Source organism: Neophocaena asiaeorientalis, unplaced genomic scaffold, assembly GCF_003031525.2.
Source record: "Neophocaena asiaeorientalis asiaeorientalis breed wild unplaced genomic scaffold, Neophocaena_asiaeorientalis_V1.1 scaffold728, whole genome shotgun sequence".
NCBI classification, from domain to species: Eukaryota; Metazoa; Chordata; class Mammalia; order Artiodactyla; family Phocoenidae; genus Neophocaena; species Neophocaena asiaeorientalis.
In genome coordinates, this window is record NW_020174278.1 from 178,307 (window position 1) to 250,395 (window position 72,089).

The following is a 72,089-nucleotide window of genomic DNA, read 5'->3' on the forward strand; positions in this document are numbered from 1 at the left end:
ACACACACAAAAAGACTTCAAGGAAAATAAAACTTCAGAAGGGCCCTAAAGGCCCTAAATAAACCTGGTGAATAATTTCATTTTTAGTAACCTCACATTTCTCAATTCTCTCTCAGACCTAGCTGTCCTATGTTGCATGTAACATTAAAGCTTATTCTCTGATGTAATATACTCTTGTACTCTTAAGTTGATCAATTTCTGTCCCATAATTCCAAATCTTTCATTATTCATCAGTATCAACTACCTATTCAGGGAGGGAGGAAAGCACTAAATATTTTTACTAGTCATACCATGATGTGGGCATCTCTTTCATCCCTCAAAAGTCTAGCTCTTGAAAGAATGATTAAAAAGCAGAACCTCTTTGGGGTTTTGAAAATAATACAATAAAAATAAGATTTAGTCACGGCTCTGTGTTTTAAGCAGTCTGAGTATGTGAGCTTTGTTCAACTTTATCTTTTTTTAAAGTGAAAGAAAAAAAAAGCCAGGCATTCAGTTGAGACCCCAAACAGGCCAACCCTTGGGAATACAGTTACTATAAATCCACATTACTCTAAAACCAGTCCTCAACAGGATCACACGTATTTGCCAGTAAATTAACTGCCTGCCACCACAGAACCGGACACTCTCTAAAGGAAGACAGCAAAATCCAGATCCTTAGCAACATCACAGCATCCACAATATACAATATGCAATAAAACATTATTAGGTGTGAAGACAAGAAAGTGTGACATAACCGGAGAAAAAAGCCATCAAAATAGATCCAGAGGGCTTCCCTGGTAGTGCAGTGGTTGAGGGTCCGCCTGCCGATGCATGGGACGCAGGTTCGTGCCCCGGTCCGGGAGGATCCCACATGTCATGGAGTGGCTGGGCCCGTGAGCCATGGCCGCTGGGCCTGCGCGTCCGGAGCACCAGCGGGAGAGGCCGCAACAGTGAGAGGCCTGCGTACCGCAAAAAAAAAAAAAAAAAAAAAAAAAGATCCAGAGTTGACACAGATGTTACAAATAGCAGACAGCACTTTAAAAGCTACTATATGAACGTTTAAAATATTAAAGAAAAAGGTTTACATTGAGTGAATAGGTGGTGAGTTTCAGAACAACAAAAACAAAAACAGACAAACCCATATATTCTACAGCTGAAAAATACATTCTTAAATGAAAAATTCACTACATGGGCATAAAAATATACAAGACACTAGAAAAAAAGATCAATCAACTTGATAGGTTAATTGGAACTACTCAAACTAAAGCATAGCAAAACGATTTAAAAAAAGAAAAAAACCCTGACATATGAGATAAATAACAAATGGTCTAACCTGTATAGTTGGATCCAGGAGAGGAAGAGTGATGGGAGTAGAAAAATATATATGGAAAAATAAAGATTAAAAAATTTACAAATTTGATTTAAAAAATAAGAACTCACAGATCCAAGAAACTCAAGATGTAAACAGGATAAATAAAAGGAAACTGATCAATTGCTGAAAAAGATGAGAAATTTTAAAAAGCAGTCAGAGTTTGACACATAGCAGTGAACAATAAGAAGAATGAACAACTTACCAGAAAAATGTAATCAAGAAGACAGTGGAACAATGTCTTTAAGGTGCTGAAGTTTAAAAAAGGGTGTCAAACTAAAATTCTATATCCAGTGAAAATATCCTATAATGAAAACTGAAAAAATTTGATACCAGGAGATATGCACTACAAGAAATCTTAAAGGAGGTTCTTCACATTGAAGGTAGTGATATCTGGTGAAACATATATCTACATGAAGGAAAGAAATTCCAGAAATGAAAATTTTAAGTTATTTTTCTAATTCCTTAAATTATTTAAAATCGAATTGACTATTAAAATGAAAATGACAGTGTTTAACCAGAAGAAAATTTAAAGCAGAAGTTAAGAACTAAGGACATGTAGAAGTAAAATACGTGATAATTATAAGTAATGGGATGAATGGAAGTACAAATTTATAAGATGTATATATTACACTGGAAGTGGTATGTTATTTAAGGTAAACTGCAATAAATGTATTCCTTACAGCAACTAGAGAATTTTATAAGGTGTGGCTGTAAAGCCAATAGAGGCAGTAAAGTAGAATACCAAAAAATATTTTAAAATTTTTCCTAGGTGCACAACATAGTGATTGATATTTCTGTGTATTACAAAATGATAAGCACGATAAGTCTAGTTACCATCTGTCATCATACAAAGATATTACAATATTGATTATATTCCCAATGCTGTCCATTTCATCCCCATGACTCTATTTTGCAACTGGAAGTTTGTACTTCTTAATCTCCCTCACTTATTTCACTCATCCCCCAGCCCCCTGCACTGTAAGAATGACCTGTTTGTTCTCTGCATCTAGGAATCTGTTTTATAATGTATGTTCATTTGTTTTTTAGGTTCCACATATAAGTGAAACCATATGGTATTTTTCTTTCTCTCTCTGACTTATTTCATGTAGCAAAATACCCTCCAGGTCCATCCATGTTGTCACAAATGGCAAGATTTCATTCTTTTTTATGAATGAATTATATATATATGTACATACACACACACACACACACCATAGACACAGGTTGCTTCCATATCTTGGCTATTGTAAATAATGCTGCAAGGAACACAAGGGTGCATATATCTAACTGAATTAGTGTTCTTGTTGGAAAAATACCCAGACATAGAATTACTGGATTGTATGGTAGTTCTATTTTTAATTTTTTGAGGAAACTCCATGCTGTTTTCCATGGTGGTTGTACCAATTTATATTCCCACCAAGAGTGCAAGAGGGTTCCCTTCCTCCACATGCTCACCAACACTAGTTACTTGTCTTGATGACAGCCTTCTGACACAGATGTGAGGTGATATTGTGGTTTTGATTGCATTTCTCTGATGATTAGTGATGTTGAGCATCTTTCCATATGTCTGTTGGGCATCTGTATGTCTTTTTTGGAAAAATGTCTTTTTGAGGTCCTCTACCCCTATTTCAATTGGTTTGTTTTATTTGAAGTTGGGTTTTAAGAGTTCTTTGTATATTTTAGATATTAATCCTTTATCAGATATATCTTCTCCCAATTCAGTAGAACTTTTTCATTTTGTTTACAGTTTCCTTTGCTGTGCCAAAGCTTTTCAGTTTGACGTAGTTCCAATTGTTTGTTTACTTTTGTTTCTCTTGCCTGAGGATACATATCTCCACCAAAAGATACTGGAAAGACTAATGTTAAAGAGCATACTACGTGTGTTTTCTTCTGGGGTTTTTATGGTTTCAAGTGTTATTAAGTTTTGAATCCATTTTGAGTTGATTTTGGTATATGGTGGGAGAAAGTAGCCCAGTTTGATTCTTTTGCGTATAGCTGTCCAGTTTTCCCAACACCATTTATTGAAGAGGCTATCTTTTCCCCATTGTATATTCTTCCCTCCTTTGTTATAAATTAATTGACAATAGAAATATGAGCTCATTTCCGGGCTATTTTGTTCCAGTACCATAAAACTTTTCATCACTGTAGCTTCGTAGTATAGTTTGAAATCAGGGAGCATAAGACTTCCTCCAGCCTTGTTCTTTCTCAAGATTATTTTGGCTATGTGAGGTCTTTTGTGTTTCCATACAGAGTTTTAAATTATTGGTCTAATTCTGTGAAAAATGCCATTGGTATTTGATAGGGATTGCAATAAATCTGTAGATTGCTCTGGGTGGTATGGTTATTTTGACAATACTAACTTTTCCAATCTACGAGCATGGTATATAATTCCATTTGCTTGTATCATCTTCAATATCTTTCATCAGTAATTAATTAAAAAAGAAATCTATGCAACAGATTTCTATATATTAATTTTGTATCCTGAAATATTATTGAATTCATTTAGTAGTTCTAATAGGTTGTTTTTGGTGGCATGTTTAGGATTTTCTAAATATACTATCATGTATAAACCATGTATAAACATGGCAGGCCAAAACGGAATGTAATGATATAATCAAATTGCTAAGAGATAAACAAACAAAAAAACCCCCAAAAAACAAAACTTGCCAACCAAGAATACTCCACCTAGCAACGTTCTGAATTGTTCTGTCCTTCTGAATCAAAGGAGAGATTTTCCAGACAGCAATAGCTAAAGGAGTTCATCACCACTCAACTGGCCTTACAAGAAATGTTAAAGGGACTTCTTCAAGCTGAAAAGAAAGATGCTAATTAGTAACAGAAAAACATATGAAAATATAATCTCTGATAAATATAGTTAAATTTAGAATAATGTAATGGTGATGAGTAAATCACTTAAAAATCTAGTATAAAGGTTAAAAGACAAAAGTAGAAAAAAATAATTATAGCTACAATAATTTATTAATGGTTACATAAGGTAAAAAGATGTAAACTGTGACATCAAAAACATAAAACATGGGGGTGGGAAGAGTAAAACTGCACAGCTTATTATGCATTCAAAGTTGTTATCAGTTTAAAATAGACTGTTATAACTATAAGATGTTTTATGTAAGCCTCATGGAAACCACAAAGCAAAAACCTATAGTACATACACAAAAGATAAAGGAATCTAAACATACCACTGCAGAATATCATCAAATCACAAAGGAAGAGAACAGGGCTTCCCTAGTGGTGCAGTGGTTGAGAGTCCGCCTGCCGATGCAGGGGACACGGGTTCGTGCCCTGGTCCGGGAAGATCCCACATGCCGCAGAGCGGCTGGGCCCATGAGCCATGGCCGCTGAGCCTACGCGTCTGGAGCCTGTGCTCCACAACGGGAGAGGCCACAACAATGAGAGGCCCACATACCGCAAAAAAAACAAAAAACAAGAAACAAAAACAAAAAAACAAAGGAAGAGAACAAGATAAGAAGGAACAAATGAACTGGAAAACAATTTACAGAAATTAATTAGTCAGAAAACAACAAAATGGCAATAGTAAGTTCACACTATCAATAGCTACTTTAATGTAAATGGACTAAATTCTCCAATCAAAAGATGTAAAATGGCCGAATGGATAAACAAACAAACCAAATTATATGCTGCCCACAAGAGACTCACATTAGCTTTAAGGATACACACAGACTGAAAGTGAAGAGATGGAAAAAGATATTCCATGTAAATGAAAATGAAAAGAAAGCAGAAGTAGCTATGCTTTTGTCAGACAAAATAGACTTCTTTCCAGAGTATAATACAAGACAAAGAAGGTCATTATATAATATTAAGGGTCAATCCAACAAGAGGATATAGCAAACATAAATATTTATGCACCCAACATAGTAGCACCTAAATATGTAAGCAAATATTAACAGATCTGAAGAAAGAGACAGCAATACAATAACAGTAGGGGATTTCAATACCCTGCTGTGATAAACAATTACAATTACTACTAAGGAGATTGAATCAATAATCAAAAATCTCCCAACAAAGAAAAGTCGAGGACTAAATGTCTTAACTGGTGAATTCTACAAAACATTTAAGGAGTAGTTAATACCCATCCTTCTCAAGTGAGTCCAAAAATCTGAAGAGAAGGGAACACTTCCAACCTCATTTTATGAAGCCAGCATTAATTAAGCCAGCTCAGGGACTGAAATAGTTGATATTGTTAAAATATCCATCCTACACAAAGCAGTGTACAGATTCAGTGCAATCCTTATCAAAATTCCAGTGGCATTTTTCACAAAAATAGAATAATTGTAAAATTTGTATGGAACCACAAAAAACTTAAAAATTCAAAGGAGTCTTTAGAAAGAAGAGGAGCAAAGCTAGAGGCATAACACTTCCTGACTTCAAAGTATATTACAAAGCTATATCAATCAAAACAGTACATTATTGGCATAAAAATACACATAGATCAATCGAACATAACAGAGAGCCCAGATTTAAAGCCATGCATTTACAGTCAATTAATTTTTAACAAAGGATCCATGAATATAAAATGGGGAAAGGAGGGGCTTCCCTGGTGGCGCAGTGGTTTAGAGTCCACCTGCCAATGCAGGGGACACGGGTTCGTGCCCCAGTCCAGAAGGATCCCACATGCCGTGGAGCGGCTGGGCCCATGAGCCATGGCCACTGAGCCTGTGCGTCCGGAGCCTGTGCTCCACAACGGGAGAGGCCGCAACAGTGGGAGGCCTGCGTACCTCAAAAAAAAAAAAAAGAAAAAAAGAGGGGGAAAGGATAGTTTCTTTAATAAATGGTGCTAGGAAAACCGGACAGCCAAATGTAAAAAACTGAAACTGGACCATTATCTTACACCATATACAAAAATCAAGGCAAAATATATTAAAAACTGGACTGTAAGAACTGAAAGCATTAAATTCCTAGAAGAAACCACAGGAGGTAAACTTGACATAGGTCTTGGCAATGATTTGTTTTTTTTGGATTTGACAACAAAGGCAAAGCCAATAAAAGAAAAGTAAACAAGTGGGACTACATCAAACTAAAAAGCTTCTGCATGTCAAAGAAAACCAACAAAATGAAATGGCAACCTATGGAATGGGAGAAAATATATGCAATATATGGAAAACATATATCTGATACGGGATTAATATCTAAAATATATAAAGAACTCAATAGCAAAAATCAAACAATCCAATTAACAAACGGACAGAGAAACTGAATAGACATTTCTCCAATAACATACAGATAGCCAACAAGTACATGAAAAAGTGGTCAACATCACTAACCATCAGGGAAATCAAAAGTATCTCACAGCTATTAAAATGGCTGTCATCAAACACTTGTCATAACAAGTATTGGCTAGGATGTGGGGAAAAGGGAACACTTGTGCACTGTTGATGGGGATGTAAATTGGTGTAGCTACTACAGAAAACAGTATGAAAGTTCCTCAAAAAGTTTTAAAAAAATACATCATATGACCCAGCAATTCCACTTCTGGCTATATGTCTGAAGGAAAGAAAATCACTGTCTCAGAGAAATATATGCACCTCTGTTTCACTGAAGTATTATTTACAATAGCCAAGACATGGAAATAACTCAGGTGTCCATCAATGGACAAATAAAGAAAATGTGGTATATATACAAAATGGGATATTACCCAGCCATAAAAAAGAAGGAAATCCTGTTATCTGTTACAACATGGATGAATTTTGAGGCCATTATACTAAATGGCAGAGAAAGGCAAATACTGTATGACCTCACTCATGTGGAATCTAAAAAAACCCAACTTACAGAAACAGAGAACACATTGGTGGTTGCCTGAGGCAGGAGGGTAGGGAAAATGGATCAGGGTGGTCAAAATGTACAACAAACTTCCAGCTATAAGATAAACAGTTTCTGGGTATTGAATGCACAGCATCTTGACTACCTTTAACAATACTGTATTGTATATTTAAAAGTTGGTAACCTTTAAGATGTGATCTTAGAAGTTCTCATCACAAGAGAGAATAAAAATTTGTAACTATGTGAGGTGATTGAGGTTAACTAAACTTGTGGTAATCATTTCACAGTATGTACATATATCAAATCATTATGTTGTATACCTTAAACTAATTTATATCTCAATAAAACTTAAAGATATATGAAGTAAATATGGACAGAACTAAAGGGAGAAATAGACAAATCCACAACTACAGTTGGAGATTTTAATATGCATCTTGCAGTAACTGGTCAAAGAGAAAAAAATTAGTATATTAAAGATTTCAATAGTATTATTAACCACTGACCTAACTTTTATAGAACACCTGTACCCACAAACTGCATAATACACTTTAAGTGTACATAGAACACAAACAGACCAACCATATGCTGTGATAAAACAAGTTGCAAAAAATTTCAAAAGACTGAAATTCTTACTAAATACATCTCTCACCATAGTGCAATTAATTTAGAAAGCAGTAACAAAGAACTGGTAACTAACTAGCTATTATATCTCTGGATAGACAGAGGACTTTTATTTGGAAATATAATAGCTAATGCCCATGTCAATGAAGAAAGCACAAGGAGATTAAAACATATTTTGTATTGAATAATAACACAAATATCCAAAGTTGTCACATGCAGCTAATGCAGTGCACAGAGGGAAACATATAGTTTTAAATTCTAATATTAGAAAGAAGACAGGTTTAAAATCAATGATCTAAGTTTCCATCTACAGGGGCTAGAAAAATACGAGCAAAGTTAAACACAAAGTAAGTGGAAGGTAGGAAATAAAGAGTGAAAATCAATGAAACAGAAGACAAAAAATAGAGAAAATCAATGAAACTAAACATTCTTTAAAATTTTTAGAACAGAATTGATAAACCTCTAACTAGATTGATCAAGCAAAAAAAAAAAGAACACAAATCTCTGAAAAGAACAAGAGACATCACTATATATTATACAGACATTAAAAGCTTAATACAGGAATATTATGAACTCTACGCCAGTAAATCTGTTAAACTTGAGGGAGGAGAAAACTTTACCTAAGTCTCAATGTGCTTTGATCTCTTAGGAAGGAATATGGATCATGATCATTCAAATAAGCAAATATAGACTCCCACTAGTGTGCCCAACCACAAGGTTTCAGCTAACGAATTAGGAAGAAATATGTAAGGAAGATACTTCTGGGTAGAAAGAGCATTATATACCTAGAGAAAGGGAAGGGGGTATGCAACTTTAAAAGTGCTGCTGTAGATCCTTTTTGACCCACCTCCCAGAGAAATGGAAATAAAAACAAAAATAAACAAATGGGACCTAATGAAAGTTAAAAGCTTTTGCACAGCAAAGGAAACCATAAACAAGACCAAAAGACAACCCTCAGAATGGGAGAAAATATTTGCAACTGAAGCAACTGACAAAGGATTAATTTCCAAAATTTACAAGCAGCACATGCAGCTCAATAAGAAAAAAAGAAAACAAGCCAATCCAAAAATGGGCAGAAGATCTAAATAGACATTTCTCCAAAGAAGATATACAGTTTGTCAACAAACACATGAAAAGATACTCAACATCACTAATCATTTGAGAAATGCAAATCAAAACTACAATGAGGTATCACCTCACACCAGTCAGAATGGCCATCATCAAAAATCTATAAACAATAAATGCTGGAGAGGGTGTGGAGAAAGGGAACCCTCTTACACTGTTGGTGGGAACGTAAACTGGTACAGCGACTATGGAGAACAGTTAGGAGGCTCCTTAAAAAACTAAAAATAGAACTACCATATGACCCAGCAATCCCACTACTGGGCATATACCCTGAGAAAACCATAATTCAAAAAGTCATGTACCAGAATGTTCACTACAGCACTATTTACAATAGCCAGGATATGTTAGCAACCTAAGTGCCCATCGATAGATGAATGGATAAAGAAGATGTGGCACATATATACAATGGAATATTACTCAGCCATAAAAAGCAACGAAATTGACTTATTTGCAGTGAGGTGGATGGACCTAGAGTCTGTCATACAGAGTGAAGTCAGAGAAACAGAAAAATACCTTATGCTAAGACATATATATGGAATCCAAAAAAAAAAAAAAAATGTTCTCATGAACCTCGGGGCAGGACAGGAATAAAGACACAGACGTAGAGAATGGACTTAAGGACACAGGGAGGGGGAAGGGTAAGCTGGGACAAAGTAAGAGGGTAGCATTGACATATATACACTACCAAATGTAAAATAGCTAGCTAGTGGGAAGCAGCCGCCTAGCACAGGGAGATCAGCTTGGTGCTTTGTGACCACCTAGAGGGGTGGGATAAGGAGGGTGAAAGGGAGACACAAGAGGGAGGGGATATGGGGATATATGTATGCATATAGCTGGTTCACTTTGTTATACAGCAGAAACACAACACTGTAAAGCAATTATACTCCAATAAAGACGTTAAAAAAAAAAAAGTGCTGCTGGGCAATGGACAATTGTGAGCTTATGGTCAAAGGCTAGGCTACCTCTTCCCTGCCACCACCTAAAGGCCCAGGTCAAAAATGGGGGCAGAGTTCCCACTCATCTGACTAAGAAAGGGAGGTGGCAAGTTACACCTCCCCTCTTTCTCCTAAAACATGTAAAGGCTTACAAAAGAGTCCCCCAAAAATCCAAGGGAAAAGGTACACACCTTACCCAACCATGGGTGTGACTGAAGTTGTTCAGGGCAGAGCTAAGAGCTTTATAAAAACTGTGCAGCACTGAAGGATCTATGCAAAGCAATGGCAAACATCTTTCATCTATTTAACAATACTTTCTAAGCTAAACAGAACTTAAAGGGAATTTTAAAAACTCAGTTCTGGAGTGTTTGAGCTTTTAGACTACTCCTAGAAAGTTAGAGAGACCATTATTCATTTATCTTTGAATTCTTTCAATGTTGTGGAGGGTAATGTTTTATATAAAATACACATTTAATAATGTTTCCTAAACAAAGAATTTGAAGGGATAATAAAACGAAGAAACAAGAAAAAGCTAGGACATTTAAAAACTATGTCCTGAAAGGAAATAACATGTTCTGAAGGCTGGTCAAGGGTGCAAAGTATATTAGCCAGATACTTAAATATGGTGACTTCCCTTGACTGAATATGAAGGAACACTAAATCTTCCATGAAGGCTTAGCAACACTACAAACTAATTTATGATATAACTTTTCATACTAGGCTATCTCTCACAACCTAAAAAGGGGTGGCAGAGCCTACGTGAAACTAGGAAGTTTTCAGTCAGTATAAAAAGCATGTTCTACCTCCTAAGACAAAATGCGTCAGTCCTTAGAGCAGATAAAAAGACTTTACCCTAATTATAATGTACAGCCAAAGCTGTCTATATGACAAAATGTGGAAAAAGACATTCTTTTTTTCATACCATCTCCCTTTAAGGTAGAAAGAAGACGATCTTACCAATTCTACTTTATAGATACAAAAACTAGGATTCTAAAAGGCTCAAAACACCCAGCTCAGTAAGACCACCAAATAGGTCTTATCTCATTCTAGTGAGATCTATCCAGAAGCCTGATGAAGTCTTCCACTATCATTCCCAGTACTAGAATAATATGTGGGTGGCATCTTCAACACTGAAATCCATTTCACTTGGGTTACTTTAGCTCAGGGAAGACTATGGCATAATGGAAAAGAAAAAAATAATAAACAGAAAAAAATTATGTTTTGATATGACTATAACCTTCCAATCTAGTCACTGAAGAAGAATAAGGTACAGAACACTGTATATATTATGCTATCATTTTATAGGAAATTACTGAAAAATGATATGCAGAGAAATTTGAATAGACATTAAAAATCTCTGTAAAGACTCATAAGAAATGAGTGTCACGGATTTTTTCAGAGGAGGGGAAACGAATAGCTAGGACAGTGGTAGAAGGGAGACCTTTTAATCTTTTACCCTTTTTATACTTTTAGAATTTTGAACTGTGACCACAGTAACTATTCAATAAGTTAAAGTAACGTTTAAAAATGAAAAAAACATTATTATAAAAGATTAGATAACAAAGACTGAAAACAGAATAAACAATACTAATTGTCACACACAAAAGAAATGGAGTTTTGTTCACTTTATTTAACAAATTTAGGCCATAAACTTAAATCTTCTACACACTATATGCATGTATCCCAGAGGAAACTCGATGTAAATACTTGATAGGAAATGTTTTTTCCATGGCTTCTTCATAAAACCCTGTTATCTTCTCCTTTTTACATTAGGGTTGTATCTGCAAAGAAAGAAACAGTTAAATGATATCTAGATAAATGACAGCATTCCTTTCACTTTTCAAGTTAAAGGGCTTTCAAAACATAGACATACTTCTGCAAACAGAAATGAGAATGCTAATTTTATCCTTGGGATCAGATATTAAGCACTGACATTTTTACTGTCATTTATCCTTTTGATGCTGCTTTGATGAATATTTGGTAAAACATCATCAAAAAATCCTGTAAAAGCACTAAAATAATTAATGAAAACAACAGTTTAAAAATTAATACATGTTTTTATACTTCCTCCGGGATGACTGCAAACAGATCTCTCCACTCTCAAATTAAATTATATCATTTTCACCAAGAGCATAATGAACCTCAAATATAATTATGTTATAAAGTCTTCTGCTATAACAAACAACGTAGTTGGGCAACTATTCCCATCTGACTTGTACTTATGAAAAATCAGCACCATTTGTCAACATTTTCATCAATGATTCACACTGTCAATAATGAAATTAAAGAATCAAATTGGTTACAAAACAGACTCAAAAATACAGTATTTCTTGGGAAAATGTTATTCTCCCCTAGCCAGTATCTACCTACAATATTGTTTACAAATATTTGTGAGCTAATTATTATAATGTTTGTTGGGTCTGCAGGAATGCTGAAAATGTTAAATCAGAATTAAATTATAATCATCCATTATAACTCCTCTAACCCTCCCACAAAAACCTGCTTTGAAACTCTAATCCAGCTTCTTATTTTTATGTACGTGCCAAATAAAACTAACAAATGGTCTGGTATTTTACTTGTCTTATTTCAAAACCCCATTCATTCATAATTCTACTCAGAGCTGAAAATCTCACAAATTTATCAGCCAAATTCACCCAGCTCAGGACCCTTCTTTTGCCTAAATGCCCCAAATAAACTTTAAATATCTTGTGATACAGTATAAGTGAATTAAGCTCAAACCTAGAAGCTATATCCAGTAAACCTAATTAAGAGGTGCTCAAGTAGTAAAAAGAAATACCTATATTAAAAACAAGACAAAATATTCTTTCGGTGAAGGTACTGAAGTGTCTATTTCTAAGGATAGAAGAAACAAATATTTAAACTCTATCAATAGAACTGAATTTTTTTTTTTTTTTTTTTTTTTTTTTGCGGTACGCGGGCCTCTCACTGTTGTGGCCTCTCCCGTTGCGGGGCACAGGCTCCGGACGCGCAGGCTCAGCTGCCAGGGCTCACAGGCCCAGCCACTCCGCGGCATGTGGGATCTTCCCGGACCGGGGCACGAACCCGTGTCCCCGGCATCGGCAGGCGGACTCTCAACCACTGCGCCACCAGGGAAGCCCCGAGAACTGAATTTTATACACAAAGATTCAGGAGAAAGCTGAAATTAAACTTTACCTAAAGAGTTCATCGGCAAGAGATTCTTCTTTGGCATGTTGATTTTGCACCTGTCAAAATTAACATAGTTTCAGAAACTTGCTAAGTGATGAAAATATAGTTAATGAAATTGCCATGCTGGGTGATCACATCCCAGAGGTCACCAGGTCTGTAAGTTTTTGACTCTATGACTTCTTGCCCATTCAACAGGTCTGTTCCGTATTCACTTCATGCTAAGATTACTGCAAAAGTCCTCTAACTGAACAACTTTCTCCAGCCAATCTCCTCTCAAAGGCAACCAACACACACATTGCTAGCTTGTTGAGTTTTTAAACATTTTTTTCCAGGAGAACCCTTTTACTAAATGAAATTTCAGTGTTTTGAGATCATACCACTGATGGAGGGGCTGAGAGGGCAATATTTACCCCACCTTCAACCAGAGCAGCTCTGCAGGTAAAGTGGCTCTCTTCCTCACAGCCCCAAATCAGGACTCAGAAGTTGCTGCTGAATCACCTCACCCACAAAATAATTTAAAACACAAACTCACCAAACTCCTAAAGCACCTTTGACAGGACTGGAAATACCCTGTGCTGGGTGCATCTTCCTAAAGTCCAGTATGATGGACTTCAGTATGTATGATCCTATCATGTGCCATGATCCTATCATGTGCCATTCAAAACCCTTCAATGACTTCTCCCACCTACCAAAGAAAACACAAACTCTTGAGTCTGACTCTTAAATGGGAAAGGCTCTTCATAACCTGGCTCCATTCTACTTCCTCAATCACTTCTCACTCTCCTCTTCATGAACCCTGTATGCCAGTTAAACTGAATCACACAAAAAGACAAAACGAACAAAACAAACAAAAAACCAGGCTCACCTCTGAACAAATATACTGGGACCCTCTCTGCTTTTGTTCATGACAAAAAATGTGATACAGTATCACTCCTCTTTCCACATCTGACCATCTTTCAATGTGCATTCACTCAATAATCGTTTAGTGTCTACTATGCATCAAGGAACATGTTCTTCACCTCTTTAACAATGGCTTTCTAATCCTCTTCATTTAAAAGTAAGTCTGCTATGAAGAACTCCCACAGAACTTTACCTATGTGACTCCTAGATGTTCATCAATTTCTATCTTCTGTTATAATTATTTATATCACATCTCCACTAAAAAACTGTAAGTTCTCTGAATGCAGATACTGTTTGTTTACTGTAAGTAATTTACATTTGTGTATTTCCAGATACTATCTTAAAACTGTTTCTAAAAAGAACTCATTTAATCTTCATATAATCTCATTACTACTTTTATACTATTATTCCAATTGTAACCAATAAGGAAACAGAGACTTAGGTTAAGTACGTTGTAGAAAATCAAAAAATTGTCATATGGAAGAACTGGGATTGACCAGGTCTCCTTGAATAAAAGCACCAGCTATTAACCAGGCTGTTACACTGCTTCTGAGTCTTTGGAAAGGGCCTAGAAGAAGACTTGCAGGGATTCAAACTTATAGAATGATTTTCTATTCATACAGTGAAATGTCAAACTGAAATTACATCTTTTACATTTTCTAATAAGTATAGCAGAACACAAATGGGAAGGCACATGATTTTCATAAAGCAGTTGTCAAAAAAGCTGCTGGTATCATTCTCCTAAATATTCTTAGAGGCTTCCTAGTAAGGGATGTGAATTTTAACGTTCAAATAGTAAAGAAAAATCAGCTTTATCTTATATATCTTAGTAAGATCATTAAGTAAAAAAGTATTAAGAACCAGAAATCCTATTACCGGCATTTTTCAGTGGCTTGGGAGAACTACAAATCACAGTCTTTCAAAAGTCAAATCAGGTTGGGTAGAGGTCAAAGAGTTACTACGTTTAATGCACAGAATAAAAATATCCTATATTCAAAGAAAGTTTGGGAACTAAGTGATTATGAAAAGTAAGACTGGTCTGCAGCAAAAGAAGAAAAAGGAGGGCTAAAAAAGAACAAAGGCAGGGAATACAGAAGAGTAGCTACAGCAAGCCTAGGGAAACATCAAGACAGTAGCACATTTATACATAGAAGCTGCAGTCACGTAGAAGAACAAAGTCAACTCTATTATTTTAGAGAGCAAATCCTACCTAGAGCACCTAAAATTGTTCTAGCAAAAAAAGGAGAGATTTGGTAGAATAAATCTAGGACACAGCCTCTCTACTAATGCTAATGAAATAAATGAAAGATAGGAAAAAGTCAGCAGCTGCACCATCATTCTGTCAACTCCTCCCCATCCAAGAACAAATAAAACTCGACAGCTATAATTAATCAAGAAGCACATAACCCCACGCCACAGACTTCAAAAAGGTGGCTGGGCAAAGAACCAAAAGATTAATGCAACTGATTCCTAACCCTCCCCCAACTCATTAAAAAGTGCTACGGAACTGTCCAAACCTGAAAATTCTTACTAATAATACAAATTTGGGGAAAAGTAGCCTGAGCAGGAAAGAGAAAACAACTGCTGGTGGACTGCTGGGAGGGGACTAATGGCATGGAGAGGTAAGTGGGACTGACACTGACCAAAGGCATAGGCTCTAGGCATCCCTGACAAATTAGGCAAATAACCTAAAATGTAAGTTATTCTCTTCTGGGATAAGATATACTCCCTGGTACATGTTTAATTCCAGTTCCAAGAAAGAGCTGCACACAGCTTTACATTACCCTCGCCTTTCCTCAATTCAATGTTTTCAGGCAACAGAAACTAGATGGGACATGCAATGTGCCTTTGACTGAACATGCTGCCATACCAACAGTATGGAGGCATCAGGATAATTCTGTTTTTTATGAACAAGCTAAGATGGGTAGGAATGATTTCAACGACATTCAATTTTTGCCTCACAAACTGGTTTCAGAATGTAATCCCTGCAATAAGATGTCATATAATGTTTCACACAGCAAACAATATCTGGAAAGGGTATTTTACTTTAAATAGCTGCAAGATGAAAGAAAACAGGAAAGCCACTCCACATCCAGATGGAAAAAAAGAGAGAGAGACTGGAACTGGAATAGAACCTGCAAAAGACAGTTAAAGAACCTAGTCTGAAACAAATAATAACCCATAAATAAAAAATAAATAAAATTAATAAGAACATGAAAGCAATAAGAACAAGAAAGTTAAATATAGAAAAAACACAATGAAACGAAATGGGAATGAATGCTAAGTAAACAAACCGAGAACTCTAATAACACCATTTCAGAATTAAATAAATGAGAAATAGCTAACACTGTTTCCACTGTTATAAATGCTTTATTAAGTAGTATCGTATGTTATTCTCACAAAAAGCCTGTGAAATGGAGGTACTATTATTATTCCCATTCTGCAAAGGAGGAAACAGAAGGATAAAGAAGTAATTTCCTCAAGGTCACATAACATAGCTGGTGAGGAACAGAAGAGACACAACTGAAATATGAATTTCTGATATAGTGAAAGAGCTTAAGAAAACCACAATGAACGTAGAAGAAATGCATGTGAAGGGCAAAGGTGATTTAATAAAAGGAGAGTTATGTCTTAAATGTAGAGAACCCAGCAAATATAAAAATGTTTTAAAAGATGTAATAGAAAAGTTCCTTGAAATAAAAAAAGAACTGCACCTACAAATCAAAATAGCATACTTTACTCTGGGAAAAATGAAGCGAGAATGATCAACACTGAGATATATTCTGACTGTTACTGACTTTCAAGCCTAAGAACGAATACTGAAGGCATGCAAGTCACCTAAAAAGGGAGAAAAGGGGCACTGGCATGAGGTGCGGGAGGGGAAGCAGAGGAAGCACAAATAATTTCCTCACTCTTCACAGTAGGAGCCAACAAACAGTATCTAAAATCAAAATATGTAGTTTGAAACAAATACTGATTCTAACCTGATAGTGTTTTTCTTATTTAGGGATCTCAGGAAATATCTGGAAGGAAGAAACATTTATACGAATTCAGCAATGCTTTCAGTTTTACTTCCTTCTATCAATCTCTCTCCTTCCCTTCCTACATTATCCCTCCCTGCCTCCATTCCTCCTCAATAAACAGACGTCTGAAACATTATGTGTTTAATGTCTAAATGGGTACTTAGGATTTTCACTTCTTCATTCTTTTGTGTACTACCATAATTATTTGGAATGCACATTTATAAAATGGCAAAGCCAGTTATCCTTTCAAAAAAGAATGAAGTGAAGGATGGTACCTCCATTCTTCCATTTTCTGACATTAAAAATCCTGACAACCCTATTTTTGAGTGACCTAACAATTTTTTGATTAAAAAAAGCATGTTTAAGAACAAATTTCTGAATACTAAATTAACCCCATAATAAAGCAAAATATAAATCCTGAGATGTTACCAAGTACCAAAGCCAGCTTTTGCCCTGCCCTGGGGGGATCTACAAAGCAGGAAAAAACCCAGGCTCTCCTTTGATGTCTGTACAGGAAATGAGCGTTATTAAAGAAAATCCAAGATAAATAGAATAAAAGACTCCAGCACTAAAGGGCAAAAGAGGAACAAACTCTACAACACGAAAGGAGACAGCAAAGAAACTTGCCTATCTTGACCCTGACACAGGGTGAAAGAAAGAAATAAAAAATCTCACTATGTTTATAATGACAAGGTAGCCTTCACCCAAGCTTCTGGTCCAAATACATTAACTACCTGAATGATCCAAAAACATCACAAGCAGAGATTAAAGTAGTCTCATATTGGTAGAACAAGATTGGCAGACACAAACTTATCTTTTCTGGAGGAAATAAACCTCAGATTAGGAGTTAAGGAATTCCCATAGATCAAGTTCCAAGGAAAATGAGCAGTTCACATTCAAAGATCACAAAATACATACTTGGAAACAAGGCACCATAAGAGAGAACTAGATTAAACAGATCAACACTTTAGGTATTGGTATCATTGGGAAAAGAATACAAGAGAGGAACTTTAAAATGTCAGCAGGGAACAAGATTTAGAAATAAATGACAGATTTCCAGAAATGAAAAAATCCAATAGGTTGAATGAAAACTCAGTGGACGAATGAAATACCAACCAGACAGAGCTGAAGAGAGAAGTACTAAACTGGAAGACAATCTAAAGAAATTACCAAAGTACAATCCAAAGAAACAAAGCAGTGAAATATACAGAAAGGAGCTAAGATACATTGAGAAGAAAGTGGGATTTAACTTATGTCACATCAGAGTGCAAGAAAGAGATATTGTCCCTACCCCCTAATTACCAAACAGCCCTACTTCAAACAGCCCATTGAGATGACCAGTGGAGCCCACCTTTGGGTTTCAGTAGCACCGGATAATCACGCAATACAAAGACTAAGAAGAAGACTTTCTACCTTTGGATATGGACTCTGATTATCTCTCAATTCAATGGTCATGTGTTTCTGACTTCTTAACTTCCACGTGGTACTTCTATATTAAAAAGCTCCCAACTTTAATGAATTTTTATCCAATTCACCAGTTTAAAAAAAGGGGTTGAAGGAATTATGGATCACGTGGACAGTCTTGTTATATAACATACACTAGTACTCAAAACACCCAGGGAGAAAGTAAAAGAAGCATATTTTTGTATTCTTCCCTCTGAGTTCTCATTATAGTAGTTTATAAATATTTACTTGTAGCCAATAGCTGTAAAACAGTGAGTTTTTGGAAACCACATTCTAACATGGAGTGCTGTAAAGCAGTTCATATTTTCCCAAAAGAGCATTATAACTGAGGTTTGGTTTCCTGAGGCTTAGATGGCATAGGATAGGATATGATCAATAAATCTAGAAGTCCCTTAATGAAGTGTTATGGAAAGGTACAAATTAATCTTAATGCTCTGTAACTCACGAATTTTTCTGAAAGAATAACCTTAGGTCACTCATCTTAAGTTTGGTTTTAAGAAGAATTTGCTCTAAGGAAATCACAAGGGATCAAAATACAAATCAAACAAGTTACTGGGTCTTACTTCCTACTAACCTCCATTTCCTGCCTCAACCACTCCTCTAATTCTGTAGTCTTTCGGGTATGATGAGCTATTAGATCTGATCCTCCAATGATGTGTGGAAGTTTTCCTGCTCCAGGAAATTTGACCTGTTAAATAGTAAACCTTGATAAATGCACTAAAAAATTGACAATCTTTTTTTAAAAAAAGCTTAAAAAAACAAAGACTGTAAATCACATATAAGTACTAAAGATGTTTATATACTATAAATGAAAATGAATGTGAGAGGAAATAGAGCTGTTTCATTGATTTGAGTATATACAGAAAAAGTCAAACAAATTCTTTCACTAGAGGCAATCCAGTTAAGCTTCTTTTTATTGAGTATTATTGATTTTTGTTTGGTAACTTAATTTTAAAAATTAGTATGCCTTTTGAATTTTGATTTAACAATGAGATTTTGCAACACGATACTGAACATGAAGTAAGCATGCATTAATACAGACTGGATCAGAAATATTCTCTTAGAACAACAAATATCGTATATTAATGCATATATGTGGAACCTAGAAAAATGGTAGAGATGAACCAGTTTGCAGGGCAGAAATAGAGACACAGATGTAGAGAACAAACGTTATGGTCACCAACGGGGGAAAGTGGCAGGGGGTGGTGGTAGTGGTGGGATGAACTGGGAATTCTGATTGACATATATACACTAATATGTACAAAATGGATAACTAATAAGAACCTTCTGTATAAAAAATAAATAAAATTCAAAAAAAAGGGAAAAAAATTCTCTTAAATATCTTGTCAGTTCCTAAAGGAGGAGGAACTCAGATCTGATATTCAGTATACTTATTTATATTTTGTTTAATATACACATGTAATAATAAAATGCCTAGTTTTCATTATTGAATGTGCTCAGTTATTTTGAACAAATCTGTTATCATCACAAAGTCCTAAGTTAAAGAACCTCTTCAGGGAGTCACAGATCAATATTAGAAAATAGGAGGACCTGGGAATTCCCTGGCAGTTCAGTGGTTAGCACCCCACACGTTCACCACTGAGGACACAGGTCTGATTCCGGGTTGGGGAACTAAGATCCCGCAAGCCATGCTAAGCGGCCAAAAGACATTAAAAAAAAAAAAAGAACTAGGAGGACACTGTCAATACAGCCAAAAGCCTGCTGCTTAAGGTAGAAAAAACCAGGTAAACAGCATCCTTTAAAGAATTCAACCTTAATAAAATTTGTTTTATATATTCAAGTGTCAGTTTATGTCCTTAGTAGTTTTTAACTGTTTTAAGCAGAAGAAATAGCATCACTTTTCGACATAAACTGCTTTTATTACTAGTTAGCATATTTCTAAAAACATTTCAAACACTGGCCTCTTGTGATATTTTAGTTAAAGGAATACATACCTTTTTGAATTTCTTGAAATTCTTTAGTTCACCATAATCATTATTTACACTGGATGCATTTCTGGAAGTAGAGTTACGAACCACCAGTGACCTAAATTCAGTCAGTAACACCGTCTTTGGAAGCATCTCACCATCACCCTGAAGTTCATCATTGTTCTTAAATGGTGTTAAGATGGAGAGAAGAAATTAGAAGGAAAAGGAAAATTACTTGTCATTTAGGAGTTTACAGAAAAAAGTTCAAATACCCACAAAAACAGTAAAAAAAAAAAAAAAAAGGTTTATTTCTGCCACCTGCTTTGTACTTGAAATCAAATCATATCTATTTCAAAACCAGAAAATTACTCACTCTACAACTTTAGAAACATTTATAACACATTATCTATGAGAGAAGGCTAAAAAACCATAGTGTTTGAAATTTAGTAGCATATTCTAATAAAAATCATCTCAATAAACAATTTATCTTCTTGTATACATTTTCTTGGCAAGAAATAGTCTGCTTCTTTTCATTAAAACCATACACCACGATTATTATACAATCCATCCTAGAAGTTCTCTATACTATGTTTAAGGTTTCTTGGATTTTCAGTAATTTATATTTTTTATTATTTTGGACACCTCAAAAAAAGTCAATCATTAATTCTGGGCACACTACCTCATTAACTGAAAGCCACTTTTTTATTCCAGATTAATAATTATTAAATCAGCCTGAAGATTCCTTCCTGTTGCTGGAAGAGATTCTTTATGTCACTTACTATTAACTAACTAGTTAGTTACATATCCACATTCTTACAACTGCTCAAGGCTATCTTAGTTTTTAAAACTGCTTTACTATATATCCATTTGGAAGCTGCTAACAGGACTAAGATAAAAACAGTCAGGGAGAGAAGAAAAACGGGAAAAGTCAAAAGAAAAGGTTCATGTGACAGTGACAGAACATAATCAGGAACTCAAAATAACAATGGCCTAATACCTTTGTATTTTGTTTTAGAGTTTACAAATATTTCATTACTCTTTTGGATATAAACAACAATCCTGTTGTAAAAGTGTTAACCTGATTTTATAAACAAAAGACTTGAGGTTCATAAATGTGAAACTGATGTTTTCAAGGTCACTATCTATGGAGTAGAGGGCAGGGAATTACACTCAGGCTTTGTCCATACTCTTTTTGCTATACCATGGTTATAATACGATCTATCCATTTCCAGAGGAGGCATAATTATGAAATAGATCAAAATTATAGAAAGAGAATCAATTAATCCTAAGAATATACAGACTGACAGAAATTGATGCAATGATGGTCCATACAAGTCAAATCTTTATAAAAATAAAATACAAATCCCTCACAGATAGTTCTTTAGTTGACCAGAGTGATTCTTGAGCTCACACTTCTTCGCAATTTCATTTTCTTGCTAAAGAAATAAAAAATATTGCTCATAAGAGTTATAAGATGGTACCTTTCTGAAAACCTCAGAGATACTCATGCTCTTGACCCAGTTATTTCACTTTCAAGCATCTTTCCTAGAGAAACTATGACGTGAGAATAGAAATATACATATAAAAAGACTGTCGTGTAAGAGTAAAGAACAAGAAGCAATTTAAGTTCATACAAGTTATACACCTAAAGAACGTAATAAGAGAAATGATCATAATACAAATGAATTTAAAATGGCTATAAAATTGCATTAACATTTGAGTCCAATTTGAAAAATAAGATTTAAAAAAGAAAATGCCAAAATATTGACTATGGTTATCTGCAGATGGCAGGATTATCAACAAACTGTAATGTTTTTCTTTATTTTTCATATTTCTACATGATCGTGTATTACTTTTACAGTCAAAAATAAAAACAAATTTTTAAAGAAGTCTATCTAAATTTATTTAGAATTGAATGTTAAGTCGTCCTTAATCCAAGACAAAAGAGTTATTTTAATTGTTAAAGATATTTATGGAAACTTCTTTGTATAAAATCATACTATCCTTCATATTCATATATCCAGACCACGTACTAGACAAAAGTATATTACACAGATAGCTTTCTAATACTTCCAATAAAAACTACAATTCCTTTGGATACAATAGGGGGGCATATCATTTTACATCAAATTTTCAATGATTCAGTAATAAAAATTCAGAAAAATTTTAATAAGTAGAAAGTTGGAAAGAAAAAGCAAGATGTACTCTGTGCTTGCTTAGAGACTAAAGAAAATTAATGCTATTTGTCAGTTGTAAGATTGAAAATTTCGATTCCAAGCCTACCATGTACCCTTTTACTGAGTATTTTCACATACATTATCCACTGGAAGTTGTTACTACAATCAGAACATTTTACTCCCCCATACATTTTCCCCATCCTGTCCTACTCCCTCAAACTTGCTTAACCTCTTGAGCAAGTTTTTATTTCCTATCTCTGAGAATCATACTACAGCCTACCCAGACCCTTTGACTGCAAGCTTGGGACTTCTCTCCTCATTTATCATATTGAGTCAATCACCAAGTCTTAGAGATTCTACCTCCTAAAGGCCTATCAAACTTATTCTCTCAGACTGCCTTTCATGTTAGCATGTCCAATGCCTAGAATAAATAAGTGAATGAATGACATTCTGAGAAACCTGACAAAAGAAACAGCCAAAAGAACAGAGTGGACCTTGCATTTTTGTCTCAGTTGTCAAAACCTAGCTAAGTCACTTTGGCAAGCTACTTAACTCCCACTGCAGTTTCCACATCTGTTCAATGTGTATAGTACTACTTCACTGCAGGCTGCTATAAATAGCATGATGGTATCCAGGAAGTGGTAGGTATAATTGTGAGGCTTTCAAAGATGCTATATGGTAAGAGAAGAGGAAACCTATTTTAGAATAGAAGGATGGAAAGAGGTGAAGAAGAGATATTCTGTAGACAGAGGTTGCTGTTAAGAGGAGGAATGTTAACAAGGATATCGAGACATGTTTGCATTTTATGGAGACTGGGAAATTGAAAGTAAGGCCAAGACCCCGACACAGTTGTCATTTACACAAGGATAAATGCCTGCAGGGTTATCTAGCCAATAGCCTTCTATTTCAGCTTATAGTAAATCTTACAGACATGCTAGAATCCATATTTAATCCCAAAACAGAAAAATGGTAGTTCTATCATCAATATATTTTAGAAAATGCCCTTCTGATATACAGCTAAGGAATCCAATGCCAGAGAAGTATGACATTTTTGCTTTCTTAAAAGTGCAAAAAGTTTTTTAAATGAAAGGATTAAGAAATATTTTTTCTGATAATCACTTCTGTAGCTAGAAAATTTAAGTGTAATTCTATCAATTCACGAGTATCCACAAGGACCTTCAGACAACAAATTCTTAAAACAGTAAAAATGAAAGAATTAAAAATAATTTCACACTGTCTGAGTAAGGTTGATGAATTATATCAATATCAATTTCCTGGTTTTGATATTATACTTAAGTTCTGCAAGATGTTACTATTAGGGGAAACAGGGTGAAAGGTATATGGAATCTTTCTATATAATTTCTTACAACTGCATGTGAATCAGCAATTATTTCAAAATAAAAAGTTTTTAAAAATTATCTTACATTGAAAGCAAAATTACTTTTGTTAACAATGTTCTTACTAACAAAAAAAAAAGTGCAGTGCTAAAATACAGTGATTTAACTTTAGTATATCCAGAAGTGTGTCACAATTGAGTTGCTATTCACTCTCCAAACGTCTGCTACAACATATTTATGTTGTACCATATTTTTATTCAGAATGTCATGAATTCTAAAATAGTAAAATAAGGACAAAGGAAATTATGCTGCAGAATCGTAGAGCAAAATAAAATAATTATATTCCCTGATATCATTATACAGCATGTAAATCTTGGCCCTATCTTATTTAAGCCACTGATTTTAGAATTTTTTAAAGACAGCAGAAGGAATTCTTAACTAATACAGTGAGGGAACTTATTTTGGGAAGAAAACTGGATGTGCTGAATCAGGATCTCTGGGGCTTTGGTCTGGGAATCCCTATTTTTAAAAAGCTCAATAGGTGATTCTGATGCAGCTGGTCCACAAAATGGCATTAAGTATTCACTCATAAGGAATAACAACACTGAGGATTTTCTACCTCATATGAAGATGCCAGTATACAGGCTAAACAGGACATATATTTTGATTTTTCAATAGTAGTTATAGATTTATATAGTGCTTGATACACACTAGGTTCTCAACAAATGCTTATCAAATCATTGTACCTGTGCTCTCACCTAATGAGGTAACCAGTCTACCAACAGTAGGCAACTTAATGATGCATAAAATACAAAATAAAGAGTTTTCTTAGACCAAAGTGGGTAAGACAAATATACCAGCTTCATGAAAAGAGGACAGAACATTAAAGGTAAAAATGAAAATTAAAAATCCCGAGTGATGTTACACATGTTCTATCCTAAAAATTCATTTAGTAGATACTTTGTTTTTACTAACTTCCTTCATCTCTCTGTGCCTGTTTACTCTATTAAAGCTCCTCCTATACTTACCATCATGGCCAAATGTCTGATATAATAAAATAGTACGGACTGGAAATCTATTAAAACAATCATGGGGACTTCCCTGGTGGCGCAGTGGTTAAGAATCCGTCTGCCAATGCAGGGGACACGGGTTCGAGCCCTGCTCCAGGAAGATTTCACATGCCACGGAGCAAATAAGCCCGTGCACCACAACTACTAAGCCTGCACTCTAGAGCCCACGAGCCACAACTACTGAGCCTGCATGCCACAACTACTGAAGTCCACCCGCCTAGAGCCCGTGCTCTGCAACAAGAGAAGTCACCGGAGAAGCCCGCGCACTGCAATGAAGAGTAGCCCCCGTGCACCACAACCACAACGAAGAGTAGCCCCTGCTCGCTGCAACTAGAGAAAACTCCCGTGCAGCAACGAAGACACAGTGCAACCAAAAATAAATAAATAAATAAAACTGATTCTTTAAAAAAAAAAAAAACATGAGTAAGTTTTATTTGTTCTCATTTATTATATATAGTCAAGGAATCATTGTATTTTTAACATTCACCCTATCAACCAACAAATTCTTATACTTAATACTAGGTGTAGAAGATACTAATTTTTTCCCCCAAATAAACATCATGACTGCTCATACTGTCAATACAAATACCTCAAGTACTTTTTAACATTCTAAGTTCCTATTTGCAATACTTCTTATTAAAAAATGTTACTTACAGAGATTTTGTTACTTTCTGGTATTGCTTCATCATTACAAGGGCCATTTGTTTCTATATCCAATCTTGGCCTTTTTCTAATATTGACATCTTCCTCTTGTTTTTGAACTTTCACTTCAATTTCTAACTCTGGTTTTGTGTTCTTCAATAACTGTTCCAATACTTCACCTTCTATGGCTAAATCATCAATTTCTTTTCTTTTTTCTGATCTTAGTTTTTCTGTAGAGAGAGATTTATTGGCAGAATTTTTCACAGTGGATTTTAAATCTATATCTGCATACGAGTTATCTGGGTTTCTTTCCACAGGCTCATTCTGCTGCTCCTTATTGTTCCATGCTGAGGATGTAGTAGGCTGTGTTTGTTCTAAAAGAGAACAAGACATTTCTATTCTTGCTGATTTAGATAAAGACATTTCTTGATTTTCTTCATCCCTTTCCCTTAGGTTCAAAAAAGGAGAGAAGAAAACAAAAACAGGAAATGAACACAGCTAAGTAATTTTTTTAGTTTGGCAGTATTCAGCCCCTTCTTCATTGAATTAACAATATTCTTGGTTTTACTGATTAACAATCTCACCAGAAATAAAAAAACACATCTGAAAACAGTACATAATTCATACACACCCTACTGTTTTGATAGGACTGGTCAATTCCATGGCTTAAAAAATAGGGAAATGTCTATCTTCTTTTCTGGAAGTTGTAGTAGTTGATGAAATCAGTATGGAGGAAAAGGTAGAAAAATATAAAATACAAAAGGCTTGGGGCTCCCCTGGTGGCACAGTGGTTGAGAGTCCACCTGCCAAAGAAGGGGACACGGGTTCGTGCCCCGGTCCGGGAAGATCCCACGTGCCGTGGAGTGGCTGGGCCAGTGAGCCATGGCCGCTAAGCCTGCATGTCCGGAGCCTGTGCTCGGCAACGGGGGAGGCCACAACAGTGAGAGGCCTGCGTACCGTAAAAAAAAAAAAAAAATACTTGTCAGAAAACAACAGCTTACTTTATAATGTAGGGAACCTGTGGACATGGAAAAATTACCCTGGGACTAAATCCTGATGGGTTAATGAGAGCTAGATTCAAGATAGTAAGTCAAAGTGGCTAAATCCAGAATACAGTATAAACTATATACTGCAAGTAATATGTGAATATATGACTAAGGGTATTCTATACAATACTGTATCATTCATTCAATGAGTACTGAATACCTGACTCCCTTAAACTGTACTGAGGCCCACAAAAACTTGGGTCTCTGCTCTCTAGTTTACTGGATTCATGTTGAACTGGAACAGTTAGAGTGATATTTTAATAATAATAATCTAATGTCAGGGTCCTAAATAAACCAATCAAGAAGTTTTTTTTTTTTTTTTTTTTTTTTAAAACGATCAGCGTTTGAACCAGAGAGCTAGCAACACAAACAGATGGAAACAAAGGAATTTATAAGACAAGGAAAATAAGAATCAGCACTACTGGTTTGGGGAGGCAGAGGAGAAACAGTCGAAGATTTTGACAAAGTAAATTACAAACAAAAATATATATACAAGGCAGTGACAGGGGAGAAAGTTTTAGGCCTATGATTAGGGGAAAAAGCAGGAGATTTCTGTGGGAAAGTAGAAGTGATGCTTAAAGAATAAGTCAGGACCAAATATACTGATCATCTGTAACCTGAAGTACAATATACATAGCAGGACGAAAAGAAGTCCTCAAAGGGAGCAAAGGAGAAAGTCAGAGAGGCAAAAAAACCCCCAGGATAGGACACTACCACAAAAGCCAAGAAAGGACCAGAAGGAGAACAAAGGTTCAAGAGTTGAGTGTTACCAAAAGGCCACAAGAGGTGGCAACTTGTGTCAATGATTACTTTCAAGGACGTCATGTCAAGATGAAATATTGTGAGTTAAGAAATATTTCACATAGAAATGGGAAAAATAACAATAATCTCCTCTTTATGAGAAGTTTAACAGTGATTGTAAAAGATAAAGGGCAGTAGCTAGAGGAACAAATCAAGTCAAGGGAAGGTTTTAAAAACTAAAAATGAGATAGAGTCTTTGAACACAGATGAAAAGGACCTAGAAGAAGATATTAAACATGCTAGAAATTAAGAATAATTGATGAAGCATGGTCCTAGAGGAAATGAGAGACATGACCAAGGGAACTAGGTAGGTCAAAAAAACTGAGGTGTGGGAAACCTCTTCCTCAAGAGAAGTACAGCAAATGAAACAACAGAAGGAAAAAGTTGAGGGAAAATGTATCTAATGACCTTAGTGAAGAAGGAGACTTGGACATTTCTGAGGGGGAGTAAGCTCAAAGGGCCACAGCTTTCCACAGAAGCATACTTAAGCAGAACATGGACTTAGTACCATTCTACAATCGTATAACAAATATTAATATTTTTAGACACACAGAGCAGTATTATTAAAAATTATACCTTTTTTTGGTAGATGGCTGAAAGTAGTTTTTGATGGAGTTGGTTTGCTGATGCTGAGAAGCCCAATCTCCACTTTTATTTGCACCTGGGAATTTAGTTGGTGAAAGCTGATATTTTGGGATTTTCATACTAACAAGAGTATTTGATACTATATTATTATTACTAGAGTTTACTTTGTGGGGTTCCTTCACAGTGGATGTTTCTTGTGAAGGTATTCTGAACTTTTGTTCCATTCCGAAGATTTTGATTTCTTTTGGCCTTTCACTCAAACTCATACTGCAGCAAAAGAAAGGAATGCAAGGTAAACAATCACATTTACAGCAATTTTTATCCAGAAACAAAGTCCTTTAAGTAGTACTAACGTAATACAGCTTTAGAACATAGTTATCTTGAGACAGTAGTTTAGTGAATATATTTTACTATCCCAAGAAAGTAGCTCCTTTGTCATCAAAGCTCCCTGAAGACATGATACCTTTCTCTTCTTCATCCCCTATAGCACATACTGTCAGGAATGCTCTATAAAAAACTGCCAAACACACATGGAATAACAACCTAGTATCCTATTATAAATTATACCAGGTCATATACTGAAGTGATGTTTGCTTTGTTTAAAATTGTAAAATTATTTCCATGTAAAAAAATTAATAAAAACTGGAAATTTATAAAAAGAATAAGCTATCATTCCAATTTCAAATATAATGGGGTATTTACATCACTTTTGATGAACTGATACGGTTATATTCCAACCAGATGGCAGTCTCTAGAACATAACTCTAGAGTAGAACTCTAGATCATCAGAAAAATATTTTAAACACACACACACAAACACACAGTTCTACAATGTATGGTTGAATATATACTATTTTGCTATTCTTATTTCACCAAAAACCCCAAAGTTGTCATTCAACTGACTTCTAAAAAATTGTTTCTCTTTTAAAAGTTATATTAAAAGTTCTGTTTTAAAAAAATTTGTAGTTTCTCTTTTAAAAGTTATGATCTCAATACAAAACATAGGTATAGTGAAAATTTAAGTATGGTCTAATATAGTGCAATCATAAGTATCTTCCAATATGAATAATTCATTATGGAGTATTTAAAATACACTGTCTTAAGTGAAAAATGCCACAGGATACATATGAGCTACCCTTGCTCTCCAAAAAAAAAAAAAAAAATCCAAAAAACTATTTTAAAAAACCCTCTTCAAATAGAGAACCACTGGGCTTCCCTGGTGGCTCAGTGGTTGGGAATCCGCCTGCCAATGCAGGGGACACGGGTTTGATCCCTGGTCCGGGAAGATCCCACATGCCACGGAGCAATTGAGCCCGTGTGCCACAACTACTGAGCTTGCGCTCTAGAGCCCGCGAGCCACGGCTACTGAGCCCGCGTGCCACAACTACTGAGGCCCGTGCGCCTGGAGCCTGTGCTCCTCAACAGGAGAGGCCACCGCGGTGAGAGGCCCACGCACCACGGCGAAGGGTAGCCCCCGCTCGCCACAACTGGAGGGGGCCTGCGCGCAGCAGCAAAGACCCAGTGCAGCCAAAAATAAACAAATAAATAAATTTAAAAAAATAGAGAACCACTAAAAAAACTACCTTTATCAACAAATATTGATTATTTAGATAGCCAGGTACACACATATAAAATATCTCTAAAACTGTGTAATGTTCACATACAGGCAACATCATATAATAGAAACAAATTGATCTCAAACTTATTTCACCAGTCACAAATAAAACAGTATAATTCTTTGTAGTCTTCCATGTACATTTGTAAGGAATTAAAAAAAAAACTTTATCATTTTCAGGAGTTGGCAAACTACAGCTTGCAGGACACATCTGGCCTGTCACTTGTTTTTGTAAATTAAGTTTTATTGGAACACAGCCACACTCATTCATTTACATGTTGTCTATGGCTGCTTTAATCCTACAATGGCAGAGTTGAGTAGCTGTGACAGAGATCAGTGACCCACAGAGCCAAAAATATTTACTCTCTAGTGCTTCATTTTAATTTTAATTTATTTATTTATTTTTGGCTGTGTTGGGTCTTCGTTGCTGCACATGGGCTTTCTTTAGTTGCAGCGAGCGGGGGCTACTCTTCTTGCAGTGTGCAGGCTTTTCACTGCGGTGGCTTCTCATTTCAGAGCATGGGCACTAGGTGTGCGGGCTTCAGTAGTTGCGGCACATGGCCTCAGTAGTTGTGGCTTGCAGGCTCTAGAGCGCAGGCCCAGTAGTTGTGGCACCCGGGTTTAGTTGCTCTGCGGCATGTGGGATCTTCCCGGACCAGGGATCGAACCCATGTCCCCTGCACTTGCAGGCAGATTCTTAACCACTGCGCCACCAGGGAAGTCCCTCTAGTGCTTTATAAAGTCTGCTAAACCCTGTCCCAAAATATTATTTTCCCTGGCATCCCACACTCCCAATTCTTTATCTCCCAAGAGATGACTTGATACAGGCATTGACTTTACTTCTTGAATATACTATTAATTTATTGATAGAATAATAACAATAGTTTGTTAACAATGAAGCTTTACCATTTATCTCCTTGCTCTGATTGTGTATCAGCTACATATGTTGTAGTATTCACTGGGGCACCTGGCATTAAGTTTTCATTGGCTGGTAAGACTTGGGAAAGGCTTGGACCTGGAGTTGTTGTCTTCAATCCTGTAAATCACAGAAGTGAAAGAAAGAATCACAATTGCTAGACACAAGATAGACATTTGGTCATTTAAAATTGTTAGGACTGTGCCATGTTGAGAGAATTAACTATAGCACACAGTTGTCTCCAGCCAAATACTTAACAAAACAGCCTATGAGCAGCAGCCTGTTGGCATCTGTGATGGGCTTATCTGAAATAAATCATTTTAAAGACACATCAAATCCTTCAGGTTAAACTATTACCAACTTAAATAAAAATAAACTCAACTTAAATTCTAATTCAAATTATGCTTTAGTCAGGAGACCAAAAATTAAAATTTCTCCCCCACAGAAAGTATATCTACTGTCTACACAAATCAAGATCAATGTGAATTTAATTTTTAGAAGGAATATACTATTTGAAAAGAAGAGATGAACAGTTTTAGACATAAATTTTTTGGCTACTCCAGAAAACCATAATGATTACTTCATCATTTTATATACCAAAATAGCAATTTAATTCAAGTGCCACTCTTCTGGAATATTCCTCTTGAACCTCCCACATTGAATCAGATGCCCCTCATTTTGAATCCCATACCACCCTTTACATCACTCTACTAACTGTTAACACACTCTTACTAACTTTTTAACACTAGCTGTGTGACCTGTATTACTTAACCTCTCTATGCCTTAGTTTCCTCATCTATGAAATGAGGATAATTACATGCTGTTTCTTCCTCACATATTGTTTTAAGGGCAAAGTGATCTAATATATGGACAGCACTTAGAAAAATGCTTGGAACATAGTAAGGACTATGAAGTGTTAGCTGTTATCATCACTGTATACCGTACTTGTTTACTTGTTACTTTCTCTTACTAGACTTGGAACCTCCTTGAGAACAGGGACTGAGTCTTACTCATTTCTGTATCTCATCTCTGGGCAATGTTTGGTATATAATGGATATAAATAAGTTAACAGAATTAAATTAACTGAAAAAAAATTTTTAAGTTGACATTTATTAAGTATCAAAGCTAAATTACCACTCTGTTAGCTCCTGACATAGAATGTGTTTAATAAAATATTTATAACTGATTCCAAATTCAGGTATTTAACTTACTTCTGCCACTCTCCTTATATGACCACCTTAGCTCACTGGCATTTCCTTATACATACATATCCCTAAAATTCTTCTTAGCTTGCACAGTTTGCAAAAAATAATAATTACAAATGTGTATATAACCATTAAAAGAAATATTCATAAGCTGAATCTAATGACCCAGAATAAATTAATGTCTGTCAGTAAGATTATTTATAATATTCTCCTTGCTAAAATACCAGGAGGGTAGGGATTTGCTCTACTCTGCTCACCTCTTTATTCCAAGTGTTTAGAGTAATTAAAGGCATATAACAAGGTTCAATAAATACTTGTTGAAAGATAAATGAATGAATATGGAAGGAAAGGAGGAAACAAAGGAGAAAAAGGGAGGAAAGAAGACATGCATTCACTCTTCCCCCCAAAACTAGCCGTGTTCTAAAATTGTTTGTTAAGTCTGATGTCTATGACTTGGAACCCACACAGACCTACCTATGAATATGTGCAAGAAATAATACTACTAATTATAATGTAGATTTTTTATCAATTCCTTATGACCTTGTTTCCATATGAAATAACACAATAGAAAAGATGCTGGTCTAGCAGTCACAAAACCCCAATTTTAGGATTGTCTTGGCTGTTTTATTTATGGGACCTTAACTTTTCTCAGCCTTGAGGTCTCTTACCTTTTAATAGAAAGATTAGATGATCTTTAAGGACCTTCTGGCCATAAATACATTTATAACAGTGGATGATAAAATTTTGTTGCTCCACCCTGGCAAAGATAATCTTGTGTACCGATAACTTAGTTCAATTAAGCAAATATTTATACCAACTATAAACAAGTATTGGGCTTGGTGATGTCAGAGAAACCAAAATTAGTAAGAGTTTATAATCAGTCTAGTGGCTGAAAGAGGCATGGAAACAACTGGCTATGCTTCAAAGTAGGAAAAAGTTCTAACTGGAACGCAAAAAAAAAAAGTTACTGGGGTATAAAAAACCAAAATAATTAACCTGACTTGGAGAAGAGTTATGGGAGAGGAAAAAACCTAGAAAAACTTCACGAAAGAGGTGAGCATTTGTGGAAGGAGTCAGATTTTGAAGAGCAGTGCCAGCATTCTAGGAACAAGGACCATGATGAACAAGGTCAAGGAGTATGGCACATAAAAAAATATGGCGTATGTATTCTGTAGGGAAGTATATTAAAAAAAGATGAGGATGGGAAGAGATAGGCTACAGCTAAACTGCTGAAGGCTCGAAAGTCTAGACAAAGGGCTTAGGGATTTATTCTATAGATAATAAGAACTAGTAAAAGTTTTTAGGAGAAGGGAAGGTAATTCTAGTGGCAAAGTGAAATATTAACTCTAGAGATGAATATGGAGGCACGACCTTACTGAGGGCAGTTAGAACAGCCCTCAGGACATAAAGACATGGAGGGTTAAATAGGGCAGTGGCTGTGGGAAGGGATGGTAGCAGACCTCTTGAGCAGAAGCTACAGAGGAAGAATTTCAAGTCTTGTATGAGTAAAAAATGACTTAAATTTATAGTCTGAGTGCCTCCTCCATTTATATAAAAGAAGGCTCCTCTCTAGTTCAGTCCTTCCCTAGTTTCTTGGAGTTTATATGACAAACAGGAGGTTAAAATCAAGCAAAAGAAACCAAAAAAATCTGATGCCTTGGTGGCATCCCAGAATATCCTGGAATACAGAGCATGTGAATTTGAATTTAAAAAAAATGTTTCTGGAGCACATATCTAGTTGAGACTAGTTTTCTAAAAGAGAACAGAGGACAGTTGTTCCAAACAGGGACCTGGGACAAGAGGAGATACTCACATAGACCCAATGATTGTTTATTTTTACATATTTTTTGTTGTGTTGTTAAAGTCTGAAATTACACATAGCATTTTATTTTTTTCTGTAACAGAACAGAAATGCACAATCAACAAAATAGTATTTACAGTACATGCTATTTCTAAAGGGTTGTGGAGCTTTCTAATGGACAGCTTCTACAAAAATATGGCTCATTTTGGTATCCACATCAAAGTAGTTTTCTCTCTAAGAGAGGTTGAAGAGTTGGTCTTTGACTTCTGACTCTAAGGATAAATTCTAAGAATGTTAGTCCTGAATTTTGAGGAAACATTCACCATATCACAATTATTATGGAAACTTCACAAGCTCTTAAAACTGTATTTGAAGGTTACCCATGTATAGACAGAAACATATCTAGTGTACTCATGGGAAAGGGTACAGATATCAGGTGAATAAACATTCTTAACAAAATCATAAAATCCAAGTACTAGTCTGTTTATCCTTTTACATCTGCTCCCAGTAACCCCTACACCATCAATCATAATAGCAGTGTAATAACATCATAAAAGCTTTGACTTCAAGAGTCAGTTTGAATCAAATTATTTGCTATGTGACCTCTGGCTAATTTCTTAACCTCTCTGCACATCAGTTCCCTCATCTATAAAATGCAAACAATGTCATCTATCTTAAAAGGATTGTTTTGCAGATTAAATTGTAATGCTTTGTGTAAAGCACATACTTCAGTCTCTGCAAACTCGAGAGACAGCAGCTATTATTACTAATCAGGAGGTACACTGTCCAATTCTATAGGTGCCATTCAGTGGGCTACAATGTAAATGATACCCCCTGGAGTGTATTATTATGTAGTGCTGCCCTTACTTGTCTTTTAGCCAAAGTCCAATAACTGCTGACAAATAGCTATAAAAAGAACTTCGGAGGCAAATAAATGTATAAAGAAATACCAAATGGATGCACACATAACTAGACAAAGAAAAGTTACGAGGAAGAATAAAAGTAAAAATATCTAAGGTAAAGAAGCGAGAAGAAAAGAATAAATGAACCATCTTCTTGATGGCAACATCAGCTTATCAAGAAAAGTAGGGGAATGAGTTTTAAAAAAACAAGGGGTAGGGCTTCCCTGGTGGCGCAGTGGTTTTGAGTCCGCCTGCTGATGCCGGGGACACGGGTTCGCGCCCCAATCTGGGAAGATCCCACATGCCGTGGAGTGGCTGGGCCCGTGAGCCATGGCCGCTGAGCATGCGCGTCCGGAGCCTGTGCTCCGCAACGGGAGAGGCCCGTGTACCAAAAAAGCAAAAAACAAAAAACAAACCAAGGGGTAATAGCTGCCCTGAGTAAACTGGCTTCTGTGATAGTCAACACTGAGATAATTATAATATGTATTCTTCATCTCTGTAAATGGCATCACCACCCAACCAGCTACTCATGCCAAAAGATTAGGAGTTGTTTCTAAATCCTCCACGGGCAAGATGTGCTGGGTCTAGTTCCAAAATTTGGCCTGAATTTATTTGCTTTTCTGCATCTCTACTACTACCACCATGGTCCAAGGCACCAGGCTCTCTCTCACCTGGACGTCCACAACAGCTTCTACTCATATCCCCACTTCCATTTTGGACCCCTGGAATCCATTCTCCACACAGACACGATTGTGATCTGTTCCTTCTACCTGGAATTCTGCTATCCATATCCTCCCATGGCTGCCTTTTCTCATCATTTAGGACATGTGAGGCTGAAATATGACATCTTAAGTGAGACTGTCCCTGACTACCAATCTAAAATAGCCTACTCCCAGTCACTATCACATCATCTTGTTTTAGCTTTCTCTTTGTACTTGGCCTTAACAGAACTTATCAGATGTGTTTGTTTGCTTGTTTACTGTCTGAATCCTGACTTTTAGAATATAAAGTTCACAGTAACAAGTACCTTGTTTACTTTATTCACCACTGTATCTTCAGTACTTACAACTGTGCCTAGTACTTGGCAGCCACAAATACTTATTGAATGAATAAATGAACAGATAAACATATAGCTTTTAAAAGACGGTGAAGATGGTCACCCGTGGCAAGTATAATACATACATACAGGGACTTCCCTCGTGGTCCAGTAGTTAAGAATCTGCCTTCCAATGCAGGGGACGTGGGTTCGATACCTGGTTGGGGAACTAAGATCCCACATGCTGCGGGGCAACAAAGCCCGTGCGCTCTAGAGCCCATACGCTACAACTAGAGAGAAGCCCGCGTGCTGCAACAAAGCTCCCGCGTGCCGCAACTAAGACCCGATGCAGCCAAATAAATAAATAAATATTTTAAAAAATAATGGAGATACAGCCAATCAGCAATTTATACAATAAAGTTGCTAAAGAATCAATAAAATAGTATTTTAATTACCTGTACTGGGCTGGCCCTGAGGATCACAGTAATTCTCTGTAGTAATGAAAATAACTGCCAATCCAATTTCTGCTTCAGGAATAGGTCTAAGACCTTGCCTGTTAGAATAAAATAGTTTAAGTATGATGATATATTAAAACTAACAACTTTTATTAAGATGATGTCAAACAGACACCCCCCCCAAGTGACATCACAATTTTATGGTACAGAGAGAATTGCAAATACCTATAGTACTAGCTTATTCACTGGAGCAATGTTACATTGGGCAAGTTCACCACCTTTTAGTAATTCAATTATTTCATCTGTAAAACAAAGGTCTAGAGTAAAGGATACAGATCCTTCCAGTTCTAAATAATAAATACTAGTTCTAAATAATATTCCAGTTCAGAATAATAGTAATACCCAGATGAAGCAATAAAATAGATTTTTTAAAGCAAATCTATGATTACTAGAATCCTCAGATAAAACTTAAAAGAGAGAAAAAGAGGGGAGAAGGATAAGGAGGGAGAAAAGTACAAAGAACTATAAATAAGCTACATCTATACGTATGTTAGTAAATCAAATCATTTTACCAAATTTACATGTGCTAATGAATCTTCTTATTAAAGGAATCTTATGGTGAACCTATCTTCTGTTATTCTGTAATGTGAATAATGACTGATTTTATAAAACAAACATAATTTAATATAACCTAATAATGCTACATAGAAACTGAACCTCAAATTTTAAGAGCTTTAAAACTCCTTTTAATACTTATTGTAGAGATATTTTAAGTGGTTGTAGTAGCTTAACAAGTCATTTTCAAATGCTTAACATTTGTTTTTTTGTTAAGTTTTTAAAAAGATGATTCTAAAATGTATATGGAAAAATAAAAAGCCAAGAATAGCCAGGATGCTTCTGAAGAAGAGCAGAAAGAAAATATTTGTCCTACTAGGTATGAGGACTTAAACTGTTATAGTAATTAAGACAATGCAGTAAACGTGGTATTAGTATAAGAAGAGACATATTGCTCAATGGAAAAGACGGTCAAAAACATTCCCATGCATGTAAGGTCCCTTGGTATAAAACAGAATCAATTCCAGATAGATCAAAAATAAATTTCAAAAACAAAATATCAAAATACTAGTAAAAATTAGTAAAAAATATAGGTGAATATCTTTTTGATCTATGAGTAGAAAAAGATTTCTTATACAAAAAGCACTGACTATGAAAGATTGTTAATTTTTAGGATATTAAAATTAAGGGCTTTCATTCATCAACACAATAAAAAGTTAATTTACAAAGTGGTAACAGATTCTGCAATCTTTTATGTAATCACATAAAAGTGAAAAAAGGATTAATGCCAAGAATATATAAAAAACTTCTACAAATTAAAAAAAAAGGCACACAAATATGCAATTACCATACAATCCAGAAACTGCACTCTTGGAAGTTTATTCCAGAGAAATAAACACTTACGTTCACAAAGAAACCTGTATATGAATGTTCATATCAGCTTTATTTGTAACAAAAGCTGGAAAAATGCAGATGTCCTTCAATGGATGGATGACTCAACAAACCATAGTATATCCATACTACAGAATATGTAAAATATACATATGTATATGTATTTTAAGTGGCTGTAGTAGTTTAAAAGTTATTTTTCAAATGCTTAACATTCATTGTTTTATATGTATTAGTTTAACTTAGACTTGAACTCTAAGTGAATTTATAATAACACACAAAAAAAGATTTTAAAAAGTATTATCATCAAGTGATCACATACACCTACTTGTATTTCAGGCAATTCAAAATTGATATTTTACTACCCTACTAATACTTTTGAAACTATACATATGTCATATCATGAAAATTAGTTATAAAAGATTGGCTATGTAAAACAAAATACACATTTAATAATGATGTTATAAGACATACATCATCTTAAATGGGGAAATACTGGAAGCATTACTTTTAAAGTCAATAGTGAGATAAATGTGGCTACTATCACCACTTCTGTCCAACAGCTTTGGATGTCCCAGTTGGTCCAAAACCAAGAGAGAATAAAAGAGAGAGAGCAGTACCAGAGGCAAAAAGGATTAAAAAGGAGGAGAGAAATATTATTTATAGATGATATGGTTTATATAAAAAAAGACTATAAAGTATTAGAAATAAAAGGGGAGTCCAACGAGGTGGTGGGATATGAGATTAATATCAATGTCAGCTGAATTTCTATACATCAACAGTAAACTAGAAAGTGTAATTAAAGAGACAATACCCATACCATGGTTATCCATACCATGAAACACTACTCAGCAATAAAAAAAGGATGAACTTCTGATACACAAAACCTAGATGAATCTCTGAGGAATTATGGTGAATGAAAATAAAAATTCTAAAAGGTTACATGCTGTATGATTTCATTTATATATCATTTTTTAAATAATAAATTTTAGAAATGAAGAAGAAATTAGTGGTTGCCGAAGTTTAGGGACAGGGAGGGGGAGGTAGGGAGGGGTGTGTGGTTATAAAAGAACAACACAAGGGATTCTTGTGGTGATGGAACTGTTCTGTATCTTAACTATGGTGAATACATGAACCTACACATGTAATAAAATTATATAGAACTAAATACACACACATACACTACACACACAAGAACACATAAAACTGGGGAAATCTGTACTTAAAACAAAAAAAGAATACAATTATCCCAATAGAAAACTGGGCAAGAGACATGTATTTCACAAAGATGGAAAAATTAACATCTAATAAACTTTTGAAGAAACGTTAACCATCACTGGTGATCAGGGAAATACAAATCAAAATCACAGGATATGATTATATATCCATTAAATTGGCAAAAATGATAGTCTGAAAATACCGAGTATTGAAAATGACGTGCATCTAACTTAATCTCTTATATACCGTGGGTGGGAGTATAAAGCGGAAAACAGTTTGATACTGTTGAGTGTTCTAACCCTAGTAATGTAGTAATATATCCCAAAGAAAATCCTGCACAAGTACCAATAGGAAACATACAAAGATAATCTCAGTAGCAGTTTACAATAATAAAAATTTATTTAAAATAACTAACTAAATAATTAGTGAACAAAATGAATGTGTATTATTTATAGTTCAGTGATGACGGTGTATCATGATCCAAAGATTATGATTCATTCAATTTTATGCAAAGCTGTGGAACAGGTGAGAAGACGATAAGGCAAAGGAGGAGAGGATAAAGAGAAAATAATTAAATTAGTAACAGGAAGAGTTCCCAAATATGGGCTAAGACATTGGGAAAATATCTCAGCAAGAACAAAAATCAGGGTTATATTGTTCCCCTAGACTTCTAATCTTTTTCAGAGATATTTAATTTTAATCACTGATATCCTATACCCACTTCTGACAACTAATCAATAGCACCATCGCACTAACCCATCCCAATGTTGCCCTATTGTCTGAAATTCAGTCAATAGCTGACTTTACTGGTTTGATATAACTGTACCTTCAATTGCTATCAATGGCTTGGACTAAATGGACAGGTGTTATTTTAAGTGATAGTCTTTCTCAAACTGTAAAATTGTCCTCTCTCTATGACCAAATTGAAACAGGAGCCAGAGAGTACAGAACAAAATGTCATCTCATGATCAAGTCACCAGCCTCTGAGCAACCTCCACTCCAGCAAGGCAGCAAGATGTAATGGTAAAGAGCATGGACTCTGGAACCAGACTGCATGTATTCACATCCTGGCTCCTCTGCTTGCTCCCTATGTTCTACTCAAATCCCCTTTTGCCCTCTCTGCACAACGGGGAACATAACAGTAAAAATACACATGATTGTATGAGGATTAAACGTCTTAATATATGTAGAACTCTTAGAACAGGACCTGCTACAGTATATAGTATTATGTAAGTAAGCTATTATTGCTATTGTTCAGCATGGCTTTTAAAGACTGGTAAACTGGTCTTAAGTAAAATACTGCCTGAAAGAAGCCTTCTCTATTTAAAATAAACTTCTCCCCTCTGCCCTGTTATTCTGCTTTCTTATACACATTTGTAATTATCTGTTTACTTGTCTTTATCTGTATTTTCCTCTAGACAGTAAGCTCCAGTGGTGGCAGGGTCCATAGCTATCTTGTTAACCATTATATTCCCAGTGCCTAAAACACAATAGAATCACAGTATATTTTGGTTGTAGTAGTAAGATGGTATTTTTGTTACACAAATATTTTCTTTTTCACAGCAGTTAACACATCTCCATTAAGCAAAATATTTATGGGACACATGACTGAAATTTTACTTTTTACTTCAGCAAACCCATTTTAAAAAAAAGCAATCTTCATGGTCGGAAAGACTCCTGGGTCAGGAAAAATGAATACTGTGGAGAGCTTATTTTATGGACTTTTTAGACATATAAATACCCTAGGCCTTAACTACTTTTAAAAAATATTTATTTATTTATTTTGCCATGCTGGGTCTTAGTTGTGGTGTGCAGGATCTTCTAGTCGCAGCATGCAGGATCTTTAGTTGCAGCATGCAGGGTCTTTTAGTTGCAACATGTGGGATCTAGTTCCCTCAACAGGGATCGAACCCAGGCCCCCTGCATTGGGAGCGTGGAGTCTTAGCCACTGGACCATCAGCGAAGTCCCAGCCCTAACTATTTTTTACTAGGTGAATAGAAATTCAGTCAACGGACTGCCAAGGCTGATTTTTTTACTTTGTGCTTCAAAAATGCTAAGATTATTAACACCAGTAAAGAGTCCAGGAAAAAAATCCTTGCTTTAGTGCTTTCAAACTGCCGCCCCTCCACACTACAAACACTATTCTAGGATACTTGATACTTTTTTTCCTGCTTTCCCATAACAGCCTATATAGCCATAATAGCCTAATTTTAATACAAATTTTCGATGGGTAATAAACAAAGGAAAAATACATTCCAGCTTGAGGCTATTTCAGAACAATTTTACATTTGAGTTTTAACTTTCTCAACTACATATTCTAGAGAAAAACAAATACTGCTTTATTAAGAGGTATATTCTGCAAATTGTATTAAAATAACAAAAAAGGAGCAGAAAATAAATATTGAGATAAAACTGACATGGATAAATATATTCTATTTCTAGCATACTAAGTCACAATAAATTTCTAAGTACCATACACAATAAAATCTTTACAATAATTCTTGTATATACCTTTACATTATTATGTGGAGTGCAAAAAAAGTTACCTATAAAATCACCTACTTGCCCTTTTTTTTTTAACTAATAAAGAATAATTCTGTACCTCTGGAGTATATCCATAATTGAATGAATCCGTTTTTTCTGAGAGTCAGGAATTAAGGTCTGTGAATCTGTTATTCCTACATCAACAACACAAGTTCCAGGAGCCGAAAAGAAACTATCTTCTTCTTCATTGTCTTCTGTTATCAACCTAGCATCTCCTCCTCCAAATACAACTGCTGCACTTAATTTTTTATGCTAAAAATGGAAAGAAAAAGAAAAAAAGTAATGAAATAGCCATAATTAATGTCTTGAATACATTCTTAAAATTATAAGAATTTGATTTGGGAAATAAAATATAAGCAGAATTGAAGAAAAATTGATTTTATAATACTCCCTGAGAGGACAATCTGAGTTTCCACTCTGAGAAAATCCCTAGTTCACCAGGTACCACTGCAGCCCTGGAATCCTTATATCATCTACAGCTCCTCTTCACACAGCACTGTAACTTGCATGGTTTTTCCACTTGCAACATTAACTCCTGGAACTGTCATTTCAGCACACAGAAGACATTCAACAGCTGCTTACTAACCGAACAAGTTAGAACTTAAACCAAAGTTTTTGGTCTCCTCCCTGTACGTATTTATATAAACTTAATAAGCCAATTAAGAGATATTAAGAAATGCCATAGTCATATACATGAATGCTGGGCAAGTTCTGGTGCCTGGGCAGTTTTTTATTTCACTTCACACTTCTACACAAAATCTCAAAAGGAAGTGCATTAACAACTATTGACAACAGTAATAATTTATCCTAGTTTATAACATTTTCTTTATAAAAATTTAGCTTATAACATTACCTGTTTGGCATTTAGAAAGACAAATGTTTTCCCTTTGAAGACTTGTTTTCTTTCCTGTCGTTCTGACAGATCAATATTTTTACTTCCAATAACTGGTTCATCAATAGGTGGGTAAAAACTATAAAAAATAAAATAAAGTACATTCTAATCATATACTACACTGCATGTATAACATTAGATTTTTAAATGGAATGGCAATCTAGACACCAGAAAGGCTTAATTTCCATAATACCGTTATATTATTAAAAAATTAAGAGTTTTATCTGGGACTTAAGGACTCATACTGAGATACAATTAAATATATATGAATCAAACAACTTACGTAAATTACAAATAGTTAAGAGAGAAAAAGTAATTAAAAAGTTTAAAAAAAAAGTAAAAACAAACCAAAAAAAAAAACCAAAACCAAATGGTTGAAACATCATCCATTAAAGATCAAATTCTATTAGCATGCTGTGCTTGCTTAGGAACCAGTAAGTATTAGTAATAATGTTCATATTGTAATTCTATGAACTACTGCTATAAGTGTTTTGTTACAAATCTCTTTGGAGAAGCTCAGGGAATTTAAAAACCTACATTTTGTGAGTTTAAATAAAATTCCCAAAGATTTAAAAACACAATCTTTTAGCTCTTTAATGTAACACTATAAACACATCTTAATCATCCATAGAGATTAGGGAAAAGAAGAAAATAGAGAAGTAAAATCAACAGATAATTCAGTTCATAGTTTCAACTTTCTATATAATCAGATCTTTTGTTACAGCTATTCATAACTGAGCAGACTTTTAGTTTCTCTCTCTACCTTCTAGTAAAAATTATTAATGTTCATGGATAGAAAGGCTCGAAACTGTCAACATGTCAGTTCTTCCCAACTTCATCTATAGATTAAACACAATCCCAGTAACTCCCAGCAAGTTATTTTGTGAATGTTAACAAACAGATTCTAAAGTTTACATGGAGAGGCAAAAGACCCAGAACAGCCAACACAATATTAAGGAAGAAGAACAAGGTTGGAGTACTAACACTACAAAATCCAAGACTTAATGTAAAGCGGCAGTAATCAAGAGTGTGTGGGACTTCCCTGGTGGCGCAGTGGTTAAGAATCTCCCTGCCATTGCAGGGGACACAGGTTTGAGCCTTGGTCCGGGAAGATCCCACATGCCGCAGAGCAACTAAGCCTGTGTGCCAAAACTACTGAGGCCCGCGCGCCTACAGCTCGTGCTCCGCAACAAGAGAAGCCACCATGATGAGAAGCCCACACACGGCAACGAAGAGTAGCCCTCGCTCGCTGCATCTAGAGAAAGCCCGCGCACAGCAACGAAGACCCAAAGCAGCCAAAAATAAATAAATTAAAATAAATAAATAAAAAAAAGAAAAGATTAAAAAAAGAATCCGCCTGCCAACACAGGGGACATGGGTTCGAGCCCTGGTCCGGGAAGATCTCACGTGCCACGGAACAACTAAGCCCGTGCACCACAACTACTGAGCCCACATGCCACGACTACTGATGCCCGTGTGCCTAGAGCCCGTGCTCCGCGACAAGAGAAGCCACTGCAATGAGAAGCCCTCACACCGCAACAAAGAGTAGCCCCTATTTGCCGCAACTAGAGAAAGCCTGTGCACAGCAACAAAGACCCAACGCAGCCAAAAAATTTTAAAAAACCAGCAAGTTATTTTGTGAATGTTAACAAACAGATTCTAAAGTTTACATGGAGAGGCAAAAGACCCAGAACAGCCAACACAATATTAAGGAAGAAGAACAAGGTTGGAGTACTAACACTACAAAATCCAAGACTTAATGTAAAGCGGCAGTAATCAAGAGTGTGTGGGACTTCCCTGGTGGCGCAGTGGTTAAGAATCTCCCTGCCATTGCAGGGGACACAGGTTTGAGCCTTGGTCCGGGAAGATCCCACATGCCGCAGAGCAACTAAGCCTGTGTGCCAAAACTACTGAGGCCCGCGCGCCTACAGCTCGTGCTCCGCAACAAGAGAAGCCACCATGATGAGAAGCCCACACACGGCAACGAAGAGTAGCCCTCGCTCGCTGCATCTAGAGAAAGCCCGCGCACAGCAACGAAGACCCAAAGCAGCCAAAAATAAATAAATTAAAATAAATAAATAAAAAAAAGAAAAGATTAAAAAAAGAATCCGCCTGCCAACACAGGGGACATGGGTTCGAGCCCTGGTCCGGGAAGATCTCACGTGCCACGGAACAACTAAGCCCGTGCACCACAACTACTGAGCCCACATGCCACGACTACTGATGCCCGTGTGCCTAGAGCCCGTGCTCCGCGACAAGAGAAGCCACTGCAATGAGAAGCCCTCACACCGCAACAAAGAGTAGCCCCTATTTGCCGCAACTAGAGAAAGCCTGTGCACAGCAACGAAGACCCAACGCAGCCAAAAAATTTTAAAAATTAAAAAAAATTTTTTAATTAAAAAAAAAGCATGGTACTGGCAAAAAGATAGACAAATAGATCAGTGGAGGAGAATGAAGAGCCCAGAAATAAACTCACATAGAGTCAATTCTGATCTTTTACAACAGAGCAAAGGCAGTACAATGGAGTTTAGTCCTTTCAACAATTGGTGATGGAACTGGACATTCACATGCAAAAATATGAATCTAGACCCAGATCTTACACTCTTCACAAAAATTAACTCAAAATGGATCATAGACCTAAACATAAAATGCAAAACTATAAAACTCCTGCAAGATAACACAGGAGAAAATCTAGGTGACCTTGGATATGGAGATGAGTCTTTAAATATAACACCAATGGCTTCATCCACGAAATAAATAAATGATAAGCTAGACTTCATTAAAATTAAAAAGTTCCACTCTGTAAAAGATAACATCAAGAGAATGAGAAGACAAACCACAGACCAGGAGAAAACACTTGCAAAAGACACATCTGACTGTTATCAAAAATATACAAAGAACTCTTAAAATTCAACAAGAACACAAACAACCTGATTTTTAAAAAGGGCCAAAGACTTTAATAGATACCTCTCCCAAGAAATAGAGAGAGCAAATAAGCATATGAAAAGATGCTCAATATTATATATCATCAAGGAAATGCAAATTAAAACAAAGAGATACCACTACACACCTATTAGAATGGCTAAAATCTAGAACACTGATACCACCAAATGCTGGTGAAGATGTAGAAGAACAGGTACTTTTATTCATTGCTGGTGGGAATGCAAAATGGTACAGCCACTTTAGAGGACACTTTGGCACTTTCCCACAAAACTAAACACATTCTTAACCATATGATCCAGCAGTCATGCTTCTTGGGATTTACCCAGAGGAGATGAACTCATGCCATAACTTGGAAGCAACCAAGATGTCCTTCATTAGTTAATGAATAAATAAACTGTGGTACATTCAAACACGGAATATTATTCAGTGCTAAAAAGAAATGAGCTATCAAGCCATGAGAAGACATGGAGGAAACTTAAATGCATATTACTAAGTGAAAAAGGCCAATTTGGAAAGGCTACATATTGTATGATTCCAACTATATGACATTCTGGAAAAGGCAGAGCTATGAAGACAGTAAAAGATCAGTGGTTACTGGGAGTTGGGGAAGTGGAGGGATGAATAGGTAGAGTACAGAGGGTTTTTAGACAGTGAAAATACTCCATATGATACTATAATGATGGATATATGTCATTCTACATTTGTTCAAACCCAAAGAATGTACAATACAAAGACTGAATCCTAATGTAAACTATGGACTTTGGGTGATTATGATGTGTCAATGTAGGTTCATCGATTGTAATAAATGTTCTACTCTGGTGGGGGATATCAATAATGGGGTAGGCTATGCATGTGTGGGAGCAGTGGGAATACAGGAAACCTGTACTTTCCTCTCCATTTTGCTGTGAACCTAAAACTGCTCTAAAAATTAAGTCTTTAAAAAAGATTTTTAAAAAATTACTAAAGCATAATGGTGATGATGAGGGGACAATGTAGGATGGGGGGAATCTGGACAATCAGTCACTAGAGTTAACTATCCACAGAGAGCAACATCCAATATGACAAAAATGTTTTGGTCATAAGAGTCACCATCCAGCATTTTAGAACTAATTTCCTTACATTTCCCTCCTCCCACCCCCCAGATTTCTCCTTGGAAACATACATTATCTCATACAGTAAGCTGTCATGACTAAAATTTTATTAATTAAAAACAACTTTTATAACTGACTAAACTACAAATGCATGTGTTTTAATCTGCTAGATTACTAATGGATGTTTTAAGTCTATTTTAAAGTAGTGATTCCTAGAATCTGCAATGTCAAATGACTGAGTTATCTGCAGGTAAGAGCAGATTTAGTTGGTAGGATGGAATGCAAACCCGGGGAGTTATTGCAGTTTTCTAAATAACTGACTTTAAAATTCTGTTTATTCTACTTTTAAACATGTACAGAGAATAGTGGAAACTATTTTAACTATTAATTAAATCTACAATGAGAAAATAGGTAGCACTAAAAAATTAACAGGCATTCTAATTCATAAATAGGAAAAATTTTAATATCTCTTCATCAAACACCTTACATCCCTTTCAAGAAAATTCTTCCGTAGCTTACACTTCTTTTAGTGTAAAAGGCTTCATATATATACAAATGGGTGTTTACAAATTAGTCTACATAGTAATGTAACAACACTAGATTATTGGGCCAGTCTCAGACAAAAATAGAATGTAAATGTTTAATACATACATATGACTGAATAAATGTGAGATTCCTACTGCTTTCTAATGACTAAAATAGCATTTTAAAATTATCTACAGCTTTGTGTTTTTCACACTGTCATTCTTAATTTTGCCACAGATAATAGATAACAGTTAACTACAGTTTAGTTCAATGAAGAGTGAACATTTGTTATACCAAGTCACATTCCATGAGAATGATATGCAATTAGCTTTTCAGAGTTCTAACTTTTATTTGTGTGATTCTTTGATGTTTGGTTCCTCTACTAAGTGCCAAGATGGCAGAAACTGTAATGCTTTTTGGCTCATCATTATATCCTCAGGTCTATCTTGCCTGGTTCAATAAATATTTAATAAATAAACCGGCAGTATAAAACAGAAATAAAAATTCCACCTAATAAATTAGAAGTAGACAGAAAGCAAAAACATCCCTCAATACAAATGTGAGTATTAAAATTCTGGGACTAGAAAAATATATTTTGGTTTTCTTTTAAAAACATTGGTAAATTTGAGCCCTAATACTCAATAAGACTGATCTTGAAAGGAAAAAAACCCACCATATTATCAAGAATCGAATCAAATGTTGGAGTCATACGTATACATATATATGATATATATATATCATATATATCTACATATATGATATATATAATACAGTGACAAATAATAGACCATGTTCTGGAACTTCATATACGTAGAAAAATCTTTCTCTCTTTAGTAGTATTAAGGATGAAAACAAGAAAGGAGAGACTAGTGATAAATGTGAAGAAAACATCATTAAAAAGTCAATATTTCTGAAAAATTGTATTCTAGAAGTTTTAAAGCATCATTGAGGCTATAGTGATTTGACAGCTAGTAATAAAATTGGAAAACAGTAAATTAACTTGGCAGAGACCTAGGTTAGAGGCACACTGCCTGAATACAAGAATACTACAAATATAAAGTGACCTCTAACTTCTATAGTGAAAAAATTAAAACATTTTTTGGCATACTTACACAGAAACTTCAAAAGCTACAAATAAAATAATTATGCTTTATTATGTAGTAACTGGTACATATTATTCACAAATTCTATAAAATATTAATCTAGAAATATTGACTTTTTCCTATGTACATTTTATAACTTTATATAAATTCTTCACGATGTTCAATAAATTTCATCTAACTCAGAGCACATCATCTTCACTTCTGTCCCAAGATTTTCCAAATACAGAATTTTTCTGAATTCATGTATAATTCTGGCCGTGGAAACTATTCCAAGCCACAATATTTCTTTGCCCAACATCTGGATAGCTGTTTATTTCATTAGTACCAAACGTACATGTTCATGATTTCATGATTTTTTTGGTGATCTCTAAAAGGTTTGAATTACACTGGCATCCACAACTTGTAAATCTGAGCTTGTATCTCCAGGAAAAAAATCTCTAGTGTGTGTTAAATTTCTTTGCTTTAAATTTTAATTGATTATTCAAGGTCAACTCTATAAGCTTCCTAAACTTTCATTCACCAAGATTGTTTCATGCTAATGTGTCTCTTGGGTCTGAGATTTTATTACAAGCTAATAAGTTAACCTATTCCTCTTTCATGGATGCTGGCAGAAGACACAAGACTCCTGGGTCAGAGACAAAGCAAGCAGCAAGCCTCAGTGTGTTTGCAGCAGGTCTCCTTCCATGCCAAGTCCCCTGGGGATGACACAGAAGGTACATACCATGGGTTGTGTTACACTGAACTTGGGAATCCACCCATTTTATAACAAGCTATAAGCAGGCCTGCTCTCTGTCCTGGGAAGGAGATATTACCTCATCCCTCCAGGTTTCTCACTGCAAACATAACCCTGAGAAATGGCCTGGGTATAGGGTAGTCAGGGCCTTTCATTCTTGGCATAACCAGCAAGTTTTGTATGATGTAAGGACTCTCTCCCAACAGTGTTTTCTGAAAACAATGCTGCTTGTTGTTTAAAATAAACTGAGAAAGGGAAACTCCCTTTTTCTCTTGAGGATCATTTTTTTCACATTCAGACATATATAATATTTTAATGAACTTCCTTTATTAGAGCACAGAGTATCAAAATTAAATACTTCTTTTAAATGTAATCTAAAAATTACTTCATCTACATTGGTACTTTGATAACAGTATAGGAAAATTAGGTACCACAAACCATATCAGGTACTCTATCTTAACCCTTCACTTACTCTGTTTCGTGGTAACAGTGCAAAGATGCAGACATAACTGTACCAAAAAGGACTACACATTTTGTTAGGTAAAAATATTATAGTATGCCTCCTAATTTAAATTCAGGACTAGTGATAATGCTTTTACAGAACTAAAAGAACAGGTAGTTATGTAATAGAAGAGCCACCACAATTTATCTCATATCCCTTTTATAACCCATCCTACTACTATTTAATACCTTAAATTTAATTATTTTTCTATTTAATTGAGTATGGAGTCAAATTAGTCTTCAACAAACATATCAAAATGGATCCCAATAAGTATAGCAATCTATTAAGACAAAAAACTACGTATTTTAAAATAGTATTAAAAACTTGATTATCAGTTGCCATCATCAAACATGAACTAATGTAATAGTCTTTCCTGGTTAACACTGAATTAGGAGTTAGTGAACAATCTTAGAGTAGTGATGTTTTATTATAGTCATCTAAGTTAATACAATCGCAAATTGAAGCCAGAAAAAAACTATGCCTAACCTAAAGTAAAAACAACAAAAAAACCAAGGTTAAATACACCTGAGAATCTGAACAAATAAGCAAGAATCAATGACTAATTCTAAAAACTCTAAGACCATAAAACATATCACCAGTAGTAAAAAGTCAGACCCCTCCACTCTTAAGTAATCTAGAATTAACAATGGTTTATTATCTGTAACAAGAGTCATTATTTATAGGATTTATCAACTTTTCTAGGGAGGGTCATAAATAGGCTTCAGGGAAAAATGTAATTCTGTTGAAATACTATGTAAGTTGGCAGTAAGTGAAGTTTCTAGAGGAGAGACCAGTGCTTTCATTTTCTCACAGGGGGTCTAGGACTCAAAAAAGGTTAAGAATCATCTATTTTAAAATCTCGGGAATTCCCTGGTGGTCTAGTGGTTAGGACTCTGCATTTTCACTGCCAAGGGCCCAGGTTCAATCCCTGGTCAGGAAACTCAGATCCCGCAAGCCACTTGGTGTGGCCAAAAAATAAATAAAATAAAATCTGAAGATTTCTTTCCAGAGGAAAGCATATTTTCTGTTAACCAGATTATAAAATACAAGAAACCTCCCAAATGAAAATTAAAAACAAAGAGAAAAATCTGATATTCAGTTACTTTTAAAAGCAGATACATATTATCAGGTATAAATAGTTCCTAAAAATATATGTACTGGGCAAATTAGCTTATAATAGCTAGTAATATTTTTAAATTGGTAATAAAATACTTAGCTTGAATAGGGAAAACTTAACTTAAATTGGGTAATAAAATACTTAATTTGCATAGAATTTTAGATTTTTAAAACTTCCTCAAATGTATTATGCCATATAGACTATAAGCTACTGACATACATTTTAAGCAAGCATGTTCTTATGTTGACTAAAAACACCCACCGTTTTATAGTCACCAGTTTTTAACCATGCAATCTAAAAAGAAAAATCACAAATATCTTCCTCCTCAACCATAGCTTATATTACTGCAAACATTACTAATACAATACATAGAGTGGATAGATCCTTTAGTCTGGTGGTTCACAAATTTAGCAGAGCATCCAAAAAATTAAATAAATAATCAAGCTACTATGAATCTTCCCAGATATTACAATTAGCTACACTTCTTTTAATAAGCACCTATTATGATGCCAGGCAATATGCTCAGACTTTATGTATGCCACGAGTTAAGATAAATACTTATACTAATACTAATAATACTGAATACTTAGACACTCAGCAGGACAGGTATTAGTCTCATTTTTCAAAGGCGGTAACTGACACTTAGAAGAAATCAGCTCAATTCCCAAGGCCACAGCGCTGTTAATATTCTGGCCCAGGACTCTGAGGCTCCACAACAGGGATGCTGCACCACACAATTCCTGGTGTCCTGCATGCATGATGCCCAGCATTGGCATGTGTGCTCTACTGATTTCACCTCTATGCTATTACTGTCCTTCAATATTTTCCTTTTAATATTGGTACATATGTAGCATGTGTTTCACAGAGATAAGAACAATCGACAAAGAACTGGGAAACTTTCTTCACATACTAACAAGAAAACTTCATTAATAATACTGAACTGTAACATTACATCCTGAAATAGTCAATAAAGAGGGAATTAACCTAAATAAAACCAGTGCTATCATATTTTGTATGTCATATTTTATTATACTTAAAATATGCAATATACCTTTCAATTTCTGGAGGCTGTTTCTTGGACTGAACTGTTTTAAGAAATTCAGTAAAATATTCTGGTTTTACAATCGGACGCCCACAAATGAGTGCACATATTGTCTAAAAAGAAGAAAACATGTGAATATATATACTCATACCCTAGCTTTTTTAAAGATGTTAAGTTATAGACTACAAAGAGGCTGTTCTATTCTGTTTTTCCTCCTGTCTCTCTAAATTTATAAAGGAGACACAATCTATAAAACAGAAGTCAGTATTGGTCACTGCCTAGTTTTAGTATAAAAATCCCTGTATAATCACTTGATTATTAGAAGCTACCAATTACAATACAGGGGGGGACAGATTGGGAGTTTGGGATTGACATATACACAATGCTATATTTAAAATAGATAACCAATGAGGACCTACTGTATAGCTCAGGGGACTCTGCTTGATATTCTGTAATAACCTAAACAGGAAAAGAATTTGAAAAAGAATAGATACATGTGTATGTATAACTGAATCACTTTGCTGTACACCTGAAACTAACAAGGTTGTTAATCAACTATACTCCAATATAAAATAAAAATTAAAAATAAACAAACTGTGGTAACTACAATTCATGTAAGTCAGAATCCTGCAAAGCAAAGGCCTATATGCTAAAATAGCAATAAGACTGTAGAAATAACAAATAAATGTAACATACAGGCAAGTAGCGATAAACAATCATTATTAAAGGTGAAAAAAAAGAAGTTACCAATTACAATATTAATTTAAAAACTGCTTGGGGAGGGCAGAACAACATAACATAAAATACAAGTCAATTTAAAAATGTATACCATTTTAAAAACATTAAAATGTACATCTTAGAATTAAGGAAATGTAATGTCTGCCCTAGAGAAGACAGTAACAAGAGATAAACATGAGAGAGTTCTTTCACCTTAATTGCCTTTCAAACTGATTTTAATTATGGAATAAAGTCTTTTTAAGAAAGTAAATAAAGGAATAACTCTTTAGTGTTGGACAAAAGCTGAAAATAAGTATATACAGACGGAGTGGGGGAAGAAACTTCAACTAGCAAGTGAATTAAACTATAAGCCTCAAATAAGATGTATCCACAAAATTTGAGACAGATTAAAATATACCATCACTGGCAATGAAAATAAGATTCAGCATAATTCCAGGAAATAATACAACTAAAGAATTGGTAAGAATGCTTCTAATAAACATGGGCAATTACCTAAATGTGAGCAAGCAATTTAGGGTATCTCTCAAGAATGAAATCTGAAAGTTATGAACCTCAAATATGAATGAAATAATTGACTTCTTGCATGAAGCAGTAATGTGCAATTCAACACTGGACTGAGTAAACTCCAATACATGTGATCCTGGGCAGAGGATTCAATTGCTCCATGCCTCAGTTTCCTCCTCAGAAAATAAAAACTGAACTGAATGCTCTTTAGGTTACCTTTTGGTTCTAACATTCAACAATTTTAAAAATATAAACTAACCTGTATTTTTGGAAAATTTACTAAAAAAATAGTATAATGACAAATTTTTTTTGCACACGATTGATCAGAAATAGTGAAAAAGGAGTATTGCTCTGCAAGCCTTTGTTGGTATATATACAGTACTCTCTAATATCCAGGGACTGGGTGGCCATTAGCATCCTAGTCACTGGAATACTGTGTACTATGGTAAATGGATCCTAGTTTCCAGGTCTGTCACAGACTCAGTAAAATATCTTTCAAGACCATCTAACTGCCTTTGCTCTTATTTCATACCCACCAAGCAATGGCATGATTACCTATTCCATTTCTCAGGTACCTTGGTATCTTCAAGGGGACCATGTTGGAGTCTACATGTAAATATTCTGGTCACTATAAAGATACATCCCTACTATAAACTAATAAATGGACATTTTGAATTATGAATCTATTATTTGGGTTTATTAGCATAAATTACTATTCAGGAGGCTAATCACTCTGTTGAATTTATAAATCAATTTCATAAACTTACAAAGATGAAACAATCTTTGATCCAAGTTTAACATGAGGTTCAATTTGAACAGCAAGCCTTTCTCTATGACACTTATTTAGGTATAAGACACATATTCTAATTTAATTAATTATATATTAAAGGATTTTTGTATCATTGAATAAAGGAATCTACTGTTGCTTTTCACTATAGATATTAACCTAAAACAATCTCACATATCTATAGTCAACCTGCTGAAGGAGACGAATCACCTCCCCAAATCATTCTTCAATTAGTTTTGGATTAACCAAATCTGAAGATGATGCAAAGTCTGAAACATCCCAAAATATATCACTGCTTTGACAAATAACATATATCTACATATCTCTAGATTGTGACAATACATTAAGGTAATATTGTAAGAACCTAAAGTCTTTGTGATTAGGGTCTAAAGCCAAATAAGAACTAAAGAAAAGAGCATGAAACCATGAGATGGTATCAGAGACTGGAGGAAGGAAAGACATGAGCTGCTAACTTTGAAGACTGGCAGTTGATCTCTAATTGCTTTGCTTTTAGACTGAAAACACAAACTATAGGCTGTAATAACTTCTTGGTGAAAGGATAATATAAATCATTTAAATGCTAAATCAGTATCTGAAATATAATTTAATGTGCTTTTGCTTGCCCCATTCTAGCCTATACGGTAGATAGGGGGTTCATTGGCATATATAAATCTACAACTAACAGTTCTGATAGTTTTAAAGCAAGTGACTTTTAAAACATCCATGTATAGTGGGTAAAGGAATAAACTTAAATTCAGAGAACTTACTTTAACATAATAACAAGGCATTCAACTTACTTTAATGGTAACTTTAACTGATGTCATGACAAGGTGAGTACATTCCTCTGTCCAATTGTTTACAGTAAGTCCTCCAAGTTGCAATACAGCTTGACTTAAAGCAGTTTTCCCAGAGACATCTAAACAAGAAGAGCATGCAACCAAAGGTTCATACTCTACTCTGTAAATGAGAATAAGTTACATAAAGTTATAATAGTTATAGAGATGGCAACTTATGGTACTTTAAACTTTAAGCTCGCATCATATGCTGTTATTTTAATTTTTATTAAATTACTAAACTTTCTAACTTATGAAATTATCACTTCCTAAGTCTTAAGTCGCAATTAAGAAAAAAACAATGATCAAAGTTTAACATTATACTTTGACCTATGCAGAATCAAACAAAAGTAGCTCCCATCAAGGTTCTTAGGGCCCACTCAAACTCTCATTCACTCTTTTCACTATCTATGGTTAATAAAATGCACTAACCACGTGTGGTGCGAAGTTCACCACTGTCCTAAGTGGGAACTAAATAGACTGGTTCCAATTCATTATCCATAAATATCCTTTTCCTTTAGAATCTGATTGGTACAAAATAAAGCTGTCCATTTTAATATCAATTTAAAAATTCTTACCTGAATTTACTTTCAAACACTCCAAAGGTAACTCTATCCCCTGTCTTCAAAATTCGGGAAAGGCCATTCTGCATTTTTTCCTCATTAACAAACGTACCATACTTAGAATTATCTTTTATTGTCAATACAGGGATTTCATCTGTTTGACTCTGAAAAAAAAATCAATAAATAATTTAAAGTCTCTTACCGCTCAGTAAATACTGTTCCTAGGGGGAAAGGTTTCAAAACAAAAGGTTGATAACTTCTGGAATAGGTGATAGGTGGCTAACCTCCCAACACAGTAGGCAATAGAGTTATTGTTTTGGTTGCAAGCAAAGAATGATCACTCAACTAGCAATTAAGAGAAAAATGTCAATTCCAGAATCACTCCTCTTAGAACATACATTTTCTTTATTTTTGTAAGTCAGTGGAGATTTTCCTGACCCCTCATAATTTGAGAATTGTTTGCTTTTGTACAGTCTGTTTCATGTATAACATGACAGCTTCATTCCTAAGGTTTTTGTTTTTTTTTTTAATTATCAAAATCACATAGTAAAAATCAGTCCAATGCAAAAAGGCTAGAGTGTCTGACTTGCAGTAACAATTTTTTTTCTTTAGGATTTTCAACAATGTTTTTCTATACCTAAAAGAATACAGACACAAAACCTAAATATTACTGAACAGATCCAGCATTTGCCAACATGCAGTCTTTGCTCAAAATAATGGCTTTTCTTCCTTAATTACCACCAGCATTACCATGAGCACAGCTATTTGTATATATTTATATTACTTTTACAATCTACCTTTATTATTAAAACAACCAACACACCAAAACAAACTCAAAGCCATTCAAAGGAGCTGTGGGGCACATACAACAGCTGTTTTCCCTAGTAAAGCAAATCAATTTCCCTTGTGAAAACCTAAGATATACAGGAAACACCAGTGTTCATATGGCTGCATTAACTCATTAAAGCAGGAGTCACGATGGTCTATTCACTGTTCTATTCCCAGGCTTTGGCACAGTGACTGACACACAGTAAGCACTCAATAAATGTTCAAGTAAATAAATATGTTCTACTTCCCCTTTGTTTCTAAATCACTAAAACAAATAGTAAAATACTGAAACAGAAACTTCAAATCTTAAATAAACAAATATCACCAGTACCACTGCCCGAACGTCCTTAATTTTGTGAACATTTAAAGAAAACTAACAGCTTTATAAAAAGTCTCCCAAACTCTCTTACATATACACCAAGGTAAACTTTTGTGATTTCAATCCTCTTACTGTCAGCTAGTGAAATAAAATTAGTAACTTACCAGGTTAGTTACAGAAAAGTTAGCAGTTAATACAGCATGATTTCGGCTGATTGATTGATCATCTTCAATTAGAATGCCACAGTTTTTCCTTCCAACAATGTACTCAACACCAGCCAAAAGTCTGTATGGTTCTAAGAGAATTTTTTTAAAAAGTAAATTAACAGGTACACACACACATAAACATGTATTTAAGATATACGTATGGCAAATATTTAAACATTTTTATTTTGCTATTTAAAGGCTAATAATCAACTTTACATAAATCAAACTTTTGTTTTCCAGTAAAGCCTCACTGAAGGAGGCAAATCTAAATAGATAGAAAGCTCTACCATTTTTCTAACAGGAAAACAATTTTGTCAATGCTTGCCCAAATTAACTTATAATTTAATGCATTACAAAATAAAATCACAACACTATGTTTGGAGCTTGATAAATGAATTCAAAATTCCATCAGGAAAATATAATGTGAAAAACTGTCCAGAAAAATGTTAATATTATGGGAACTTCCTCTACCAGGTGGTAAAATATGCCACAAAGTGAAAGCAGTTTAAAAGTATGGTATTGGATCAAGAGTAAAAAATATAGATCAATGCAAGAAAAGTCCAGACCAGATTCAAGAGCATAATTTGGGGATTTTTTTTTTTATGTTAAAGGTAGCTTTTAGAACAATGAGAAAAGGTTATTAAATAAAATTTGGAAATCACAAATTGTTGGAAGAACAGCATGTACGTTGAAGACTTGTAGAGTTTAGTCTGGTACCACTGGAGTGGTAGAGTGATTAGGGCAAATAAACTAGACAAGTAGAAAGGAGTCCAGGTAAACCTTGACGAGACCTGGATTATATTTTATTAATCAGATTCTTAACCTAGAGTGGACTCTTTCAACAAAAATCTTTTGTGTTGGCTTCCCTACATTTTTCTTAGAAGGATGGAACCCCATATCCTCCATCTGATTCCGAAAAGAGTTCAAGATCCCCCAAAAGTTAAGAATGCCACCCACTGGCACTAGGGGCATTTTTCTTCTGCTGCCTCCTTAAAGGAACTCAAAGAGCCAGCCACAGGCTACAACTGTTTCTGGAAACTGTTCCTACTGTGTTACACCTAGCAATGCTCCAAGTCCACAGTGAAACTTGATCTTTGAGTCTCTATACTTTTTAGTATCTACAGTATTATTACAGTATTTATTTTCCTTACCATTAGTTTGGCCCTCTCCATACTTCCTTACACTGTCAGTCCATTTAGCCTCTACGTAGATCTTTTCTTCAATCATAATGTAAACTTCCGGAGGGCAAGGCCAATCATAGGCTACAACTGCTTATCTATCAACTAATAAGTGCTTACATATATTAGGCAACCAATTTACATGCAATTACCATTTTCCGCTGCTAGAAATGCAGAAAAAAATTTTTTTCAGTTGTTGTGATGACAAAACGGTAAAAGGCTCAGAAACAAAACCAAAATTATGCTTTCCTGTAGTTGCCATTTACACAAGTCATCTCCGTGGCCCCTCACAATGCGCTCAAGACAGAGTCATAGAGTCTTCCAGACTGTTAACTTATTCTGGATGTTTCCTCAAAAGCTTAAAACGCTAGATGTCGTAACATATACCCGGCCAAGACTCAATCCGGAAGACCATTTAAGCCCGGGTCAGAGCTAGTCCCGCCAGAGGAGTTGGTCCCAACCACGGAGAACCTGGCGGTAGACCGGGAGGAGAGGACCCGGCGGTCACTGAACGGCCCAGTGTCGCATGCCTCCTCCCCCCGTCAGACCAAAGCTTGGTTCGCAAGCACTGCGCACCCGCCGAGAAAGACTACGCAGTCCCCACACAACAAATGCGCGGCTTTCGCACCAGCTTTCGCAGTCTCCCAGGGCGAGAACGGACCGAAAGTAACGATCCGCAAACCCTGTGCCCACCGCATCTGCTCCCGGGAAACCGGTCCCCGGACATCTCCCTACCGCCCTTACCTTGGGCACGGCCCGCAGCTGGGAGCAACTTCCACATGGCCTGGAACACTAGGGTCTGGCCGATGGGCGACAGCGTAACCGCGGCTGACCGACGTGCGCGGCCGCGGCGCCTGCGATTGGCGCAGACTCCGGGACGTGCGCGCTCCTGGAAGCCACACCTGCCTAAGAAGCGGAGGGATAGACAGAAGTGCGGCGTTGGCGCCTAGTCGCCACCCTGTGGTTAGGAAAGGAATAGCGCAATGTGTATTGAAATGTGCTGTCTTAAAAGGATCCCATTTTAAGGTGTTCAATGAATACAAGATTATCGATTTTTTTTCTGATTGTGAATGGAAATGATTTTAAAAATCAGCTTCAAAGCAACGTAAGGAAACTTTCTAATTAAAGATATTAACGTAGTGACCAGTTACGTATTTCCATGCATTTGCAATTGCTTAAATTGCGGTCATTCCTTCGTATGGTTCCTAATGATTGTGATAATTATAGTGAAGATAAGTATTTCACTCCAATTATTTTTACTCTTCTCCAAGCTCAGATAAAGTTCTCCTAATTTCTCTGTTTCATAATGTTGCACTTTCATCTAATCAGTAGCTAAGTACTGGGGAGTCTATCCGTCCTTTCCATTTCTACTTGTACCAAGCTGGTGCAAGCTCTTCTCTTAATGCTATAGTAGCTTCCTAATCCTTCACCACCCACCTCCTGCACTAATCCATTCTACAGTCTACACACTACAAAGTAAACACCCTAGAGTACACTTCTGATCACATAATTTTTGGTTTTCAAAAGCATTCTGAAATGAGAAGGAAGAAAGATGTCACTTTAAAAGGCTGGTTTATGAAAGGCTCTGTTATGAACATAGATGCAAAAATCTTATACACAAAATTAGTGAATTGAATCAGGTGGTATATAAAAAGGATAATCATGACTAAGTGGGGCTTATTCCAGAAATAGAAGGGTGGGTGTTAACTGGGGGAAAAAAATAAATGTAATTCACCAGAATAACAGGGAAAAGGGAGCAAAATAATGATCATCTTGGTAGCTGCAGTAAAATCATTTGATAAAATTCCACATTCATCCATTTATTCAGCAAAATTGGAATGAAGGGAACATTCTTGATCAGATAAAAGGCATCTACCAAATAACTGTTGCTTACATTATACTTAAGGTAAATTATTTCATGTTTCCCCCTGACATCAGGAATGAAATAAGGACATATTTGCTCTTACCACTTATTTTAAATATGGTTTTGGATGTTCTAAGCAATGGAAAATGGAAAAAGAAAAGGCATATGGATTGGAAAGGAAGAAATAACAGTCATTCACAAATAACATGATCATGGAAAATCTAAAAGAACTGAAAAGTATATTTAATAAGGTAACTGAACACAATGTCTAAAAAATTCAGTTGTATACCTTTATTCCAGAAAATAAATAGAATATGACATTTAAATAGCTAATTATAGTAGCACCAACAGTCATCAAATACCTTATAAGAAATCTATCAAAAGATGTGATACAAAACATTATTGACTGCAAAAAACTACTGACAGAAATGAAAATAAGTTCTAAATAAATTCAGTATAGTATACCATGTTCGTGGATTAAGATGCCATTTCTCACACAATTGATCTTTCTATACAATGAAAAATGAATATAAAAATGTCCCAATTTTTTGAGTGGAAATTGATAAGCAGTTTAAAAAATCTATATGGAAATGCAAAGGCTGAGAATAGCCAAGGAAATTTTGAAGAAGAATAAAGCTGGAGTGCTTACAACTACCAAGTATCAGGATGTATTTATAAAGTTATATTGTCAGTGTTCTGTTGACACGAGGATAAGAAATAGGCAAATGTGTCAAAATAGGCCTAACCCATGTTAGGTCAACCATGTTGATCTGCATATGTAATTTGAGTTTTCAAAAGTGATATTACAGATCAATGGAAGAAAGTTCTTCCTTTTTCAGTAAATGGTCCTAGGGTTATTAGTTAACACTACAAAAGAAATGAAGACTGACCCCATACTTCACACACATACAAACTTTCAAATATACAAAACAGTATTGTTAGCTTATAGTCATGCTGTACATCACAACTGGAAATTTCTATATTGTTTTTTATTTACTATCTTGCCTGTGCAATTTCAGAGGCTCCCCATTGGCCTTTCCCACTTTGATAGCTCTTATTCCGTAGGCCAAAGAACTGTACTAATGTGGGTGCTTTACTAACTACCAAATATGTCCTTTTCAATTGTATATTTGGGAACTGTGGAAATGACCACCAGATAGGTCCCTGTGCTCAGTGGATGTACTTCTTCCACACCTGGGCAAAAATTCCATTTATTATTTGGCTCCTATCTACCTCTAACTGTGGGCCATAATAATTCTTTGAGGACAGATTGAGTAGTCTCAGAGTGATTAAGGAAAACTTAACTGTTGCTTGGCAACAATACATGTCTGTTAATCAGAGTTGAGAAATATTAAAAAGATGGGACACAATGCGGGTAGAATTTAAGATTGGTAGCAAAATGGTCTGCTCATTGTTCCATGCTCCTTGCTTCGTGTAGTTTGCTGGCATATCCTCTTACCTCTGTTCTCTTATAAACAAACTCTCTTAGATCTTTAAAGTCTTCATGGAAAATTCCCTCTACATCTTGTCTTAAATGAAACATGGCTCTCTCCCTAGGTCACAGCTTCCTTCCATGAGTTCTAGGATAGTCATTCCAATACCTCACCCACTGACATGCACCATATTTATTGGCCAATAGAATTACTATTTCCCCCTAAACTTTCACTTCCATTTTAAGATATTCATCTTCCCTGGCTTGCAAAATCTTTTCTAGGTCAGGATTATTTCATATGACTACCCATCCTCTCTACCCCTTTTATTGTTACTAACTGCAGGTATGTCCATGTCATTTGCCCATATTCATTGAGGACATTGCCATCTATGTGAGAGTTTTCTTTTCCATCCCAACTCCTGCCATCATTCTCAAGTAATTGTAAGACACAGCTTGACAACATATTCTACCAACTAGGCTCACATTTCTTTGACTTTCAGCTCCTGTGACTTTCATTTCTGCTTCAAACATACTACCCCTTTGATGGTCAGTTTTAGCTCTTTATATCACCAGAATCTTCTCCAGCTTTAATATCCAACTTTCTGACTGGAGCTGCTTGGCCTTCTCACTTTCTTATATGTTCACTCCCATTATACCTGCTGTTTAGCTTCTTCCAGGTATCCAGCCACTTGAGCCCTCCACTTTACTCAGGTTATCTGTATCCTTCTATCCTCCATCATATGCAGGATAGACACCAGGATCTGAACTTGAACTACTTTTACTCTTAGCTCATCTCTCAGTACTGAGAATAGCTCTCAGAATAACTTTTACTCTCCAAGCTTTCAACTCTCACTTTCAGCTCTATAGCTCACTTTTCTATGAACCCTAACAACCCCTCAGTCATGAGTCAATCATACAGCAACATTCTAGACTGAAGCTTCTGGCTAAAATCTGCCTATCTTTGAAAATATGAAATGAATGCAAATTCATAAACTCTAATATCAGTTGAACTACAGAGCATTATTCATCAGTCCCATTTCCTGTATTTTTAAAAAATTTATTCCCTATAAACCTAAAGAACTGTTCCACAGCTTCGCAAATCTCCTCAAATCTGATCATCTCCTAGCGCCTTCTAAGAATATGGTATCATACCTTACTGAGGAAATTGATGCAAGAACTTCCCTGCAATTTCTGTTCCTACTCTGCCTCTATCCCCATCATAAGACAAACTTCTTTTCTTTTAAAAGCTATACCTACATCTCATTATTGCCTTCTTTTATTTTTTGGCCATGCTTCACAGTGTGTGGGATCTTAGTTCCCCAACCAGGGATCAAACCCATGGCCCCTGCATTAGAAGGGCAGAGTCTTAACCATTAGACCACCAGGGAAGTCCCTCATTCTTGCCTTCTTATCTCTTATTTCAGGGTGTGATTTGACCTTTCAGTTTGGGATCAAATTCTCCATTTGTACTTAACTTAAACCCATCTCCTCTCATTTCCACTAAGGTTTTGCTTTATGAGTTACCTCTTTATACTACATATCTTCAATTTCTTTGTTTTCTTCACATTATCATAAAAACATTTAAAAAACTATCTTGTCTTCCCCCCAAATTCCATTAACTCTGCCATTATTTTATAACAAATGTTAGGCTAAAGCATAGGTTTAATAGAGCTAGGATTTAATTGTCTCAAGATCACACACTAACTAAGGTAGCTCAGTCTCCTCTGACATATAAGTGGGATTAAATAATAGCTACGTTGAAGTATTATTGTTAGCATTAAATGAGATACTGTACTGTGCATGGTAGATGTTAAACAAATATTAGTTCCTTTTCTTTCCTTCCTTTCTAGTTCCTTAAGGGTAGGGGCTGTGTCTAAGTCATTTCTGAGTCCCTATTGTATTCATCATTTTTATATCTCTAATATTTACCATAGTGATGGGCACAAACAGGCACATAAGTGTTTGTTGAACTTAACTGCTCATTGATGTCTTTTGAATATCTCATTGAATATCCCTCCTTCCAACCTTTACTTATATTGGAACTGTGAAGATAGATGGGGTGTGGGGGAATAAGAAGCATGTGGAGAAACAGTGTTGACTCAAGGTATATCTTTATGATTCTGAGGATTATCTGATAATAAAGAACAATGAGTTATATTTTTTGTAGCCCAATCCTAATTCTATTTTACTAGAATTATTCTACTATAATGATTTTATATTTTTTGAGAATAAACAATTTAATTTCTATGTGACTAAATTGCTTTGTCTTTACATGGGAGTATAATAGTATATATGTTAATCTATGCATTATTAGTAACTTAATGAATTAATCTACTGGATTATAATTATCAAATTGGCTGTTTGACCAGAATTTATTTGTTAAAAAATTGGAAGTTAAAAGAATGCAAGACCCCAAGTTGCAAAATGTATGACTTGACTTTACAGAATGAGAACAAATAAGTCTATGTAATGGAAGCATGGGTTAGCTTTACTTCCAGAAGTCACTCAAGTCACCCTAAATGACTGCAAAGCACTTTAAAAATCTGAAGCTTAATAATCATCTAAAATGTGTAAATTAGATGAAGTACGTAAATACTAGAATACATAAGAGCTACTATTCTAAAGAATGTCATATCTTATCAATTACTTTATGTTAACAGCACTTAACAATGACTTTCATAGTACCATACCAGATGGTCTATAATAATTCTACCAAATCTCATTTATTTGTAAAATCACAGATTTTTAGACTACAAGTGATTTTAGAGATAATTTATACCAACACCCTAGTTTCATGGATGAGGAAAATAAAGCTGATAAAAATTTATTTGCACAGTAGCAGAAAGCCATTGTGCAGTAGAGTCATGACAAGAACAAACTTCTTCTTCTCAGTGCAGCTCTCTTTGGATCCCTTCAGCTGCAACCTGCACCAAATCCTTGGAGCAATCCCTGTGTAGTGCAGCCTGGGAAGTGAACACTGGATCAGAAACTAGAAGGAGGAACATTATCAACTGTTTCTTCTTTTTCTCAGACTCAGACATATACCTTTAAGGATGTTACAGGTCACATGTTCAGTACTTCTCACCTAAAATAAGCAGGACGTCTGCTATTCTCCAGTAGTGAGATAGAAGCCAGGACTTCTTAGTCACTCTAATCCTTCTTCAAGACAATACTAAACAACCCTCTGGCCATTTCTGGAAGTCATGGTTCTTTAGTACCCCACAGTCCAGGCCCAAGCCTGGTGTGACTATATGGCTTTAGCACTGGGCATTGTTGGCTTTGCTCACTGAGTGGTTTGTTGCTGGGGGGCAGGGCATGATTAAAAACAAAATCCCCTGCTACCCCAGAAAACCTCTCCACAAAGATAGAAGAGAAAGGGAACAGCTTTATTATTGAATAAGCATAAACTGGAATTACAGGTGATCTGTTAAAGAGATTGCAAAGACAGAAAGAAATCTCATCCTTCTATATAATGTTGACAAAAATTTAATCAATAGCTGAGCTAAGAAAGAAATGGGAAATTTTATTTGAGCCAACCTGAGAATTATAACCTGGGAGACAGTCTTTCAGTAAGCTCTGAGGACTTTCCACACATTAGAGGTCAAAGCACAGTTATATAAATTTTTGAGACAAAGGGTTACACATCAAATGATGTATTGACTGTTTACACAATCCAGACTGCATGTACAAAGCAAGAAGTTGATCATTATGACCCTTTACAGGATTAAGAAGGATGGTTGTCTCCTAAGGAGGTCTGGTTAATGCAGATGCACAATACACACTAAGGGGAATGGAGAAGGCCCAAATAGGTGGAAAAAAATTTATGATTAAATTTTTGTCCTGCCATAAAATGAATTTTATTTCATCGGTTTTCCCCTTTTGATCATTAATCTTTTGAGAGAAAGCATTGGGTGACCAAATATTTGGTCCCTCGATGACAGGGTGATTGCTTATCTGCCCTGGGTCCATCATGTCCCTTGATGTCAGGTCTTAATAGCCTGGTTCTTTTTTTCCTTTTAGGGGTTGTACTAGTAAGAACTAATGTCAACTCCAAGTTGTCCAATAGGATTTACACCAATTTTATCTTGCATGTGCATGTTCATTAATTTATAGAGAACTATAGATGTGATCAATAGTTTCAAGTTGTTTGTATATCATTCTTAGTAGGAGTAGGTGATGCATAGTGTGAAAGGCAAAAAAAATATCACTTTATGAGTTACACAAACTGTAATCAAATTGACAGTATAAGTAACAATGTCATTTAGTAAAGGTTTAAGCCAAGACCCTCCTAAACCAAACCATTTCCTTAGTATTTCCCCTAAACTGGGAAGAGGGTCATTCAGAGTGGCAATATGATTTTTCATATGTGTCATAAGATGAGTTACAATAAAAGACTCATCAGGTATAAAAGCACAACATTCAGTATGTATTATAGCACAAGCTCCTCCTTGGGAAGCAGTTAGAATATTGAGGACCATGTGATTCTGATCTTCATGGAGACTTGTGAATTGAACAAGATAATGGCTTGATTACTATTATTCAAAGCTTGCTGAGTAAATTTTGTTAAAGCCTCTATGTGATTAATGCCATCTTCTATTCCAAGTGATGGAACAAATATTGTAACCAAATGGTCATACTGTTGGAAAACTGATAGAATACAGAATGCTCACATTAAAGGCAGATTGGCAGGAGCTGTTTCCACCTACCTGTAGGTGACCTTGAGCCCAAGGAAGAAATACATTTGGTTCATAAACAAAAGTTTACTAAAGTAATACAGGCCTGGCTTAGCATCTTGAGTCAGTTGTCTACTTCAGATGTCATCTTCTTGTTCTGGTCTGATAGTGCTGGTCTTAAGTTAGTCAGGTGTCAGAAACAGGAGTTGCAGTTCATTCAGGAGAATAAGAGGCCTGATATGGTCCCTTCCATCAGGGCTGTAAAGAATCCTTTATCTGATGTTTTTTTCAGTATGCATAATCTCCTGGTCATGGGGCATCTGATCTTCATCCAAATATAGATTACTGTTATAAGCTTCAGAAACAAACTTTACAATAATGTAACATAGCAATAAGGAGCCATTTGAGAACAGAGTCTTATGCAGTAAATACAAATAACTTCAAAGACAACAACACTAGAACTTTTTAAACCACACTAGAACTTAATGTCCACTGAAACATAATCTTTTCTCTCTAAAATACAGAAAGTTTTAACAGATTACTTAAAAGGTTAAGAAACTTTACAATCTGTTATCAAAAGCAGATTAGTATCCTAAGAAAACTTTGTCCTTTTAACAGAGAAAACACCAAGTTCAGATTTTACACCATCTAACCTTTAATATTAAAATTAATTTACTCAATTAAATTTATTCTAATCTTAGCAAATCCTGACATAGAATTCTTTTCTAAAGATTCTTTCATTTTCTTTCTCACACACCTTCTACAACTTTCTATATCCATATTAATTTTTCCCTTATTTCCTTTCCCATTTAGAAATAACCAGCTTTAGGACAAAATTACTTTCTTTTCCCTTAAGAAAACTCATTTCCAATCCTTATACCTTCTTTTTCCTTGCATACAAAGATGTTTTCCTTGTTAATTTTTAGTAGTTTTAATTACATATTTTAATTAGAATTCTTAACTTTAAAACCTTATTGTCTCAAACTAACAGGCAAGAAATTATGAACTGTTTATTTGTCATACCAGCAATTCCTGATTGGCAAACTTAGGAACATATTCTATAACCTAATTTCTTTCCTCAGTGAGGCACAATATATCTCTAAAGAACCCAAATATCTTTAGTTTTTCTCTAATAAGAAGACAAAAGTATGTAAACTTAGACTTGTTTAGCAATTAAAGTTCCAGTACATTCTTTGGAATGATCTGGATATTCAATGAATTCCCATCATTTAACTTAATTTAGCAGTTTCAAGTTACCAAAAAATCTGGAGAAATATTTTAAGTAGACAGTCCTAAAACATCATTATTCCTAGAGTTCACTTAAAAATCTCTTACCTCATTTATATTTAATGTACTTTAAAGTTTCATCATATCAAGTTAATGTTCTTGCTGACAAATTTTGCAACAGGAATGATAAAAACTTATTTGACTTGTAGTAAACCTAGGTACCATAAAAGTATTGATATTACACTTAATGTTGATGACTCTAAAGACACGTCTATATTAATTAAAACAACACACTTAAACTTGTTTTCATTCATTAAAGTTAATCTTAGATCATGTGATACTGAAATTCATTTGGATTAGTTTCTTTTATATTTCTGAGTTTTTATATAAGCACTTAATTTCCTTTCAGCCAAGTAAATAGAGTTCTTTTATAAATTAATTTTAGAAATATCATATATCTAAAACACACCTATGTAGATACATACAAACACACAGACACAGAGACCCCATAGTTCCTGTAACAAAATTTCAGCCATGAATCAGGTACAATAATATAAAACCCATCAGTTACAAAAGAGATTGGATTCAAATTGGGTTTCTGGCAGATGGAACAAATCAAGGTCATTTGTTCAGATGGCTAAATCCTTTTTACTATTATTCATTGAGAAGACACTTAAGATGTGTATTTGTTCTTGACAAGTCAAGTTCCAAATTAACTGTCTCCCTTTTGTTTTTTTCTTTCCCTAAGAGTTACCATCCTGAAATTTGCATTTTAAAAAGATGGCCTACATAAGAGTTCCTAGAGAAGACCAGATATATGACTTTACATCTCAAAAGCATAAGAGAGGAAATGCAAGTTCCCCTTAGGAGGAAATTTTGTTCCCTTAAAATCAGAATTTATTTTTTCAATACTTACAAGCCACTTAAGGGGTGGTTTATCCCCACTAAGGGGATAAATAGGGGAGGTTTGTGGAGTGGTAAAAGGATTGGTGGGCTTTGGATTGTTTCTGGAGACACACATATGGTCCTGTAAAGACTAGACTTATAAAACAAGGACAGCTGTTTTTAATTCCTCAAAGGATTGAGTGGCCACTTAAATTATATCGAAGGGCTGACATACTTTTTCAGCTATGTTGGATTGTTTTCATTTCCCTCCTTTAGCGTAGGGGAGAAGGCCAAAGGAAAAAAAGAAATCCAATCAGGCCCTCAACATTAGCTATGGTTCTGTTAGACTGGTAGCTTCCCCTCTTGGTAATCCATTTACAAAAACATTCGCGGATTCTCCCTGGGTTTAAAAAATTATTTAACTATGACCCTCAGTTTGGCCTTTGATCTGAAGAGGCTCACCTAGAGCCTCAGGTGGTCCCATTCTTAAAGGTAACCATTCATAGTCTCTTCATAGTGGAAAGACAATTCAGAGGATTACTAGAATGAGTACTCAAATAAAGGGGGACAAGGGGGAACAGTAATTACATCAGTCTTGAAGTCTCTTGTTTTAAGTACCTTTTATATCACTCTTTCATTAGCCTTCTACAACAAATCCTTCAATGAGGCCACTTTGGAATTTTGAAACCTATGGGGGCTTCTGCACACCAATTAAAATAAGTACAATGTTTTAAGATGAGAGGTCTCTAAAATTTTAACAGTTTAGAAGTCTTTCTAATTCAAAGAATCCAAGGAGCTATCCCTACACGTATTTTCTCCCACTATTCTAATTTTAGAAAAGAGAAAAACTATTACCACTCTTGTTTCCAGTAGATCCTGCAGACAGAGATCCAGCAGACTGGTTGCCATGGTAAGAACTTACCTTCCACTGGCTTTCTTTAACTGTGAACACAAAGTTCAGTTTTAGAGTGCCTAAAGAACCCTATCTTGGCCATTTCAGGGTGGGATTTCCTTTAATACCCAAATAAGTCAGTACTTGCAAGTATATATAAACCCAGCTGGTATTCCCCTGGGTGGCTATCTTCCCAGGAACTGTTTGGCCTTTGAGAAACAATTTTACATTAATAATTTGGTAATCTAATTCAGATATTAGATCTGACCTGAACAACTTTCTGAGGACAGTGTGGTAGAGTGGATGTGTGCTTCTTCTGAGTCTAGCTCCCCAAGGAGTTGCCTTTGGGTTGGTTCAACTCTTTTACGTGTCTCAGTTTCTCCCTCTGACAGTCTGAAACCCCTGTGGGTGCTTGGAGCACTGGATGATCAGTCCTTATGTCGTGCATCTCTGGAAGAGCAGTATTTACTTAATGATTATAGTGGGGTTCTCTGTGGGGACCTCACTGCACATTATGAGGATTGATCCTCAGATACTTCCACTATGTTCTTAGTCACCTAAGAACACCTTGTGGCTGGAAGGAGCAAATGCCCCTTGTTCTTCAGAGCTGAATGATTCAATCTTTCATACCACTAACAAAAGTTTTGTTTGGAACATATATCAAATTGTTTTGTCAATTTAAGTCAAATTAAAAAAACCCAGCCACCTATGTTTCCCTGAATCTCCTGCCCAGATCCCCCTAGGTTCCTTCCTAAGAAATGCACTGGTGCCCCTTAAGATTCCAAGTCTTAAGTAAAAACAGCTCAAATAAAAATTTAGAATCATCACTTAAAAGCAATGAGATCCAGATATCAGGAGAACTCACCAGAACACCTGAGGAGTGCTGAGAAGCTGGTGGGGCTCAATGGGCCTATGCTGGTATGAAGTGACAGTTTGGGGTAGACTCCAGGTGTCCTCAGGTGGGTATCTCTGATATCCTGCCAACCATACCATGCATATGTCAATGAAAAAATTAATCAATAGTTGATCTAAGAAAGAAAGGGAAAATTTTATTTGAGCCAACTTGAGGATTATAACCCAGGAGACAGTCTTTCAATTAGCTCCGAGGACTATTTTACCCATTAGAGATCAAAGCACAGTTATATTAGTTTTTGAGACAAAGGGTTATATGTCAAATTACATATTGACCATTTACAATCCAGATCTAAATGTACAAAACAAGTAGTAGGCCATCATAACCCCTTACAAGATTAAGAAGAAAGGTTACCTCCTGAGGAGCTATTGAGTAGTAGATCATCCTGACCTTTTACAAGATTGAGAAGGAATGTTGGGGATTCCCTGGTGGTCCAGTGGTTAAGAACCTGCCTTCCAATGTAGGGGACGTGTGTTTGATCCCTGATTGGGGAACTAGGATTCTACATGCCATGGGGCAACTAAGCCCGCTTACTCTAGAGCAGGGGTCCCCAACCCCCGGGCTGTGGACTGCTACCAGTCCATGGCCTATTAGGGCTGCACAGCAGGAGATGAGCAGTGGGCAAGCGAGCAAAGCTTCATTGCTTCATGTGTCGCTCCGCATTGCTTGCCTTACTGCCTGAACCATTCCCCCCATTGCTCCCGTTACTGCCTGATCCATCCCCCTCCCCAATCTGTGGAAAAATTGCCTTCTATGAAACCAGTCCCTGGTGCCAAAAAAGTTGGGGCTGCTCTAGGGCCCGTGCACCACAACTAGAGAGCTCATGTGATGCAACTACTGAGCCCACGTGCCACAACTAGAGAGCTCACATGCTCTGGAGCCTGTGCGCTGTGGAGCCCATGTACCACAACTAGAGAGAAGCCTGTGTGCTGCAACGAAGAGTCTGCCAGCTGCAACTAAGACCCAATGCAGCTAAAAATAAACAAATAAATACTTCAATACATATATATGGTTAAAAAAAAAAAGACGGAATGTTATCTCCTAAGGGGGTCTGGTTAATGCAGATACACAATACACATTAAAGGGGAGGGAGGAGGCTCATATAGGCAGATAAAAATTTTATGTTTAAATTTTTCCTGCCTTTCCATGAAATATTAAACCTTCCCACAGAAACTAGGAGATGGGGTACTCTCTTTCTTGATAATTACATTTCTAAGAAATGGCCCCCAGGTCTCTGAGAAAGACATTGCTGGATTGTAAAGCTATCAAGAAGTTTATTTAGCTTTATAAAAAATATTTACATACATTGCAAAGAGAAAGAGAAAGAATTTACAATTATAAGTTTTCTAAAGTAAATGCTCTAAAAAAAGGGAGATAACAGAGTTTTTCCCCTTATTTTCAACAGGGAGAATTGTCTATTATTTTTAATTTGTATCCCCATTACAGTACCAAACTAAGTGGGACTGATCACCCTCTTCAACCTCTTCCCCTTGAGCAGAAGCTGTGAGGCATAATTTTGTACAAACAGAACTTGGTAAACTTATTTTGGACACTATATGTTAGGTTTTTGTAAAACCCTCTAACAAAAGTTTAAAAAGCATTGAATGTAATTTCTAGACAATAATGCTTGAGCAGGAATTTTGTATGTTTTTTCCCTTTTTTTCCTCTCCCTTGGAGTAGTTTATCTTCTGGGTAATAATCTTGTTGAACCTGCTTAATAGTAAGAGACTGCGATTGCATGGGAAAAGAAAAAATCATTATATAGTGATGCCAGGGGTTTCCTCCTAATCCTGGGTTAACAATTGCCTTTGTCGATGTGCATGATAACAGTGAGTGTTTACTGGCTCTTTTCTATATGCCAGGCCCTATTCTAAGTGCTTTAAATATGCTATTTCATTTAAACCTGTATAGAACCTTACAAAATAAACACTCTTCTTATCTGTACTTTACAGATAAGAAAATCAAACAGAGTTCATAACTTGCTACACATTAGGCATTTAGTGAGACCTGTAGCTTGGCTTGAACCTCAGCAGTCTGACTCCCGTATTTACACCCTACTAGCAATGCCTGTGAGCTGGGCCCCAGAGCCAGACAGGTCTGGGCTCACATACTATCACTGTTAGCTAGGAAGTTTGCCTAATTGTTCTGTGCCTCAGTTTTTCAAATGGGGATAATAATAGTACAAACCTGTGAATGAAAAATGTTGCCTGCCATATCAGTAAACAAAGGATGTTACAGCCATAAAGCTATCACATTACAGCCACCCCTTACAGTGAGCCCTGAGGGAACTCAGGATGGAAACAGGCTGCCCACTGCCCAGCCCTCAGCTGCTGTAGCCACCGACGGTGTACCCTGAGAGGACTCAGGATGGGAAAGAACAGCATACTGACCCTGGTTGGTTAGGGCGCATATCAAAGGAATGATTTCAGTGAGCCCATACTCTTGCATCTTCCCATACATAGAAAAGTGCTAAATTCCTTAACTTGAGTTGTCTGGTTTTCTTTAATTAACAGCAATCTTTTGAAGTTCCTACTACCTGGTCTTTGTTGCAAAAACTCCTATATATCCTGGCTCCTCCCTTACCCCTTTGGAGCAGTCTCTCAGAGCTATCTGAGAGGCTGTGTCCTGGCTTAAGTCCTCAGTTTTGTCTGCCAAATAAAACATAATTCTCAACTTTTAGGTTTTGTGTTTTGTTTTTTTCAGTCGACAACCTCATGAAAGCTCATGAGGATTACTGATGTGTGTGCACAGGATGCTGAAGAGTTTGACAAAGAGAAAAAAGTTGAGAGGTATTAGCTTTCATTAATAATATATCCTCAGTCATTGAAGTCAAACCCCATGGCTCCAGCCTAATTGAAATAACTCACTGAATTTGGAAAGGTCTCTTTGAGCCCCCAGTCTATTCCTTGGTAGTGACTGTCAATGCTACAAGTTCTCTAAATTATATTTATGGTACTGGCTTTAGAAATGGCAACAGTCTCAGTGCTTACAAATTCATGCAACAACTGTTTCTTGAGGGCTCACTATGTTACCAGTCATTGGCTAGATATGGGAGATAGAAAGAGAGTAAATAAAAAAGACACTCACCCCCACACCTCCCCTCTAATACATAAAAGAGAGATACAACTGCAACTGTGATAAGAGCTACAAAAGGGAAATTCAGGGCTCTATGAAAATGTAGAACAAGGTGGATT

At 35.6% G+C, this 72,089-nt stretch overlaps 1 protein-coding gene across 1 annotated transcript; it reads right to left on the minus strand.

Annotated features, from left to right (window-relative positions):
* Nucleotides 1–11,438: 11,438 nt before the first annotated feature.
* On the minus strand, nt 11,439–57,833 carry NBN (nibrin). The gene is made up of 15 exons (XM_024755874.1): nt 57,754–57,833; nt 55,790–55,920; nt 54,494–54,642; nt 53,880–54,039; nt 51,063–51,166; nt 41,959–42,076; nt 41,164–41,357; nt 35,900–35,997; nt 30,491–30,620; nt 27,961–28,236; nt 25,550–25,985; nt 20,339–20,494; nt 18,958–19,071; nt 13,003–13,052; nt 11,439–11,609 (listed from the first exon to the last, which is right to left on the minus strand). Exons 1-15 carry the CDS (start codon nt 57,788–57,790, stop codon nt 11,579–11,581), a joined length of 2,184 nt encoding a protein of 727 aa, XP_024611642.1. The 5' UTR covers nt 57,791–57,833; the 3' UTR covers nt 11,439–11,578.
* Between the last annotated feature and the right edge of the window lie 14,256 nt (nt 57,834–72,089).

Excerpts from the sequence above, each read along its gene's own strand:
- NBN (XM_024755874.1), bottom strand. The coding sequence starts at position 57,790 with ATGTGGAAGTTGCTCCCAGCTGCGGGCCGTGCCCAAG. Across the intron at positions 41,358-41,958 it reads TCTTTCTAAATGCCAAACAG|CATAAAAAATTAAGTGCAGC; the intron begins GTAATGTTATAA and ends TTCCATTTTTAG. Across the intron at positions 19,072-20,338 it reads ATTTCAAGAAATTCAAAAAG|GTCAAATTTCCTGGAGCAGG; the intron begins GTATGTATTCCT and ends ACTATTTAACAG.